This window comes from Urocitellus parryii, chromosome Y (genome assembly GCF_045843805.1).
Source record: "Urocitellus parryii isolate mUroPar1 chromosome Y, mUroPar1.hap1, whole genome shotgun sequence".
NCBI lineage: Eukaryota > Metazoa > Chordata > Mammalia > Rodentia > Sciuridae > Urocitellus > Urocitellus parryii.
In genome coordinates this window covers 62387167-62459255 of record NC_135548.1, presented here as the reverse complement: position 1 = coordinate 62459255, position 72089 = coordinate 62387167, and positions in this window count along the sequence as shown.

The window sequence follows — 72089 nt, the reverse complement described above, 5'->3', positions numbered from 1 at the left end:
CCAGCCGAGGGCAGGCAGCTGCCCATTGCTGTAGGCTGACCTTATTTTCTTCTTATGGCACTCGTCCGTTCTCTGGAGTATGTTGTATGGTTTGTCCATTAGGAGTCTAACAGGTCCTCTAGAACCTTCAAACAATTAGTAAAATTCCTGAACAGTAAGTGAGCGCGCACAGAAATTGGGCTAATATTTTGGGAAGAACAATGTTGGATGATATATTCATGGCTTGAATATATCATCCAACATGAAGTTATATTTTATTACTTACAAAATAATAAAATAATGAAGCAATACCATGGGCTGAGCTAAAATAGATCCTTAGGATCTTAGGCATTCTGTAATAAATCTGTGTCACTTGAAGTATAGAGTTGATCGACTCTGAGTAATGAAACAGAAGTAAAGGTATCAAAGCCAATGATCATCTGTTTCCAATTTTCTGTGATTTGGTTCAAGTGGTAAAGTGGTGATATTTATTAATAATGGATCGAATAGGTTCATAATTGTTTTAGAGTACAATTAGATGCCTTCAAACTTTAGGCTACATGGGCACATTTGAGAACGGTTCCAGCCATTCTCTCATCCTTTGGGTCATTCCCCTCCTATGTCCTGTGAGACATTTTCTATGTGAGGCTTTAAGAAGAAGAAGAGAATATTCTGTAAAGAAAACCTTGTGATCTGTGCAGTATGAAGTTGAATGGATTCATTCAGAAATCAGAAATTCTATTGAAAGATATTTATTGGCATGAGCCAAATAAAACCTATTTTTAGGCATCCTGGTGAAGACAAGGTTTTATCTTTATGTCTCATTTTCTATGTTTTGTTGTTGTTGTTGTTGTTAGAATGAAATTCATATGTTGCCAGACCATTCTATCAGATGTGTAACTAGATGCCATTTAAATTACCCACTTTTACATGGTAGACAGTTTTTAATGAACACTGCCTGTCTGCACCTTTTTTAAAAACAGGACTGGGATCAGAAGCCCAAATACCAATGGTTAGCTGGAGCATATTTTTCATTTGGCCTATCTGTCAGTATTCCCTGAGGTCATCTGTGCAATCAGCTTCGTTACTCCTGCTCCCTCACTGGATTTCATGGAAACCATATGCTATGTATGAATCAGGGACACCAATCCCACAACATAGCATTCTTGGAATATCCAAAGTCCCACTTTTCACTTCGCCATGCCTGAGATCAGCAGTAATATTTATCAGCAAATGTGAGATTTTCAAAGATCCAATTCTATGTGCTCCTTTCTCATAGAGCCTTAGGCAGGGATATAGCATACATAAATATTAAGTAACGTCCATAGTTTTTAAAATGTCATCCATTGAATAGTTGACACATGTCTGAGATACTTTTTATTTTGGAGGAGGTATTATTTAATAGGGAATTCCAACAGCTACCTAATAGTGAAATGAGAAGTCTTGCATCCATTTTATTTTGTTTCTGATGATTTTTATGAGTAAGGGTAAGATACTTCCTTGTTCTGATGCAGATGTTGCCCACTTTTGTGAATGGATGCGGGGTGTCACCTACTACTTGCATATCTGCATATTGGGCTTGACACTGCTATCGTACTTGGTAGTTGGCAAAAAGTCAATACTGAAGTTAAGCTCTTGTGTTCTAGCAGCAGAGCTGAAGATCCTTGATGTGCCACCTTCTGCAATCCATGCTGCTCTCTTCATGTTCCTTATTGACTTCCTGGTGATGAGCATCATGGTCTCCTGGTCTTGAGAATGGCCAAGCATTGCTCTGTGAATGTGGAAGATGGGCATGTGGAAGGCTCCAGGGAGGAGGGATCATTGAACATGTACTCGAATCCATGTGCCTGTTGAATGACCTGTTTTTTTTATTTTTGGGTTTTAAGGGAGACACTGCCCTAAAACACTTCTGTGCAGCTGGGGATGCAGGCTTCTGCTTCACCTTGCAGGAAGCATTAACGAATCCTTTCCAGAAGACATGAGAAGAGAGAAGTGAGCCTCTGGTATCATGCAGGTTCCTTGCATTGCCCATGGGCTAGAAGAGAGAAGAGTTGCTTCATGAGATTTGATCCCCTTTTTCCTGAAAAGTTCCACACAGAGGTGAGTCCCCAGCATGTTTAGAAATCATTTCAGACACCTTTCTGGACGGAATTGAATCAGAGCCCCTGATGATGTGGAAGAGCTAAAGATGGGTTTGCTATGAATTTTCTATTTCATTCATCAGGGCCTGAGTCAAGTCAGTCATTGTGCTGTCAACACATGAGCTGCTGGTCAAGTGTGAGGAAGTGGTCTTGCTTTATGAAAACACCACCCTGATTCAGTGAGCCAGAGGCAGCCTGCAGTCCCTGTTTTCCTGTAAAGGCAGATTGCTGTGGATGGCCTCTGGCCTCGTCATGCAGCCCTGCTCAGAGTAGGGGATTGAGGGACCAGGCAGATCCCTAGTTAATTTTGACCTTTATTGCCACTGGGCCACCCCAGGGTCCTTGGACTCTACCTGGTCTTCTGGCCTGGGTCAGGGGATGTGAGGTTTGGAATCCCCCTCTGTGGCAGGATCCCAGCCCCCCAGCCACTTGAGGTCAGCACATCCTTCCCTAATTGTGTTAGAGTTGGAGACTTCTCCCACCCATCCTCATCCATGCTCATCCCACATTTTGTAGCTTGGCACCTGAGGACCTTTATTCATTGACTTAGTTGTTAGTGATGATGGTTACTAAGACTAAGTGACTCTTTCGAGTCACATCCCTTGCATGGTAGGGCTAGAGCATGGATCTTCCTAATTGATTTCATGGGACTCTCTCATGGAAACTGTGACTGCTTCCTAAACACACACTCTACATTTGGAGTGTCAAAATTCTTGCCACTGCCTCCTTGGCAAGTGTATCTTGTCTTCTACGTGGGAATTTCACAAATATTTTCCTTTGGTTTGTGGAGGTCATGCAGAAGGGATTTCATTTGAAATAGCCCAAACAAGAAATACCAGTTGTCTTTTTCGCACATGGATGTGTGTAGTGAACACCCCTTTCTGTGTGCTTGCATGAGTTACTCCTTTGAATTTGTTGAAGAATGGTTGGCTGGGGAGCAAGTTAACGAGAGATGGATATCAATGGTTGTCAAGTATTCTGACGTGAAGAATGTATTGAGGATGTGAAGGCTTTTCTAGCCAGTTCCTATGGCTCAGTCAGGGATCAGTCAGAGGATTCTGTCTGGTAGACTCTTTGGCACAGATGTCAAAGTGGCCTGGTCTTACCCTGTCCAGGACTGAATGCTGAGCTTGAGTGGGAGCTTCTTGTCATTTCAAGCATTTCCATGAGTCTGTCCTCTGTTCTCTTGTATCCAAGTGGTTTCTAATAGGAAAGCAGAACAAAAATTGAAAGTATGGTGATTGATTATTTTTACCAATGTTATTTCAATCCACTTTGTTTAATACGAAATTACCTTTATGCTAGTAAGATTTCATATGTGAGGAAATAATGAAAATATTGGGGTTAGGGGATGAGAATATGCAAATCAAACATTTTTGAGCACCAAGACCCGTTTTTTGTTTTTGTTTTTGTTTTTTTTTAACTTAAATAATATTAAGTGCCAGAGGACCACCGCTGCCATTCAGCCTCAACAACCTCCAGGTCCAGCCTCCAGGTGGCCCATTTCACCAGGGTGTGTGGGACCACACTGTCCTGGGATGAGAGAACAGTACCCACGGATGTTGACATCTCACAGAGTAGATATTGCCAGTGACAGTAGGGAGCTATTGGCACATGAGGAAGGGAAGAGCTCTCAGGATGGGAAGAGGGGGCCGCTTCGAGACTCATTGGGTATGGCACGAGGCTGCTGGGTGTGGTGTTGGCCTGGGCCCACTGAGTGGGGCAGATCCGTGGTCTGTGTTTCTGTACCCTCCTCTGTAGCCTGTGTTGGCAGCAGATCAGGGAATTGCGATCAGAAGTGCTCCCAGTAACACAGGCACCAGCCCCCAGAGTGTGTGCCTATCCGTTTCCCCACCTGGCCTGACTTAGTGCCTGTTTTGCCTCAGGGCTGAGACCCTACAATCTCTGATGAGGGTGTCTGTGGTCCAGATCCAACCTGCATGGCCAACATGCTCAGACCTTCAGCTGGGTCCTAGGCTGCTGCAACCAAACTCTGTTAACTGGGTGGCCGACAACAGAGGAAGTGTCTTCCGTTGAGCTCCAGAGGCTCAACACAGTAGGTGTTGGGCTGTCCCAGTGCCATAACCCCTCCCAGGTTTCAAGGGGACTGTCTCCCCAACTCTCCCAGCCCTTGCCCACTCTCCTATTGCTGCCCACGATCTGTGGTTCCCATATGGGCATCCCGCCCTGGCTCCAACCTCACATATCCGGTATCCCCCAGTCTCCCTGGTATCTGGGTCCAGACTCTCCTCTTCCTACAAGAATATCAGATATTGGATTTGGTCCCAGTTGATGCTGTGTTCCATCATGTGAGCTCTTAGCTTCATCACTGTGCAAAGACTCTTTTCCCACACAAGTTCGCACGACTTTTGGCTGGCTAAGAATTTTCAGGCGACACTTTTCTAATGAGTACACTTTCCTTCCTTCCGATCTCCCACCAGTGAGCATTCCTCGCACCCTTGTCCTAGTTCCTTTATGGCAGTTTCCCTCCTTATGGCTGAGAGGACCTAGTGACCCCTGAATTCACACGTTCTCCTTAATCACCAACACACTGCAGAATTCTCCAGGGGGCCATATATGCTCCTGCAAGTTGGTGTTGGAAATAGTTCTCCATCCATTAATCACTCCCTCACTCACTAATGTCCTTGTGTCCTTGAGAAAGGCTCTCCCTTTCCTGGTTTTCCTGAATAGAAATCCTCTTGCCTCTTGGGTGAATAGGGTTATGGGTTGTGCAGAGGGTGTTGGTCCACTGAGCATCTTAGAGACTGTCCTTTATGGAGCCTAATGATCCTCACTGGGGAATGAGGCCAGGGTCCTAACTGTGGTTAGTTAGAGAGGGAAAGAAGGACAAGGGAAACTCAGATGTCCCTTCATGGCCCTTGGAGTTAGAGGACTTACCCCTTTGCACCTGGGATCAGGAGACCTCATTTCCTCGAGGACACGCACACTCAGACGTTAATCTTGAGTGTGGGTTCCTTTCTGGGGTCCAGGGCTGTTGTTAGCCACCAGGAATGACAGTGCTCTCCATGCTGAGTGGAGCCATTTTTGCCAGGAAAGAGAGCCCATGGTCACGCCTTGTGCAAAGCATCCCACGCCAGGGGCTCCCATGCCTACATTCCTGTCCTGAAAGGAAGCCACTCAGAGGCAAGGTGGGTCCAACCACCTCCCATGTGTTCACTCATCACTGTGTTCCAGCAGTCACCCCAGTGAACAGTCCTGATGGGATTGGATGTGGCTCAGAATGTCACCCTCATGAGCTCTACCCTGCCACAGCTGCAGTTCTGCAGTGGGAGAAACTCAAAACCTCAAAACACATGCACATGAAAGAAAAGAGCAAGAGCCAGAGCCCAAACAGGCCAGGTGTGGCAAAGACAGCTGGAGTGCCTAGGTTGGGACTCAGAATTATGTCAGTGGGGTGGCATTGCTGCTGGCACCAGCATGATAACCGAGAGCCAGCCCTGCTCATTTTGGGGAGCAGTGTGTTGGGGAAGGCAGCAGAAATTGAGAGGCAGGATTGAGTTTGGCCCTAGGAGGAGGTTGGGTAAGAGGCCAGTGTGGGTTGGAGAGCCTGGGCAGATAGACAGAGGCCAGGGCACACCCCAAAGCCTGGAGACTGCCCTTGATGTCCAGGGTTGTGAAACACCACTTCCCCTCTTACTCACAACTGAGAGCAAGGGGCATTGATGAGTTCAGTTTGTGTGCGGCTGCATCCAAGGTGGCTCGGCTAGGAACCTCTGTTTCCTTGACTCAGGAGGCTGGGAGTCCAGGCTCCACTGAGGCTCGGCTGGGAGGATCGGAGTCTGAGTTTATGCCTGTGTTCCCTGTAGGATCCATGTTGGCTGAGCCTCAGTGTTTTTGTAATGAGAGGATGGGTGACCGTCATGTCTTTATCACAGGACACACTTGCTAAATGGATTTGTTTGCTCTGAGGAGGAAAGAGAGAGGGGGGAGTGGTGCTGGAGACAGGGATGCAGACAGGGGTCATGGACTTGGCATAACTCAGTCTTGGAGGTGATATCCCATCACCTGTACCCACTTCAATTCCCATGAATCCAGAGGCTGAGCCCCCTTGAGGTGAGGGGTGAACCGGTTCTGGGCAGCAGGATGCTGTGGTACCTCGGAGTCTCTGTGAGACCCCAACACTAGACACACTTGGCCCTTTTGAAATCTTAGGAGAAGCCTTGGGAAGTTGTATGGCAGAGGGGAGCAGCCTCTGCATCTCAGTCCCCTCCAACTTGCCATGGTGTAGAGAGGGAACTGCAGCCACGATGGGACGGACATTGGCCATGTCCCTGTGTGGGACACAGGCCTGATGGAGTTAGGGTGCATTCTTTGTCTCTCCCTTTCTTGTGATTATCCCATCTCTACATTTGTGCTTTAGCCACCTGTGAGTCCCATCTCTGGTTTCAGAGAGAACAGAGGGTGTTATGGGCCAATAGACACAATAAACCCTAGAGATTAGATGCTACCCTACTTTCCAGAAAAGACTGGGCACACCATGAGTTGCACAATGATGGGACCAGGGTCCAAAAGCTGCTGAGAGGGAAGGACTGGTTGTGAATGCATTTTTGAAGGCTCCAAGCTGGAACTCTAGTGGCACCAAGCAGGGCAGATGCTGGTGGGGATGTTTGGGTAGTTGTTGGTGAACACCTGCGCACCTGAGATGGGTAGGCATGGAGGAGAAATCGGCAGCCCATAGGGCTGTTGAAAGTGGTCTTATGTGAAAAGAGGCTCAGGTATGGGCACAGGAAATGACATCATTGCCTTGACAATGGATCAAACAGAACATGGAACCCTGGTATCCAGGCACCCACTTCACTGACCAAGCCATCCGAGCTCACTTGGTTGGAGCCACTGGAGGGAGAAGGATGTTCTCCTGTGGTTGCAGACAATGCCGAGCCTCAGGCTCCCAGGAATCTCAGGGGGGCCAACTAGCCCTTTTGTGGATACACTGGGTGAGGCTTCATCTTAGACGCCAGAGCCTCTGGCGATTGTTGCAGAGGAGCTCAAGAGTAACAGTGAGTAGCACAGGGCAGGTGAGCCCAGCAGGCCCTCTAGTCTGATCCCTGATGAATGGCCCAGGACTCCTATTCTGACTCTGTGTGTGTGTGTGTGTGTGTGTGTGTGTGTGTGTTTGTACTGATGGGAACTGTCCCATTGTGCTTTGACTCTAGTGTATTGGCACAAGTCATTTTTCTGTTTGTCACCATTTCCATTTTGAACCCACCATTCTTGGTCCCAACCCAGGGTGAAAATGATCAGAACACGGAGGAGCCCTTCAGGGTTCAGAGCCTTGAACCTTACAGGCAGGACCAGCTTAGGAATGAGCTCCTGCCTGTCATTTGTGGGAGGAACCTACATTTCAGCAGCAACATGGGGTTAATCTCCTGGGATTTCATCCCCACCCAGCAGGTGCTGGATCTCTTGTTCCCAAAACAGCCACCTTCTTCAGTCTTTACTCCTGGTGCCACTCCACATCCTCCAAGGGGACAAGAACCTCAGGTTCTGGATGGATGTTGTAGAATGCCCACAGAGCCAACTGCCAGGCTGGGTGGGGTGCAGTTGCTGGGCTTTGCTGATGTTGTCATCCCCCACAGTTCTTGGAACCTTCTGTGGCAGTGGCATCCAGGACCCCAGCAGCTGTGAGTAGCAGCTCCTCACTGCTTCACTCCAGCGAGCAGGTGGAAGACAGCCGCGTTGTTCACGTCCTCCTAGAGGGACAGAGCCTGAGGGAGACAAAGCGCATCCCGGTAAGCCCGACAGCAGGGCTGCCTCCTGGGTGTCCACACAGTGGAAGGCAGGAGACACAGCCAACCCCAGGGCTATGGTGGGAAATAAAGAAGAGAGAGGTCCGTCTTAAGGGCTTGACCTGAGGAGGGAGAGCATCAGCATGCCCAGCTTCAGTGGTGAGTGGGCCTGTGTATTGTGGGTTTTGCAGGCCAGAAGTGCAGACGGAAGTGCTGTGGACAGATGAAGGCAGAGATATGTCCAGGGTGCAGGCTGCAGTGCCTAGAACTTGGTATTCTCAATGAGTGAAGTTGGAGCAGAGGAGGTGGCAGTGACTTGTCACATGTGTAGGAGGGGATGTGTTCCTGGTGGCAGGGAAGAGAACCTCCTTAGCATGACTAGGTGTAGGAATTTGGGGTCGGGATCACCAGGGGGGTCATGCCAAAGCTTCGGAATGTTAGGCTTTGCATGTATGTAAATACGGAGCTAAAGGGGTTCTTGGCAGAATTTCTATGGATGTGCAGTAGACACGCTAATGCTGCAGGTGTCCAGCTGCAGAGGAGACATGTTCAGTGACTGCCAGTGCTGAGTCAAGTACATCATTACAACCAGACCCGCACCGAGCTTCCAGAGGCCAGGGCCTCTCAAAGCTATCATGAAGCACTCAAGTGCACACTCTTGTATCTGAGTCTGTTTTGTGTCGTGGCAGTCAGGACCCAAATTTTCAGTGCATCTGCCTCTTCCACCCACAAAGGCAGCCTGCATCCCAGATCACACTTGGTGCGCAGATCCCTGGCCCATTGCTCTCATCTCAGTGAGATGAGAGTGTGTCTGTGCATAGGCAGTTTGGTCCTTTGACATGAGTGGAATGTGGCTCCCCAGGGGGAGGGGAGATGACAGGTACAGGCAGATATTTGTACCAGGATTGTTCTAGTAGCACATTGCAAGAACCCAGGTGGTATATGGAGGACACACTCAGGTAGCAGGATAACAAGATTGTGCCCTTGTATATGTAGCTGAGATTTCTCCTGAATGTTTGACCACAGTCTTCTGGGTAGCTCTTCTAAAAGCCATTCTCTGATGACATTTGTCCCACCCTGATCCAGGTGACCTTTCAGGAGACGGTGACAAGCCTCATCTGCAGGGCCTTGGACCAAAATTTGTTGCAGCATGAGGATGTGGACAACTTTGAGCTGCTGTATATGATGTCTGAGGATGAGAGTAAGTAGGACAATCAGACAGTGGGGAGACATGATCCACAGTGGGCTCAGGATAACTGACAGCCAAGAGAAAGTGGGCCTTGGCCCCAAAATACCAAAGTGTGATGGGCCTGGCGGAGACTCTCAGGGGTTGTGGGTGTTTTGTGGTATAATTCTTGAGTGCCACCTAACAATTCTCTCCACTTCGCTCTGCAGAAATCAAGGTCTCTGACCACTCACTCGTGTGTCTGTCCATGAATCTGGGAATACAATATTTCATCGTGAGGAAACGCCCCCAGGTCAAGGGAAAGGAGGTAAACACCTACCTTATTCAAGCTGTGCATGTGCTGCCATTCCACTCCGACCTGAGGAAATAAGAAGCCTCAGCACCTGGACATATTTGCTGGAAGCCCATAGAGCCAACTGACAGTCTGGGGTGGCTTTCTGTTTCTGGGTTTGCTGATGTTCCATCCCCCACAGTTCTCAGAATCAACCTGCAAGTCCTCCAGGCCGCTTTCCCACAAGCAGGTGGGAGACACCTGCTTAATTCGTGTCCACTTAGAAACACAAAGTCCAGAGATGGCCAAGAGTGTTCTGGTAAGCCTGGGAGCAGGGGTGTCCCGTGGTGCTTACACCTGGGTGGGGAGCAGACACTGGTCCAATACCATGGACTACTCATGCCCTCTTGAATTTGGAGCTTCTGGATGATCAGGAGGATAGATGGGAATCAAGAAGGGAGAGGTCAGTGTGAAGGGCTGGAGCTGAGATGAGCGAGTGCAGCAGCTTGTCCACTGCCATGTCTGAGGGAGTCTGTGTGTCAGGTGGCAGCATGCAGTCCAGAAGGGCAGGGACAGGTATGGGTGACAGATGAGAATAGGACAGGAACTAGGTTGCAGGTTCCCTTGTATGGGATGCTGACGTCTATGGAGGAGGACAGCAGTGTGAGGTTCTCCATGTTCCTTGAACAAGGAGCTGAGAGAGTCTCTCTGCAGAGTCGATATGGATGTGGAGCAAGCACACTAAATGTCCAGGTAACCCAATGACCACCCTTGCCGGATGAGGTGCCCTCCTACATCCCAGCCAGCACTGAGCCTCTGGAGGCCAGGAGCTCTCGTGGCTATCTTTCAGCTCTCCTGTGTGTGGTCATGTTCCTGGGTCTGTTTTTGGCCCTGGCAATCCAGACCAAAGCCTCTAGGTTTTGTGCCTAGGCCATTCCCAATGCCGCCTGCATCCTCGGGCAGACCTGGGATCTTGGAGGCTATTGTCCCATTCCTCCCAACTTGTGGGATGAGATTGCATCTGTATGCAGGTAGTGGGGTCCTTTCACTCCGAGAGGAGTGCAGCTCCACAAAGAGCAATGGCAGGCCCAGGAAGTCCTATGTACAAGGATTGGGCTAGTAGCCTGTGGGAAGAGCCCACACGATGAGCATGAGGTCAGCCTCGGGTAGTAGGGTCATGGATGTTGCCCTTGTATTTAGAGTGGAGTTGCCTCCAGAATGCCCCTGCCCACTGTCCTTGAGTAGTCACTTCAAGGCCCATTTCCTGAAGGCCTGTCTCCCATGCTGCTCCAGGTGACCTGCCACGATAGGGCTCCTGTCGTCATCCGCAGCGCCCTCGACCTACACTTCCTTACTGAGGAGAATCCAGAGGATTATGAGCTGGGCCAAATCATCTCTCGCCGTCAGAGTAAGTGAGACAATCAGATAGCAGAGAGCAAGGGTCAGGATGTGGACTCAGGTCAACTCTTAGCAACAAAGAGTAGTCTCTGACCCCCAAGAACACTCCAACAGGTGTGTTGGGTTCGTGCACAAAGCCAACTGCACTTCTGCTGGTGGAAGGTCTTGAGGTCCAATGGTATACCCCGGTGGATATTGCGGCTCCCCACCAGGTGCCCTCCCCTGGACATGAACAGGCATCCAAAGCTGACATCTTTGAGGAGTGAGGAGGAAAGCCTCTCTCCAGGAGCAGTATGTTTTCATGGTCTGGGATAGGAGTGGTTTCAAAGGAACATGGGAATGCATGGGCTAAAGAGGGAACTGGCATTTTGTGGACTGAAGCAGTACTATTGAAAGCCTTCTGTGTGACCAAAAAACCACTGCCTGGGCAGAGCATTGCCAGGATTCTAGCAAGCAGTAACAGGATGAAATTGGGAAGAAAACACAGCCTGGGAGACAGCCTGAATCATCTGTTTTTGCATAAATTCCATGGTCTTACGCACCTGAGTCCACTAGGCAAGGAGTGATCACAATAGCCAGGTTGTGATCCCTAACTAAAGTCAGATGAGGGCTTCCTGAGCACGTAGCCACAGAGCTCATCTGATAATAATGCCAGCGCTTTTTCGTTGGTTGGTTGGTTGGTTTTTGTGAGCCAAACACCACAGCAGCCATTATCCCAGCCTATGTACCCTGAAGACCACCATCCCTATGAGTTCTAGGATCACTTGTCTCCTATCTTAACCTACTGTTAGGTTAGTAGAGTCTATGGAAGAGGAAGTCTGTCTGGGGCCTTGGTAGCCTAAGAAATTCATAGCAGAGATCTCCACATCCAACCCAGAAGGGATGGAGAACAGGCTCTAGGTTAGAGGAGGGCGACAGGAAACACATGTTCAGAGGAAGGAGAAGCGGCTGTTGTATTCCCCCACTCGGGGTCATGGCACCACTGGGCCATACACCATGTTGGAGGGAAGCAGTCCCTTTGCTGGTCTTTGGAACCATTGTTCTCAGTAGGGCAGTATTTGGAATGTGGCCTCCATTCTCAGAAGCCTGGTTCACATGGAGGCGGGCTCCACCAACGCAGAAGCATGGCTCTAACGTGGTATCCGCGCTGGTCAGCCTGTCCTCACTGTGGCCATACTTGAGGAAAATAACTCAGAGGAGGAATCCTAGGCCTTTTTTCTCTGGGTTTCATAGCTTTCTCTTTGGTTGTGCACTGAGGCTGTCCATAAAGCTCTAGTGTGTGGCAGTGGAGAGCTCCTCAGCCCTTGCCACAAAGGCATAGACTGGGAGAGAGAGAACGAGGCTGGCAGAGAGGGAGAGAGAGAAAGATGGAGAGGGAGGACCTCTCCTTGGAGAATGAGGATTCAGTGGAGCCAACAGGAACAAGGTACTGTTGCCCAGGGCACAACCCTGTTTAGGTCTTACTCCAACCATGCTCAACCTTTCTTCCAGTCCCTCCCACCCCCCAGTAGTGTATTCATCTTGAATGAGAATTTCATGTTGACATCAGAGCACTCACCATCCAATGCTTCCCTCCAAACCCACCTATGAAGATGGCTCATGTGGGGACTGAATCTTCGGCACAGGAGCCTTTTGTGGGAGATTTCAGATGCAAACCCTAGTGGTGTGCTTTGGCAGATGCAAGAGGACCTGAGATATTCTGGAGTCCAAAGCCTTCGGTAGGAACAGACATTAGGTCTGTTGAAGTGCTCTGCCTAGTTCTTCCTCAGGGAGGACTGTGGAGGCTGTCTTTGTTGGTATTGGTGCTGAATTGGAGAGCTCTCAGGTGTGTGGCTCTGGCCTTTTCTGGCACAGGCTCTCAGATGTTGGCGTGTCCTAGGGAGCACCTCCTGAGTGCCACCTTCTTTTTGTACACCCCTCTCTCCCCAGAGCTGAGGATTCCAGCAGAGGCCAACGTATTTTATGCCAAGAATCCTCACAAAAAATCCAACTTTGTGCTGAGGAAAAGGAGCCTCTCCCAAAAGAATGATGGGTGGATCGAGCCTCAACCTCCCTCTCGTCCTGCAAAGAAGGCTCCTGCCCTCCTGAGGATGCTTGCAAAACCATTCTGTTGCTGTGTGCCTGGGCGGGGCTGAGGCAGCCCAGGAATATTTACATTGATTACTATTTTCTTCAAAGTTTGAATCTATAGTTTGCCATTGTCCTTGACCTTGTTTAGTAACACAGTTGTTACTCTATCCTGTATTTGTTGTTTCCATTAATATATTATTATTATTTTAAAATATATATGTTTTTGTTACCTGATCTACTGTGATGATTTGAGTATACTAAATGTAGCAGTCATTCCTAAAGGACACATCCAAACCAACAGGAAGGAATGTTTCATTCTATCAGCAAGAACTTTGGTTTTTAGGAGTTTGGCAGATGGCATTATCTGAGTCAGTTTTCCAATGGGGGCAATGAAGTATCAGCTATGATGGTACAAACACAAACAAAGACACACAAACACACACAAGAGCACACACACTCACTGAGAGATAGATAGACAGATGGAGTTGGTCTCTGCTGAAATACTTTGGAGACATGGTTCTGATTTCTCCCCTTTTGGAGTATTTTCAATTGCACAAGGTGTCTTGCAAATGAACCCATGTCTGAGGAAGACATGCATGTGTACTTCACATGCCACTTTTCACATAGCAGGAAGGTCATGTAATATTTTTCATGCAGCTGTCTTTTGACTGTGAACCATCCCATGAGGTCAGCTGTGGAATTTTCAACTTGTAGCATCACAATGGGGATCCACTCTTTGGATTTGGGGATATTTCCGATTTTCTTGATTCAGATTGGAATGATATATATATATATTAGTTTTTGATGAAAATTCTGCATTTGATGGTAATGAATGTCGTGCATCTAGGAATCTGTAGAGTGCAGACAATGAATGGATGCCTACTGTTGTCTGGACTGGTCTGAAAAGTCCTGTAGCATCTGAGCATGTGTGAGGGCTGTACAGGTCTTGCCAAAAGTCCAGGTCAGATGATCCTGCACAAAGCTGAACTCCTAGTGGTCTCCACAACAGTGTAAGGGCCAAGGAGAAACTCACTTCCACACAGAAGTTGGGAAGCTACCTTATGAAGGTGATCATAGATACGGGATTATTAATATATCCAGGTTGGCATCTATTATTTTTTTAGCTTTTGACTTTCGCAGCTGTGGGCATCTTGACAACCATCAACTCCCTGTAAGCACAGACAACTCTATAAGAACCTGAGGATAAATTTCCCTGTGCATGTCCCCTTGTGAAACTGCTTAAGCACCACCTGGTTTACACACAGGTGGAATTTCTAGATCAAAGTGTGCATGTTTACTTCTTTGACTAAGCACTGCCAGGTGGCTCTTCTGCATAGCTCTACCTGTGGCCAGGATTGTATTATCTAGCTTTCTAACTTTTGCAGGTTGAGTAGATACATAGTGGGAGCACACTGTTTTTGTTGGTATTTTTCTTGGTATCTATTCTGATGCTTTTCACTGGGGGATTTTTTCCTGTGAAAATGGGCTTCCTCTACTTGACCTTATTTTCTTCTTTTTAAAATTTTTTCAATGTGACTTTTTAATTTTAGTTTTATTAAAGACATTGCCCCTTGCTTGCATAGTCTATATCTAAAGCACTAGTCCTTGCTCCAAGGCCCAGCTTGCTCTCAGCTGCCCCAGGAGGGGAACAGTCTTTGGCGGTAGACAAGAGACGCCCCTGCAGGGGGCACAAGTGCTTTGGCCCTCTGGTGTCTTGCCAGCAGTGCTTCTCATGCTCACAGAGGGTTTCAGACACTGAGTCAATGGTCCAGGTGGTCTTTTGTTCAGTCTGATCTCAAATTGAGCTCCTCTGAGAGGTCATATTGAAGTCCTTGTGTGTACCTGACCCATCATTTTAAACAATATTCCAAGTTCACTTTTTGTGTGTACGTGGGTTCTGGGGATTGAACCCAGGGCCTTGAGCCTGTGAGGCAAGTGACCTACCTGAGCTACACCCTCAGAGACCCCTGTAAAAGTATTTCCCCTTTGCCTCGGGGTCTAAGTTGCCAAGGCTGACCTCAAACGTTCCTCTTGCCTCAGCCTCCCTGGTGGCTGGCATGACAGGCATGCACCTGGGACTGTCACACTCGAGCCTGTGATGGGAACTCATGTGCATCTGTCCAGGGCTGAGCATGGTTAGGCAGAGCTGTGCTCCAGGCTCCCTGCAGGGCTGTGGAGGCTTCTGCTGCCCAGCAGCCCTGGTGCCATGGCCAGGGCTCCTCCCAGCCGAGGGCAGGCAGCTGCCCATTGCTGTAGGCTGACCTTATTTTCTTCTTATGGCACTCGTCCGTTCTCTGGAGTATGTTGTATGGTTTGTCCATTAGGAGTCTAACAGGTCCTCTAGAACCTTCAAACAATTAGTAAAATTCCTGAACAGTAAGTGAGCGCGCGCAGGAATTGGGCTAATATTTTGGGAAGAACAATGTTGGATGATATATTCATGGCTTGAATATATCATCCAACATGAAGTTATATTTTATTACTTACAAAATAATAAAATAATGAAGCAATACCATGGGCTGAGCTAAAATAGATCCTTAGGATCTTAGGCATTCTGTAATAAATCTGTGTCACTTGAAGTATAGAGTTGATCGACTCTGAGTAATGAAACAGAAGTAAAGGTATCAAAGCCAATGATCATCTGTTTCCAATTTTCTGTGATTTGGTTCAAGTGGTAAAGTGGTGATATTTATTAATAATGGATCGAATAGGTTCATAATTGTTTTAGAGTACAATTAGATGCCTTCAAACTTTAGGCTACATGGGCACATTTGAGAACGGTTCCAGCCATTCTCTCATCCTTTGGGTCATTCCCCTCCTATGTCCTATGAGACATTTTCTATTAGAGGCTTTAAGAAGAAGAAGAGAATATTCTGTAAAGAAAACCTTGTGATCTGTGCAGTATGAAGTTGAATGGATTCATTCAGAAATCAGAAATTCTATTGAAAGATATTTATTTGCATGAGCCAAATAAAACCTATTTTTAGGCATCCTGGTGAAGACAAGGTTTTATCTTTATGTCTCATTTTCTATGTTTTGTTGTTGTTGTTGTTGTTAGAATGAAATTCATATGTTGCCAGACCATTCTATCAGATGTGTAACTAGATGCCATTTAAATTACCCACTTTTACATGGTAGACAGTTTTTAATGAACACTGCCTGTCTGCACCTTTTTTAAAAACAGGACTGGGATCAGAAGCCCAAATACCAATGGTTAGCTGGAGCATATTTTTCATTTGGCCTATCTGTCAGTATTCCCTGAGGTCATCTGTGCAATCAGCTTCGTTACTCCTGCTCCCTCACTGGATTTCATAGAAACCATATGCTATGTATGAATCAGGGACACCAATCCCACAACATAGCATTCTTGCAATATCCAAAGTCCCACTTTTCACTTCGCCATGCCTGAGATCAGCAGTAATATTTATCAGCAAATGTGAGATTTTCAAAGATCCAATTCTATGTGCTCCTTTCTCATAGAGCCTTAGGCAGGGATATAGCATACATAAATATTAAGTAAAGTCCATAGTTTTTAAAATGTCATCCATTGAATAGTTGACACATGTCTGAGATACTTTTTATTTTGGAGGAGGTATTATTTAATAGGGAATTCCAACAGCTACCTAATAGTGAAATGAGAAGTCTTGCATCCATTTTATTTTGTTTCTGATGATTTTTATGAGTAAGGGTAAGATACTTCCTTGTTCTGATGCAGATGTTGCCCACTTTTGTGAATGGATGCGGGGTGTCACCTACTACTTGCATATCTGCATATTGGGCTTGACACTGCTATCGTACTTGGTAGTTGGCAAAAAGTCAATACTGAAGTTAAGCTCTTGTGTTCTAGCAGCAGAGCTGAAGATCCTTGATGTGCCACCTTCTGCAATCCATGCTGCTCTCTTCATGTTCCTTATTGACTTCCTGGTGAGGAGCATCATGGTCTCCTGGTCTTGAGAATGGCCAAGCATTGCTCTGTGAATGTGGAAGATGGGCATGTGGAAGGCTCCAGGGAGGAGGGATCATTGAACATGTACTCGAATCCATGTGCCTGTTGAATGACCTGTTTTTTTTATTTTTGGGTTTTAAGGGAGACACTGCCCTAAAACACTTCTGTGCAGCTGGGGATGCAGGCTTCTGCTTCACCTTGCAGGAAGCATTAACGAATCCTTTCCAGAAGACATGAGAAGAGAGAAGTGAGCCTCTGGTATCATGCAGGTTCCTTGCATTGCCCATGGGCTAGAAGAGAGAAGAGTTGCTTCATGAGATTTGATCCCCTTTTTCCTGAAAAGTTCCACACAGAGGTGAGTCCCCAGCATGTTTAGAAATCATTTCAGACACCTTTCTGGACGGAATTGAATCAGAGCCCCTGATGATGTGGAAGAGCTAAAGATGGGTTTGCTATGAATTTTCTATTTCATTCATCAGGGCCTGAGTCAAGTCAGTCATTGTGCTGTCAACACATGAGCTGCTGGTCAAATGTGAGGAAGTGGTCTTGCTTTATGAAAACACCACCCTGATTCAGTGAGCCAGAGGCAGCCTGCAGTCCCTGTTTTCCTGTAAAGGCAGATTGCTGTGGATGGCCTCTGGCCTCGTCATGCATCCCTGCTCAGAGTAGGGGATTGAGGGACCAGGCAGATCCCTAGTTCCTTTTGACCTTTATTGCCATTGGGCCACCCCAGGGTCCTTGGACTCTACCTGGTCTTCTGGCCTGGGTCAGGGGATGTGAGGTTTGGAATCCCCCTCTGTGGCAGGATCCCAGCCCCCCAGCCACTTGAGGTCAGCACATCCTTCCCTAATTGTGTTAGAGTTGGAGACTTCTCCCACCCATCCTCATCCATGCTCATCCCACATTTTGTAGCTTGGCACCTGAGGACCTTTATTCATTGACTTAGTTGTTAGTGATGATGGTTACTAAGACTAAGTGACTCTTTCAAGTCACATCACTTGCATGGTAGGGCTAGAGCATGGATCTTCCTAATTGATTTCATGGGACTCTCTCATGGAAACTGTGACTGCTTCCTAAACACACACTCTACATTTGGAGTGTCAAAATTCTTGCCACTGCCTCCTTGGCAAGTGTATCTTGTCTTCTACGTGGGAATTTCACAAATATTTTCCTTTGGTTTGTGGAGGTCATGCAGAAGGGATTTCATTTGAAATAGCCCAAACAAGAAATACCAGTTGTCTTTTTCGCACATGGATGTGTGTAGTGAACACCCCTTTCTGTGTGCTTGCATGAGTTACTCCTTTGAATTTGTTGAAGAATGGTTGGCTGGGGAGCAAGTTAACGAGAGATGGATATCAATGGTTGTCAAGTATTCTGACGTGAAGAATGTATTGAGGATGTGAAGGCTTTTCTAGCCAGTTCCTATGGCTCAGTCAGGGATCAGTCAGAGGATTCTGTCTGGTAGACTCTTTGGCACAGATGTCAAAGTGGCCTGGTCTTACCCTGTCCAGGACTGAATGCTGAGCTGGAGTGGGAGCTTCTTGTCATTTCAAGCATTTCCATGAGTCTGTCCTCTGTTCTCTTGTATCCAAGTGGTTTCTAATAGGAAAGCAGAACAAAAATTGAAAGTATGGTGATTGATTATTTTTACCAATGTTATTTCAATCCACTTTGTTTAATACGAAATTACCTTTATGCTAGTAAGATTTCATATGTGAGGAAATAATGAAAATATTGGGGTTAGGGGATGAGAATATGCAAATCAAACATTTTTGAGCACCAAGACCCGTTTTTTGTTTTTGTTTTTGTTTTTTTTTTTTTTAACTTAAATAATATTAAGTGCCAGAGGACCACCGCTGCCATTCAGCCTCAACAACCTCCAGGTCCAGCCTCCAGGTGGCCCATTTCACCAGGGTGTGTGGGACCACACTGTCCTGGGATGAGAGAACAGTACCCACGGATGTTGACATCTCACAGAGTAGATATTGCCAGTGACAGTAGGGAGCTATTGGCACATGAGGAAGGGAAGAGCTCTCAGGATGGGAAGAGGGGGCCGCTTCGAGACTCATTGGGTATGGCACGAGGCTGCTGGGTGTGGTGTTGGCCTGGGCCCACTGAGTGGGGCAGATCCGTGGTCTGTGTTTCTGTACCCTCCTCTGTAGCCTGTGTTGGCAGCAGATCAGGGAATTGCGATCAGAAGTGCTCCCAGTAACACAGGCACCAGCCCCCAGAGTGTGTGCCTATCCGTTTCCCCACCTGGCCTGACTTAGTGCCTGTCTTGCCTCAGGGCTGAGACCCTACAATCTCTGATGAGGGTGTCTGTGGTCCAGATCCAACCTGCATGGCCAACATGCTCAGACCTTCAGCTGGGTCCTAGGCTGCTGCAACCAAACTCTGTTAACTGGGTGGCCGACAACAGAGGAAGTGTCTTCCGTTGAGCTCCAGAGGCTCAACACAGTAGGTGTTGGGCTGTCCCAGTGCCATAACCCCTCCCAGGTTTCAAGGGGACTGTCTCCCCAACTCTCCCAGCCCTTGCCCACTCTCCTATTGCTGCCCACGATCTGTGGTTCCCATATGGGCATCCCGCCCTGGCTCCAACCTCACATATCCGGTATCCCTCAGTCTGGGTCCAGACTCTCCTCTTCCTACAAGAATATCAGATATTGGATTTGGTCCCAGTTGATGCTGTGTTCCATCATGTGAGCTCTTAGCTTCATCACTGTGCAAAGACTCTTTTCCCACACAAGTTCGCACGACTTTTGGCTGGCTAAGAATTTTCAGGCGACACTTTTCTAATGAGTACACTTTCCTTCCTTCCGATCTCCCACCAGTGAGCATTCCTCGCACCCTTGTCCTAGTTCCTTTATGGCAGTTTCCCTCCTTATGGCTGAGAGGACCTAGTGACCCCTGAATTCACACGTTCTCCTTAATCACCAACACACTGCAGAATTCTCCAGGGGGCCATATATGCTCCTGGAAGTTGGTGTTGGAAATAGTTCTCCATCCATTAATCACTCCCTCACTCACTAATGTCCTTGTGTCCTTGAGAAAGGCTCTCCCTTTCCTGGTTTTCCTGAATAGAAATCCTCTTGCCTCTTGGGTGAATAGGGTTATGGGTTGTGCAGAGGGTGTTGGTCCACTGAGCATCTTAGAGACTGTCCTTTATGGAGCCTAATGATCCTCACTGGGGAATGAGGCCAGGGTCCTAACTGTGGTTAGTTAGAGAGGGAAAGAAGGACAAGGGAAACTCAGATGTCCCTTCATGGCCCCTGGAGTTAGAGGACTTACCCCTTTGCACCTGGGATCAGGAGACCTCATTTCCTCGAGGACACGCACACTCAGACGTTAATCTTGAGTGTGGGTTCCTTTCTGGGGTCCAGGGCTGTTGTTAGCCACCAGGAATGACAGTGCTCTCCATGCTGAGTGGAGCCATTTTTGCCAGGAAAGAGAGCCCATGGTCACGCCTTGTGCAAAGCATCCCACGCCAGGGGCTCCCATGCCTACATTCCTGTCCTGAAAGGAAGCCACTCAGAGGCAAGGTGGGTCCAACCACCTCCCATGTGTTCACTCATCACTGTGTTCCAGCAGTCACCCCAGTGAACAGTCCTGATGGGATTGGATGTGGCTCAGAATGTCACCCTCATGAGCTCTACCCTGCCACAGCTGCAGTTCTGCAGTGGGAGAAACTCAAAACCTCAAAACACATGCACATGAAAGAAAAGAGCAAGAGCCAGAGCCCAAACAGGCCAGGTGTGGCAAAGACAGCTGGAGTGCCTAGGTTGGGACTCAGAATTATGTCAGTGGGGTGGCATTGCTGCTGGCACCAGCATGATAACCGAGAGCCAGCCCTGCTCATTTTGGGGAGCAGTGTGTTGGGGAAGGCAGCAGAAATTGAGAGGCAGGATTGAGTTTGGCCCTAGGAGGAGGTTGGGTAAGAGGCCAGTGTGGGTTGGAGAGCCTGGGCAGATAGACAGAGGCCAGGGCACACCCCAAAGCCTGGAGACTGCACTTGATGTCCAGGGTTGTGAAACACCACTTCCCCTCTTACTCACAACTGAGAGCAAGGGGCATTGATGAGTTCAGTTTGTGTGCGGCTGCATCCAAGGTGGCTCGGCTAGGAACCTCTCTTTCCTTGACTCAGGAGGCTGGGAGTCCAGGCTCCACTGAGGCTCGGCTGGGAGGATCGGAGTCTGAGTTTATGCCTGTGTTCCCTGTAGGATCCATGTTGGCTGAGCCTCAGTGTTTTTGTAATGAGAGGATGGGTGACCGTCATGTCTTTATCACAGGACACACTTGCTAAATGGATTTGTTTGCTCTGAGGAGGAAAGAGAGAGGGGGGAATGGTGCTGGAGACAGGGATGCAGACAGGGGTCATGGACTTGGCATAACTCAGTCTTGGAGGTGATATCCCATCACCTGTACCCACTTCAATTCCCATGAATCCAGAGGCTGAGCCCCCTTGAGGTGAGGGGTGAACCGGTTCTGGGCAGCAGGATGCTGTGGTACCTCGGAGTCTCTGTGAGACCCCAACACTAGACACACTTGGCCCTTTTGAAATCTTAGGAGAAGCCTTGGGAAGTTGTATGGCAGAGGGGAGCAGCCTCTGCATCTCAGTCCCCTCCAACTTGCCATGGTGTAGAGAGGGAACTGCAGCCACGATGGGACGGATATTGGCCATGTCCCTGTGTGGGACACAGGCCTGATTGAGTTAGGGTGCATTCTTTGTCTCTCCCTTTCTTGTGATTATCCCATCTCTACATTTGTGCTTTAGCCACCTGTGAGTCCCATCTCTGGTTTCAGAGAGAACAGAGGGTGTTATGGGCCAATAGACACAATAAACCCTAGAGATTAGATGCTACCCTACTTTCCAGAAAAGACTGGGCACACCATGAGTTGCACAATGATGGGACCAGGGTCCAAAAGCTGCTGAGAGGGAAGGACTGGTTGTGAATGCATTTTTGAAGGCTCCAAGCTGGAACTCTAGTGGCACCAAGCAGGGCAGATGCTGGTGGGGATGTTTGGGTAGTTGTTGGTGAACACCTGCGCACCTGAGATGGGTAGGCATGGAGGAGAAATCGGCAGCCCATAGGGCTGTTGAAAGTGGTCTTATGTGAAAAGAGGCTCAGGTATGGGCACAGGAAATGACATCATTGCCTTGACAATGGATCAAACAGAACATGGAACCCTGGTATCCAGGCACCCACTTCACTGACCAAGCCATCCGAGCTCACTTGGTTGGAGCCACTGGAGGGAGAAGGATGTTCTCCTGTGGTTGCAGACAATGCCGAGCCTCAGGCTCCCAGGAATCTCAGGGGGGCCAACTAGCCCTTTTGTGGATACACTGGGTGAGGCTTCATCTTAGACGCCAGAGCCTCTGGCGATTGTCGCAGAGGAGCTCAAGAGTAACAGTGAGTAGCACAGGGCAGGTGAGCCCAGCAGGCCCTCTAGTCTGATCCCTGATGAATGGCCCAGGACTCCTATTCTGACTCTGTGTGTGTGTGTGTGTGTGTGTGTGTGTGTGTGTGTGTTTGTACTGATGGGAACTGTCCCATTGTGCTTTGACTCTAGTGTATTGGCACAAGTCATTTTTCTGTTTGTCACCATTTCCATTTTGAACCCACCATTCTTGGTCCCAACCCAGGGTGAAAATGATCAGAACACGGAGGAGCCCTTCAGGGTTCAGAGCCTTGAACCTTACAGGCAGGACCAGCTTAGGAATGAGCTCCTGCCTGTCATTTGTGGGAGGAACCTACATTTCAGCAGCAACATGGGGTTAATCTCCTGGGATTTCATCCCCACCCAGCAGGTGCTGGATCTCTTGTTCCCAAAACAGCCACCTTCTTCAGTCTTTACTCCTGGTGCCATTCCACATCCTCCAAGGGGACAAGAACCTCAGGTTCTGGATGGATGTTGTAGAATGCCCACAGAGCCAACTGCCAGGCTGGGTGGGGTGCAGTTGCTGGGCTTTGCTGATGTTGTCATCCCCCACAGTTCTTGGAACCTTCTGTGGCAGTGGCATCCAGGACCCCAGCAGCTGTGAGTAGCAGCTCCTCACTGCTTCACTCCAGCGAGCAGGTGGAAGACAGCCGCGTTGTTCACGTCCTCCTAGAGGGACAGAGCCTGAGGGAGACAAAGCGCATCCCGGTAAGCCCGACAGCAGGGCTGCCTCCTGGGTGTCCACACAGTGGAAGGCAGGAGACACAGCCAACCCCAGGGCTATGGTGGGAAATAAAGAAGAGAGAGGTCCGTCTTAAGGGCTTGACCTGAGGAGGGAGAGCATCAGCATGCCCAGCTTCAGTGGTGAGTGGGCCTGTGTATTGTGGGTTTTGCAGGCCAGAAGTGCAGACGGAAGTGCTGTGGACAGATGAAGGCAGAGATATGTCCAGGGTGCAGGCTGCAGTGCCTAGAACTTGGTATTCTCAATGAGTGAAGTTGGAGCAGAGGAGGTGGCAGTGACTTGTCACATGTGTAGGAGGGGATGTGTTCCTGGTGGCAGGGAAGAGATCCTCCTTAGCATGACTAGGTGTAGGAATTTGGGGTCGGGATCACCTGGGGGGTCATGCCAAAGCTTCGGAATGTTAGGCTTTGCATGTAGGTAAATACGGAGCTAAATGGGTTCTTGGCAGAATTTCTATGGATGTGCAGTAGACACGCTAATGCTGCAGGTGTCCAGCTGCAGAGGAGACATGTTCAGTGACTGCCAGTGCTGAGTCAAGTACATCATTACAACCAGACCTGCACCGAGCTTCCAGAGGCCAGGGCCTCTCAAAGCTATCATGAAGCACTCAAGTGCACACTCTTGTATCTGAGTCTGTTTTGTGTCGTGGCAGTCAGGACCCAAATTTTCAGTGCATCTGCCTCTTGCACCCACAAAGGCAGCCTGCATCCCAGATCACACTTGGTGCGCAGATCCCTGGCCCATTGCTCTCATCTCAGTGAGATGAGAGTGTGTCTGTGCATAGGCAGTTTGGTCCTTTGACATGAGTGGATTGTGGCTCCCCAGGGGGAGGGGAGATGGCAGGTACAGGCAGATATTTGTACCAGGATTGTTCTAGTAGCACATTGCAAGAACCCAGGTGGTATATGGAGGACACACTCAGGTAGCAGGATAACAAGATTGTGCCCTTGTATATGTAGCTGAGATTTCTCCTGAATGTTTGACCACAGTCTTCTGGGTAGCTCTTCTAAAAGCCATTCTCTGATGACATTTGTCCCACCCTGATCCAGGTGACCTTTCAGGAGACGGTGACAAGCCTCATCCGCAGGGCCTTGAACCAAAATTTGTTGCAGCATGAGGATGTGGACAACTTTGAGCTGCTGTATATGATGTCTGAGGATGAGAGTAAGTAGGACAATCAGACAGTGGGGAGACATGATCCACAGTGGGCTCAGGATAACTGACAGCCAAGAGAAAGTGGGCCTTGGCCCCAAAATACCAAAGTGTGATGGGCCTGGCGGAGACTCTCAGGGGTTGTGGGTGTTTTGTGGTATAATCCTTGAGTGCCACCTAACAATTCTCTCCACTTCGCTCTGCAGAAATCAAGGTCTCTGACCACTCACTCGTGTGTCTGTCCATGAATCTGGGAATACAATATTTCATGGTGAGGAAACGCCCCCAGGTCAAGGGAAAGGAGGTAAACACCTACCTTATTCAAGCTGTGCATGTGCTGCCATTCCACTCCGACCTGAGGAAATAAGAAGCCTCAGCACCTGGACATATTTGCTGGAAGCCCATAGAGCCAACTGACAGTCTGGGGTGGCTTTCTGTTTCTGGGTTTGCTGATGTTCCATCCCCCACAGTTCTCAGAATCAACCTGCAAGTCCTCCAGGCCGCTTTCCCACAAGCAGGTGGGAGACACCTGCTTAATTCGTGTCCACTTAGAAACACAAAATCCAGAGATGGCCAAGAGTGTTCTGGTAAGCCTGGGAGCAGGGGTGTCCCGTGGTGCTTACACCTGGGTGGGGAGCAGACACTGGTCCAATACCATGGACTACTCATGCCCTCTTGAATTTGGAGCTTCTGGATGATCAGGAGGATAGATGGGAATCAAGAAGGGAGAGGTCAGTGTGAAGGGCTGGAGCTGAGATGAGCGAGTGCAGCAGCTTGTCCACTGCCATGTCTGAGGGAGTCTGTGTGTCAGGTGGCAGCATGCAGTCCAGAAGGGCAGGGACAGGTATGGGTGACAGATGAGAATAGGACAGGAACTAGGTTGCAGGTTCCCTTGTATGGGATGCTGACGTCTATGGAGGAGGACAGCAGTGTGAGGTTCTCCATGTTCCTTGAACAAGGAGCTGAGAGAGTCTCTCTGCAGAGTCGATATGAATGTGGAGCAAGCACACTAAATGTCCAGGTAACCCAATGACCACCCTTGCCGGATGAGGTGCCCTCCTACATCCCAGCCAGCACTGAGCCTCTGGAGGCCAGGAGCTCTCGTGGCTATCTTTCAGCTCTCCTGTGTGTGGTCATGTTCCTGGGTCTGTTTTTGGCCCTGGCAATCCAGACCAAAGCCTCTAGGTTTTGTGCCTAGGCCATTCCCAATGCTGCCTGCATCCTCGTGCAGACCTGGGATCTTGGAGGCTATTGTCCCATTCCTCCCAACTTGTGGGATGAGATTGCATCTGTATGCAGGTAGTGGGGTCCTTTCACTCCGAGAGGAGTGCAGCTCCACAAAGAGCAATGGCAGGCCCAGGAAGTCCTATGTACAAGGATTGGGCTAGTAGCCTGTGGGAAGAGCCCACACGATGAGCAGGAGGTCAGCCTCGGGTAGTAGGGTCATGGATGTTGCCCTTGTATTTAGAGTGGAGGTGCCTCCAGAATGCCCCTGCCCACTGTCCTTGAGTAGTCACTTCAAGGCCCATTTCCTGAAGGCCTGTCTCCCATGCTGCTCCAGGTGACCTGCCACGATAGGGCTCCTGTCGTCATCCGCAGCGCCCTCGACCTACACTTCCTTACTGAGGAGAATCCAGAGGATTATGAGCTGGGCCAAATCATCTCTCGCCGTCAGAGTAAGTGAGACAATCAGATAGCAGAGAGCAAGGGTCAGGATGTGGACTCAGGTCAACTCTTAGCAACAAAGAGTAGTCTCTGACCCCCAAGAACACTCCAACAGGTGTGTTGGGTTCGTGCACAAAGCCAACTGCACTTCTGCTGGTGGAAGGTCTTGAGGTCCAATGGTATACCCCGGTGGATATTGCGGCTCCCCACCAGGTGCCCTCCCCTGGACATGAACAGGCATCCAAAGCTGACATCTTTGAGGAGTGAGGAGGAAAGCCTCTCTCCAGGAGCAGTATGTTTTCATGGTCTGGGATAGGAGTGGTTTCAAAGGAACATGGGAATGCATGGGCTAAAGAGGGAACTGGCATTTTGTGGACTGAAGCAGTACTATTGAAAGCCTTCTGTGTGACCAAAAAACCACTGCCTGGGCAGAGCATTGCCAGGATTCTAGCAAGCAGTAACAGGATGAAATTGGGAAGAAAACACAGCCTGGGAGACAGCCTGAATCATCTGTTTTTGCATAAATTCCATGGTCTTACGCACCTGAGTCCACTAGGCAAGGAGTGATCACAATAGCCAGGTTGTGATCCCTAACTAAAGTCAGATGAGGGCTTCCTGAGCACGTAGCCACAGAGCTCATCTGATAATAATGCCAGCGCTTTTTCGTTGGTTGGTTGGTTGGTTTTTGTGAGCCAAACACCACAGCAGCCATTATCCCAGCCTATGTACCCTGAAGACCACCATCCCTATGAGTTCTAGGATCACTTGTCTCCTATCTTAACCTACTGTTAGGTTAGTAGAGTCTATGGAAGAGGAAGTCTGTCTGGGGCCTTGGTAGCCTAAGAAATTCATAGCAGAGATCTCCACATCCAACCCAGAAAGGATGGAGAACAGGCTCTAGGTTAGAGGAGGGCGACAGGAAACACATGTTCAGAGGAAGGAGAAGCGGCTGTTGTATTCCCCCACTCGGGGTCATGGCACCACTGGGCCATACACCATGTTGGAGGGAAGCAGTCCCTTTGCTGGTCTTTGGAACCATTGTTCTCAGTAGGGCAGTATTTGGAATGTGGCCTCCATTCTCAGAAGCCTGGTTCACATGGAGGCGGGCTCCACCAATGCAGAAGCATGGCTCTAAAGTGGTATCCGTGCTGGTCAGCCTGTCCTCACTGTGGCCATACTTGTGGAAAATAACTCAGAGGAGGAATCCTAGGCCTTTTTTCTCTGGGTTTCATAGCTTTCTCTTTGGTTGTGCACTGAGGCTGTCCATAAAGCTCTAGTGTGTGGCAGTGGAGAGCTCCTCAGCCCTTGCCACAAAGGCATAGACTGGGAGAGAGAGAACGAGGCTGGCAGAGAGGGAGAGAGAGAAAGATGGAGAGGGAGGACCTCTCCTTGGAGAATGAGGATTCAGTGGAGCCAACAGGAACAAGGTACTGTTGCCCAGGGCATAACCCTGTTTAGGTCTTACTCCAACCATGCTCAACCTTTCTTCCAGTCCCTCCCACCCCCCAGTAGTGTATTCATCTTGAATGAGAATTTCATGTTGACATCAGAGCACTCACCATCCAATGCTTCCCTCCAAACCCACCTATGAAGATGGCTCATGTGGGGACTGAATCTTCGGCACAGGAGCCTTTTGTGGGAGATTTCAGATGCAAACCCTAGTGGTGTGCTTTGGCAGATGCAAGAGGACCTGAGATATTCTGGAGTCCAAAGCCTTCGGTAGGAACAGACATTAGGTCTGTTGAAGTGCTCTGCCTAGTTCTTCCTCAGGGAGGACTGTGGAGGCTGTCTTTGTTGGTATTGGTGCTGAATTGGAGAGCTCTCAGGTGTGTGGCTCTGGCCTTTTCTGGCACAGGCTCTCAGATGTTGGCGTGTCCTAGGGAGCACCTCCTGAGTGCCACCTTCTTTTTGTACACCCCTCTCTCCCCAGAGCTGAGGATTCCAGCAGAGGCCAACGTATTTTATGCCAAGAATCCTCACAAAAAATCCAACTTTGTGCTGAGGAAAAGGAGCCTCTCCCAAAAGAATGATGGGTGGATCGAGCCTCAACCTCCCTCTCGTCCTGCAAAGAAGGCTCCTGCCCTCCTGAGGATGCTTGCAAAACCATTCTGTTGCTGTGTGCCTGGGCGGGGCTGAGGCAGACCAGGAATATTTACATTGATTACTATTTTCTTCAAAGTTTGAATCTATAGTTTCCCATTGTCCTTGACCTTGTTTAGTAACACAGTTGTTACTCTATCCTGTATTTGTTGTTTCCATTAATATATTATTATTATTTTAAAATATATATGTTTTTGTTACCTGATCTACTGTGATGATTTGAGTATACTAAATGTAGCAGTCATTCCTAAAGGACACATCCAAACCAACAGGAAGGAATGTTTCATTCTATCAGCAAGAACTTTGGTTTTTAGGAGTTTGGCAGATGGCATTATCTGAGTCAGTTTTCCAATGGGGGCAATGAAGTATCAGCTATGATGGTACAAACACAAACAAAGACACACAAACACACACAAGAGCACACACACTCACTGAGAGATAGATAGACAGATGGAGTTGGTCTCTGCTGAAATACTTTGGAGACATGGTTCTGATTTCTCCCCTTTTGGAGTATTTTCAATTGCACAAGGTGTCTTGCAAATGAACCCATGTCTGAGGAAGACATGCATGTGTACTTCACATGCCACTTTTCACATAGCAGGAAGGTCATGTAATATTTTTCATGCAGCTGTCTTTTGACTGTGAACCATCCCATGAGGTCAGCTGTGGAATTTTCAACTTGTAGCATCACAATGGGGATCCACTCTTTGGATTTGGGGATATTTCCGATTTTCTTGATTCAGATTGGAATGATATATATATTAGTTTTTGATGAAAATTCTGCATTTGATGGTAATGAATGTCGTGCATCTAGGAATCTGTAGAGTGCAGACAATGAATGGATGCCTACTGTTGTCTGGACTGGTCTGAAAAGTCCTGTAGCATCTGAGCATGTGTGAGGGCTGTACAGGTCTTGCCAAAAGTCCAGGTCAGATGATCCTGCACAAAGCTGAACTCCTAGTGGTCTCCACAACTGTGTGAGGGCCAAGGAGGAACTCACTTCCACACAGAAGTTGGGAAGCTACCTTATGAAGGTGATCATAGATACGGGATTATTAATATATCCAGGTTGGCATCTATTATTTTTTTAGCTTTTGACTTTCACAGCTGTGGGCATCTTGACAACCATCAACTCCCTGTAAGCACAGACAACTCTATAAGAACCTGAGGATAAATTTCCCTGTGCATGTCCCCTTGTGAAACTGCTTAAGCACCGCCTGGTTTACACACAGGTGGAATTTCTAGGTCAAAGTGTGCATGTTTACTTCTTTGACTAAGCAGTGCCAGGTGGCTCTTCTGCATAGCTCTACCTGTGGCCAGGATTGTATTATCTAGCTTTCTAACTTTTGCAGGTTGAGTAGATACATAGTGGGAGCACACTGTTTTTGTTGGTATTTTTCTTGGTATCTATTCTGATGCTTTTCACTGGGGGATTTTTTCCTGTGAAAATGGGCTTCCTCTACTTGACCTTATTTTCTTCTTTTTAAAATTTTTTCAATGTGACTTTTTAATTTTAGTTTTATTAAAGACATTGCCCCTTGCTTGCATAGTCTATATCTAAAGCACTAGTCCTTGCTCCAAGGCCCAGCTTGCTCTCAGCTGCCCCAGGAGGGGAACAGTCTTTGGCGGTAGACAAGAGACGCCCCTGCAGGGGGCACAAGTGCTTTGGCCCTCTGGTGTCTTGCCAGCAGTGCTTCTCATGCTCACAGAGGGTTTCAGACACTGAGTCAATGGTCCAGGTGGTCTTTTGTTCAGTCTGATCTCAAATTGAGCTCCTCTGAGAGGTCATATTGAAGTCCTTGTGTGTACCTGACCCATCATTTTAAACAATATTCCAAGTTCACTTTTTGTGTGTACGTGGGTTCTGGGGATTGAACCCAGGGCCTTGAGCCTGTGAGGCAAGTGACCTACCTGAGCTACACCCTCAGAGACCCCTGTAAAAGTGTTTCCCCTTTGCCTCGGGGTCTAAGTTGCCAAGGCTGACCTCAAACGTTCCTCTTGCCTCAGCCTCCCTGGTGGCTGGCATGACAGGCATGCACCTGGGACTGTCACACTCGAGCCTGTGATGGGAACTCATGTGCATCTGTCCAGGGCTGAGCATGGTTAGGCAGAGCTGTGCTCCAGGCTCCCTGCAGGGCTGTGGAGGCTTCTGCTGCCCAGCAGCCCTGGTGCCATGGCCAGGGCTCCTCCCAGCCGAGGGCAGGCAGCTGCCCATTGCTGTAGGCTGACCTTATTTTCTTCTTATGGCACTCGTCCGTTCTCTGGAGTATGTTGTATGGTTTGTCCATTAGGAGTCTAACAGGTCCTCTAGAACCTTCAAACAATTAGTAAAATTCCTGAACAGTAAGTGAGCGCGCGCAGAAATTGGGCTAATATTTTGGGAAGAACAATGTTGGATGATATATTCATGGCTTGAATATATCATCCAACATGAAGTTATATTTTATTACTTACAAAATAATAAAATAATGAAGCAATACCATGGGCTGAGCTAAAATAGATCCTTAGGATCTTAGGCATTCTGTAATAAATCTGTGTCACTTGAAGTATAGAGTTGATCGACTCTGAGTAATGAAACAGAAGTAAAGGTATCAAAGCCAATGATCATCTGTTTCCAATTTTCTGTGATTTGGTTCAAGTGGTAAAGTGGTGATATTTATTAATAATGGATCGAATAGGTTCATAATTGTTTTAGAGTACAATTAGATGCCTTCAAACTTTAGCCCTCCTATGTCCTGTGAGACATTTTCTATGTGAGGCTTTAAGAAGAAGAAGAGAATATTCTGTAAAGAAAACCTTGTGATCTGTGCAGTATGAAGTTGAATGGATTCATTCAGAAATCAGAAATTCTATTGAAAGATATTTATTGGCATGAGCCAAATAAAACCTATTTTTAGGCATCCTGGTGAAGACAAGGTTTTATCTTTATGTCTCATTTTCTATGTTTTGTTGTTGTTGTTGTTGTTAGAATGAAATTCATATGTTGCCAGACCATTCTATCAGATGTGTAACTAGATGCCATTTAAATTACCCACTTTTACATGGTAGACAGTTTTTAATGAACACTGCCTGTCTGCACCTTTTTTAAAAACAGGACTGGGATCAGAAGCCCAAATACCAATGGTTAGCTGGAACATATTTTTCATTTGGCCTATCTGTCAGTATTCCCTGAGGTCATCTGTGCAATCAGCTTCGTTACTCCTGCTCCCTCACTGGATTTCATAGAAACCATATGCTATGTATGAATCAGGGACACCAATCCCACAACATAGCATTCTTGGAATATCCAAAGTCCCACTTTTCACTTCGCCATGCCTGAGATCAGCAGTAATATTTATCAGCAAATGTGAGATTTTCAAAGATCCAATTCTATGTGCTCCTTTCTCATAGAGCCTTAGGCAGGGATATAGCATACATAAATATTAAGTAATGTCCATAGTTTTTAAAATGTCATCCATTGAATAGTTGACACATGTCTGAGATACTTTTTATTTTGGAGGAGGTATTATTTAATAGGGAATTCCAACAGCTACCTAATAGTGAAATGAGAAGTCTTGCATCCATTTTATTTTGTTTCTGATGATTTTTATGAGTAAGGGTAAGATACTTCCTTGTTCTGATGCAGATGTTGCCCACTTTTGTGAATGGATGCGGGGTGTCACCTACTACTTGCATATCTGCATATTGGGCTTGACACTGCTATCGTACTTGGTAGTTGGCAAAAAGTCAATACTGAAGTTAAGCTCTTGTGTTCTAGCAGCAGAGCTGAAGATCCTTGATGTGCCACCTTCTGCAATCCATGCTGCTCTCTTCATGTTCCTTATTGACTTCCTGGTGATGAGCATCATGGTCTCCTGGTCTTGAGAATGGCCAAGCATTGCTCTGTGAATGTGGAAGATGGGCATGTGGAAGGCTCCAGGGAGGAGGGATCATTGAACATGTACTCGAATCCATGTGCCTGTTGAATGACCTGTTTTTTTTATTTTTGGGTTTTAAGGGAGACACTGCCCTAAAACACTTCTGTGCAGCTGGGGATGCAGGCTTCTGCTTCACCTTGCAGGAAGCATTAACGAATCCTTTCCAGAAGACACGAGAAGAGAGAAGTGAGCCTCTGGTATCATGCAGGTTCCTTGCATTGCCCATGGGCTAGAAGAGAGAAGAGTTGCTTCATGAGATTTGATCCCCTTTTTCCTGAAAAGTTCCACACAGAGGTGAGTCCCCAGCATGTTTAGAAATCATTTCAGACACCTTTCTGGACGGAATTGAATCAGAGCCCCTGATGATGTGGAAGAGCTAAAGATGGGTTTGCTATGAATTTTCTATTTCATTCATCAGGGCCTGAGTCAAGTCAGTCATTGTGCTGTCAACACATGAGCTGCTGGTCAAATGTGAGGAAGTGGTCTTGCTTTATGAAAACACCACCCTGATTCAGTGAGCCAGAGGCAGCCTGCAGTCCCTGTTTTCCTGTAAAGGCAGATTGCTGTGGATGGCCTCTGGCCTCGTCATGCAGCCCTGCTCAGAGTAGGGGATTGAGGGACCAGGCAGATCCCTAGTTCCTTTTGACCTTTATTGCCATTGGGCCACCCCAGGGTCCTTGGACTCTACCTGGTCTTCTGGCCTGGGTCAGGGGATGTGAGGTTTGGAATCCCCCTCTGTGGCAGGATCCCAGCCCCCCAGCCACTTGAGGTCAGCACATCCTTCCCTAATTGTGTTAGAGTTGGAGACTTCTCCCACCCATCCTCATCCATGCTCATCCCACATTTTGTAGCTTGGCACCTGAGGACCTTTATTCATTGACTTAGTTGTTAGTGATGATGGTTACTAAGACTAAGTGACTCTTTCAAGTCACATCACTTGCATGGTAGGGCTAGAGCATGGATCTTCCTAATTGATTTCATGGGACTCTCTCATGGAAACTGTGACTGCTTCCTAAACACACACTCTACATTTGGAGTGTCAAAATTCTTGCCACTGCCTCCTTGGCAAGTGTATCTTGTCTTCTACGTGGGAATTTCACAAATATTTTCCTTTGGTTTGTGGAGGTCATGCAGAAGGGATTTCATTTGAAATAGCCCAAACAAGAAATACCAGTTGTCTTTTTAGCACATGGATGTGTGTAGTGAACACCCCTTTCTCTGTGCTTGCATGAGTTACTCCTTTGAATTTGTTGAAGAATGGTTGGCTGGGGAGCAAGTTAACGAGAGATGGATATCAATGGTTGTCAAGTATTCTGACGTGAAGAATGTATTGAGGATGTGAAGGCTTTTCTAGCCAGTTCCTATGGCTCAGTCAGGAATCAGTCAGAGGATTCTGTCTGGTAGACTCTTTGGCACAGATGTCAAAGTGGCCTGGTCTTACCCTGTCCAGGACTGAATGCTGAGCTTGAGTGGGAGCTTCTTGTCATTTCAAGCATTTCCATGAGTCTGTCCTCTGTTCTCTTGTATCCAAGTGGTTTCTAATAGGAAAGCAGAACAAAAATTGAAAGTATGGTGATTGATTATTTTTACCAATGTTATTTCAATCCACTTTGTTTAATACGAAATTACCTTTATGCTAGTAAGATTTCATATGTGAGGAAATAATGAAAATATTGGGGTTAGGGGATGAGAATATGCAAATCAAACATTTTTGAGCACCAAGACCCGTTTTTTGTTTTTGTTTTTGTTTTTTTTTTAACTTAAATAATATTAAGTGCCAGAGGACCACCGCTGCCATTCAGCCTCAACAACCTCCAGGTCCAGCCTCCAGGTGGCCCATTTCACCAGGGTGTGTGGGACCACACTGTCCTGGGATGAGAGAACAGTACCCACGGATGTTGACATCTCACAGAGTAGATATTGCCAGTGACAGTAGGGAGCTATTGGCACATGAGGAAGGGAAGAGCTCTCAGGATGGGAAGAGGGGGCCGCTTCGAGACTCATTGGGTATGGCACGAGGCTGCTGGGTGTGGTGTTGGCCTGGGCCCACTGAGTGGGGCAGATCCGTGGTCTGTGTTTCTGTACCCTCCTCTGTAGCCTGTGTTGGCAGCAGATCAGGGAATTGCGATCAGAAGTGCTCCCAGTAACACAGGCACCAGCCCCCAGAGTGTGTGCCTATCCGTTTCCCCACCTGGCCTGACTTAGTGCCTGTCTTGCCTCAGGGCTGAGACCCTACAATCTCTGATGAGGGTGTCTGTGGTCCAGATCCAACCTGCATGGCCAACATGCTCAGACCTTCAGCTGGGTCCTAGGCTGCTGCAACCAAACTCTGTTAACTGGGTGGCCGACAACAGAGGAAGTGTCTTCCGTTGAGCTCCAGAGGCTCAACACAGTAGGTGTTGGGCTGTCCCAGTGCCATAACCCCTCCCAGGTTTCAAGGGGACTGTCTCCCCAACTCTCCCAGCCCTTGCCCACTCTCCTATTGCTGCCCACGATCTGTGGTTCCCATATGGGCATCCCGCCCTGGCTCCAACCTCACATATCCGGTATCCCCCAGTCTCCCTGGTATCTGGGTCCAGACTCTCCTCTTCCTACAAGAATATCAGATATTGGATTTGGTCCCAGTTGATGCTGTGTTCCATCATGTGAGCTCTTAGCTTCATCACTGTGCAAAGACTCTTTTCCCACACAAGTTCGCACGACTTTTGGCTGGCTAAGAATTTTCAGGCGACACTTTTCTAATGAGTACACTTTCCTTCCTTCCGATCTGCCACCAGTGAGCATTCCTCGCACCCTTGTCCTAGTTCCTTTATGGCAGTTTCCCTCCTTATGGCTGAGAGGACCTAGTGACCCCTGAATTCACACGTTCTCCTTAATCACCAACACACTGCAGAATTCTCCAGGGGGCCATATATGCTCCTGGAAGTTGGTGTTGGAAATAGTTCTCCATCCATTAATCACTCCCTCACTCACTAATGTCCTTGTGTCCTTGAGAAAGGCTCTCCCTTTCCTGGTTTTCCTGAATAGAAATCCTCTTGCCTCTTGGGTGAATAGGGTTATGGGTTGTGCAGAGGGTGTTGGTCCACTGAGCATCTTAGAGACTGTCCTTTATGGAGCCTAATGATCCTCACTGGGGAATGAGGCCAGGGTCCTAACTGTGGTTAGTTAGAGAGGGAAAGAAGGACGAGGGAAACTCAGATGTCCCTTCATGGCCCCTGGAGTTAGAGGACTTACCCCTTTGCACCTGGGATCAGGAGACCTCATTTCCTCGAGGACACGCACACTCAGACGTTAATCTTGAGTGTGGGTTCCTTTCTGGGGTCCAGGGCTGTTGTTAGCCACCAGGAATGACAGTGCTCTCCATGCTGAGTGGAGCCATTTTTGCCAGGAAAGAGAGCCCATGGTCACGCCTTGTGCAAAGCATCCCACGCCAGGGGCTCCCATGCCTACATTCCTGTCCTGAAAGGAAGCCACTCAGAGGCAAGGTGGGTCCAACCACCTCCCATGTGTTCACTCATCACTGTGTTCCAGCAGTCACCCCAGTGAACAGTCCTGATGGGATTGGATGTGGCTCAGAATGTCACCCTCATGAGCTCTACCCTGCCACAGCTGCCGTTCTGCAGTGGGAGAAACTCAAAACCTCAAAACACATGCACATGAAAGAAAAGAGCAAGAGCCAGAGCCCAAACAGGCCAGGTGTGGCAAAGACAGCTGGAGTGCCTAGGTTGGGACTCAGAATTATGTCAGTGGGGTGGCATTGCTGCTGGCACCAGCATGATAACCGAGAGCCAGCCCTGCTCATTTTGGGGAGCAGTGTGTTGGGGAAGGCAGCAGAAATTGAGAGGCAGGATTGAGTTTGGCCCTAGGAGGAGGTTGGGTAAGAGGCCAGTGTGGGTTGGAGAGCCTGGGCAGATAGACAGAGGCCAGGGCACACCCCAAAGCCTGGAGACTGCCCTTGATGTCCAGGGTTGTGAAACACCACTTCCCCTCTTACTCACAACTGAGAGCATTGATGAGTTCAGTTTGTGTGCGGCTGCATCCAAGGTGGCTCGGCTAGGAACCTCTGTTTCCTTGACTCAGGAGGCTGGGAGTCCAGGCTCCACTGAGGCTCGGCTGGGAGGATCGGAGTCTGAGTTTATGCCTGTGTTCCCTGTAGGATCCATGTTGGCTGAGCCTCAGTGTTTTTGTAATGAGAGGATGGGTGACCGTCATGTCTTTATCACAGGACACACTTGCTAAATGGATTTGTTTGCTCTGAGGAGGAAAGAGAGAGGGGGGAGTGGTGCTGGAGACAGGGATGCAGACAGGGCTCATGGACTTGGCATAACTCAGTCTTGGAGGTGATATCCCATCACCTGTACCCACTTCAATTCCCATGAATCCAGAGGCTGAGCCCCCTTGAGGTGAGGGGTGAACCGGTTCTGGGCAGCAGGATGCTGTGGTACCTCGGAGTCTCTGTGAGACCCCAACACTAGACACACTTGGCCCTTTTGAAATCTTAGGAGAAGCCTTGGGGAGTTGTATGGCAGAGGGGAGCAGCCTCTGCATCTCAGTCCCCTCCAACTTGCCATGGTGTAGAGAGGGAACTGCAGCCACGATGGGACGGACATTGGCCATGTCCCTGTGTGGGACACAGGCCTGATGGAGTTAGGGTGCATTCTTTGTCTCTCCCTTTCTTGTGATTATCCCATCTCTACATTTGTGCTTTAGCCACCTGTGAGTCCCATCTCTGGTTTCAGAGAGAACAGAGGGTGTTATGGGCCAATAGACACAATAAACCCTAGAGATTAGATGCTACCCTACTTTCCAGAAAAGACTGGGCACACCATGAGTTGCACAATGATGGGACCAGGGTCCAAAAGCTGCTGAGAGGGAAGGACTGGTTGTGAATGCATTTTTGAAGGCTCCAAGCTGGAACTCTAGTGGCACCAAGCGGGGCAGACGCTGGTGGGGATGTTTGGGTAGTTGTTGGTGAACACCTGCGCACCTGAGATGGGTAGGCATGGAGGAGAAATCGGCAGCCCATAGGGCTGTTGAAAGTGGTCTTATGTGAAAAGAGGCTCAGGTATGGGCACAGGAAATGACATCATTGCCTTGACAATGGATCAAACAGAACATGGAACCCTGGTATCCAGGCACCCACTTCACTGACCAAGCCATCCGAGCTCACTTGGTTGGAGCCACTGGAGGGAGAAGGATGTTCTCCTGTGGTTGCAGACAATGCTGAGCCTCAGGCTCCCAGGAATCTCAGGGGGGCCAACTAGCCCTTTTGTGGATACACTGGGTGAGGCTTCATCTTAGACGCCAGAGCCTCTGGCGATTGTTGCAGAGGAGCTCAAGAGTAACAGTGAGTAGCACAGGGCAGGTGAGCCCAGCAGGCCCTCTAGTCTGATCCCTGATGAATGGCCCAGGACTCCTATTCTGACTCTGTGTGTGTGTGTGTGTGTGTGTGTGTGTGTGTGTGTGTGTGTGTTTGTACTGATGGGAACTGTCCCATTGTGCTTTGACTCTAGTGTATTGGCACAAGTCATTTTTCTGTTTGTCACCATTTCCATTTTGAACCCACCATTCTTGGTCCCAACCCAGGGTGAAAATGATCAGAACACGGAGGAGCCCTTCAGGGTTCAGAGCCTTGAACCTTACAGGCAGGACCAGCTTAGGAATGAGCTCCTGCCTGTCATTTGTGGGAGGAACCTACATTTCAGCAGCAACATGGGGTTAATCTCCTGGGATTTCATCCCCACCCAGCAGGTGCTGGATCTCTTGTTCCCAAAACAGCCACCTTCTTCAGTCTTTACTCCTGGTGCCACTCCACATCCTCCAAGGGGACAAGAACCTCAGGTTCTGGATGGATGTTGTAGAATGCCCACAGAGCCAACTGCCAGGCTGGGTGGGGTGCAGTTGCTGGGCTTTGCTGATGTTGTCATCCCCCACAGTTCTTGGAACCTTCTGTGGCAGTGGCATCCAGGACCCCAGCAGCTGTGAGTAGCAGCTCCTCACTGCTTCACTCCAGCGAGCAGGTGGAAGACAGCCGCGTTGTTCACGTCCTCCTAGAGGGACAGAGCCTGAGGGAGACAAAGCGCATCCCGGTAAGCCCGACAGCAGGGCTGCCTCCTGGGTGTCCACACAGTGGAAGGCAGGAGACACAGCCAACCCCAGGGCTATGGTGGGAAATAAAGAAGAGAGAGGTCCGTCTTAAGGGCTTGACCTGAGGAGGGAGAGCATCAGCATGCCCAGCTTCAGTGGTGAGTGGGCCTGTGTATTGTGGGTTTTGCAGGCCAGAAGTGCAGACGGAAGTGCTGTGGACAGATGAAGGCAGAGATATGTCCAGGGTGCAGGCTGCAGTGCCTAGAACTTGGTATTCTCAATGAGTGAAGTTGGAGCAGAGGAGGTGGCAGTGACTTGTCACATGTGTAGGAGGGGATGTGTTCCTGGTGGCAGGGAAGAGAACCTCCTTAGCATGACTAGGTGTAGGAATTTGGGGTCGGGATCACCTGGGGGGTCATGCCAAAGCTTCGGAATGTTAGGCTTTGCATGTAGGTAAATACGGAGCTAAAGGGGTTCTTGGCAGAATTTCTATGGATGTGCAGTAGACACGCTAATGCTGCAGGTGTCCAGCTGCAGAGGAGACATGTTCAGTGACTGCCAGTGCTGAGTCAAGTACATCATTACAACCAGACCCGCACTGAGCTTCCAGAGGCCAGGGCCTCTCAAAGCTATCATGAAGCACTCAAGTGCACACTCTTGTATCTGAGTCTGTTTTGTGTCGTGGCAGTCAGGACCCAAATTTTCAGTGCATCTGCCTCTTCCACCCACAAAGGCAGCCTGCATCCCAGATCACACTTGGTGCGCAGATCCCTGGCCCATTGCTCTCATCTCAGTGAGATGAGAGTGTGTCTGTGCATAGGCAGTTTGGTCCTTTGACATGAGTGGAATGTGGCTCCCCAGGGGGAGGGGAGATGGCAGGTACAGGCAGATATTTGTACCAGGATTGTTCTAGTAGCACATTGCAAGAACCCAGGTGGTATATGGAGGACACACTCAGGTAGCAGGATAACAAGATTGTGCCCTTGTATATGTAGCTGAGATTTCTCCTGAATGTTTGACCACAGTCTTCTGGGTAGCTCTTCTAAAAGCCATTCTCTGATGACATTTGTCCCACCCTGATCCAGGTGACCTTTCAGGAGACGGTGACAAGCCTCATCCGCAGGGCCTTGGACCAAAATTTGTTGCAGCATGAGGATGTGGACAACTTTGAGCTGCTGTATATGATGTCTGAGGATGAGAGTAAGTAGGACAATCAGACAGTGGGGAGACATGATCCACAGTGGGCTCAGGATAACTGACAGCCAAGAGAAAGTGGGCCTTGGCCCCAAAATACCAAAGTGTGATGGGCCTGGCGGAGACTCTCAGGGGTTGTGGGTGTTTTGTGGTATAATCCTTGAGTGCCACCTAACAATTCTCTCCACTTCGCTCTGCAGAAATCAAGGTCTCTGACCACTCACTCGTGTGTCTGTCCATGAATCTGGGAATACAATATTTCATGGTGAGGAAACGCCCCCAGGTCAAGGGAAAGGAGGTAAACACCTACCTTATTCAAGCTGTGCATGTGCTGCCATTCCACTCCGACCTGAGGAAATAAGAAGCCTCAGCACCTGGACATATTTGCTGGAAGCCCATAGAGCCAACTGACAGTCTGGGGTGGCTTTCTGTTTCTGGGTTTGCTGATGTTCCATCCCCCACAGTTCTCAGAATCAACCTGCAAGTCCTCCAGGCCGCTTTCCCACAAGCAGGTGGGAGACACCTGCTTAATTCGTGTCCACTTAGAAACACAAAGTCCAGAGATGGCCAAGAGTGTTCTGGTAAGCCTGGGAGCAGGGGTGTCCCGTGGTGCTTACACCTGGGTGGGGAGCAGACACTGGTCCAATACCATGGACTACTCATGCCCTCTTGAATTTGGAGCTTCTGGATGATCAGGAGGATAGATGGGAATCAAGAAGGGAGAGGTCAGTGTGAAGGGCTGGAGCTGAGATGAGCGAGTGCAGCAGCTTGTCCACTGCCATGTCTGAGGGAGTCTGTGTGTCAGGTGGCAGCATGCAGTCCAGAAGGGCAGGGACAGGTATGGGTGACAGATGAGAATAGGACAGGAACTAGGTTGCAGGTTCCCTTGTATGGGATGCTGACGTCTATGGAGGAGGACAGCAGTGTGAGGTTCTCCATGTTCCTTGAACAAGGAGCTGAGAGAGTCTCTCTGCAGAGTCGATATGGATGTGGAGCAAGCACACTAAATGTCCAGGTAACCCAATGACCACCCTTGCCGGATGAGGTGCCCTCCTACATCCCAGCCAGCACTGAGCCTCTGGAGGCCAGGAGCTCTCGTGGCTATCTTTCAGCTCTCCTGTGTGTGGTCATGTTCCTGGGTCTGTTTTTGGCCCTGGCAATCCAGACCAAAGCCTCTAGGTTTTGTGCCTAGGCCACTCCCAATGCCGCCTGCATCCTCGGGCAGACCTGGGATCTTGGAGGCTATTGTCCCATTCCTCCCAACTTGTGGGATGAGATTGCATCTGTATGCAGGTAGTGGGGTCCTTTCACTCCGAGAGGAGTGCAGCTCCACAAAGAGCAATGGCAGGCCCAGGAAGTCCTATGTACAAGGATTGGGCTAGTAGCCTGTGGGAAGAGCCCACACGATGAGCAGGAGGTCAGCCTCGGGTAGTAGGGTCATGGATGTTGCCCTTGTATTTAGAGTGGAGGTGCCTCCAGAATGCCCCTGCCCACTGTCCTTGAGTAGTCACTTCAAGGCCCATTTCCTGAAGGCCTGTCTCCCATGCTGCTCCAGGTGACCTGCCACGATAGGGCTCCTGTCGTCATCCGCAGCGCCCTCGACCTACACTTCCTTACTGAGGAGAATCCAGAGGATTATGAGCTGGGCCAAATCATCTCTCGCCGTCAGAGTAAGTGAGACAATCAGATAGCAGAGAGCAAGGGTCAGGATGTGGACTCAGGTCAACTCTTAGCAACAAAGAGTAGTCTCTGACCCCCAAGAACACTCCAACAGGTGTGTTGGGTTCGTGCACAAAGCCAACTGCACTTCTGCTGGTGGAAGGTCTTGAGGTCCAATGGTATACCCCGGTGGATATTGCGGCTCCCCACCAGGTGCCCTCCCCTGGACATGAACAGGCATCCAAAGCTGACATCTTTGAGGAGTGAGGAGGAAAGCCTCTCTCCAGGAGCAGTATGTTTTCATGGTCTGGGATAGGAGTGGTTTCAAAGGAACATGGGAATGCATGGGCTAAAGAGGGAACTGGCATTTTGTGGACTGAAGCAGTACTATTGAAAGCCTTCTGTGTGACCAAAAAACCACTGCCTGGGCAGAGCATTGCCAGGATTCTAGCAAGCAGTAACAGGATGAAATTGGGAAGAAAACACAGCCTGGGAGACAGCCTGAATCATCTGTTTTTGCATAAATTCCATGGTCTTACGCACCTGAGTCCACTAGGCAAGGAGTGATCACAATAGCCAGGTTGTGATCCCTAACTAAAGTCAGATGAGGGCTTCCTGAGCACGTAGCCACAGAGCTCATCTGATAATAATGCCAGCGCTTTTTCGTTGGTTGGTTGGTTGGTTTTTGTGAGCCAAACACCACAGCAGCCATTATCCCAGCCTATGTACCCTGAAGACCACCATCCCTATGAGTTCTAGGATCACTTGTCTCCTATCTTAACCTACTGTTAGGTTAGTAGAGTCTATGGAAGAGGAAGTCTGTCTGGGGCCTTGGTAGCCTAAGAAATTCATAGCAGAGATCTCCACATCCAACCCAGAAGGGATGGAGAACAGGCTCTAGGTTAGAGGAGGGCGACAGGAAACACATGTTCAGAGGAAGGAGAAGCGGCTGTTGTATTCCCCCACTCGGGGTCATGGCACCACTGGGCCATACACCATGTTGGAGGGAAGCAGTCCCTTTGCTGGTCTTTGGAACCATTGTTCTCAGTAGGGCAGTATTTGGAATGTGGCCTCCATTCTCAGAAGCCTGGTTCACATGGAGGCGGGCTCCACCAATGCAGAAGCATGGCTCTAACGTGGTATCCGCGCTGGTCAGCCTGTCCTCACTGTGGCCATACTTGAGGAAAATAACTCAGAGGAGGAATCCTAGGCCTTTTTTCTCTGGGTTTCATAGCTTTCTCTTTGGTTGTGCACTGAGGCTGTCCATAAAGCTCTAGTGTGTGGCAGTGGAGAGCTCCTCAGCCCTTGCCACAAAGGCATAGACTGGGAGAGAGAGAACGAGGCTGGCAGAGAGGGAGAGAGAGAAAGATGGAGAGGGAGGACCTCTCCTTGGAGAATGAGGATTCAGTGGAGCCAACAGGAACAAGGTACTGTTGCCCAGGGCACAACCCTGTTTAGGTCTTACTCCAACCATGCTCAACCTTTCTTCCAGTCCCTCCCACCCCCCAGTAGTGTATTCATCTTGAATGAGAATTTCATGTTGACATCAGAGCACTCACCATCCAATGCTTCCCTCCAAACCCACCTATGAAGATGGCTCATGTGGGGACTGAATCTTCGGCACAGGAGCCTTTTGTGGGAGATTTCAGATGCAAACCCTAGTGGTGTGCTTTGGCAGATGCAAGAGGACCTGAGATATTCTGGAGTCCAAAGCCTTCGGTAGGAACAGACATTAGGTCTGTTGAAGTGCTCTGCCTAGTTCTTCCTCAGGGAGGACTGTGGAGGCTGTCTTTGTTGGTATTGGTGCTGAATTGGAGAGCTCTCAGGTGTGTGGCTCTGGCCTTTTCTGGCACAGGCTCTCAGATGTTGGCGTGTCCTAGGGAGCACCTCCTGAGTGCCACCTTCTTTTTGTACACCCCTCTCTCCCCAGAGCTGAGGATTCCAGCAGAGGCCAACGTATTTTATGCCAAGAATCCTCACAAAAAATCCAACTTTGTGCTGAGGAAAAGGAGCCTCTCCCAAAAGAATGATGGGTGGATCGAGCCTCAACCTCCCTCTCGTCCTGCAAAGAAGGCTCCTGCGCTCCTGAGGATGCTTGCAAAACCATTCTGTTGCTGTGTGCCTTGGCGGGGCTGAGGCAGACCAGGAATATTTACATTGATTACTATTTTCTTCAAAGTTTGAATCTATAGTTTGCCATTGTCCTTGACCTTGTTTAGTAACACAGTTGTTACTCTATCCTGTATTTGTTGTTTCCATTAATATATTATTATTATTTTAAAATATATATGTTTTTGTTACCTGATCTACTGTGATGATTTGAGTATACTAAATGTAGCAGTGATTCCTAAAGGACACATCCAAACCAACAGGAAGGAATGTTTCATTCTATCAGCAAGAACTTTGGTTTTTAGGAGTTTGGCAGATGGCATTATCTGAGTCAGTTTTCCAATGGGGGCAATGAAGTATCAGCTGTGATGGTACAAACACAAACAAAGACACACAAACACACACAAGAGCACACACACTCACTGAGAGATAGATAGACAGATGGAGTTGGTCTCTGCTGAAATACTTTGGAGACATGGTTCTGATTTCTCCCCTTTTGGAGTATTTTCAATTGCACAAGGTGTCTTGCAAATGAACCCATGTCTGAGGAAGACATGCATGTGTACTTCACATGCCACTTTTCACATAGCAGGAAGGTCATGTAATATTTTTCATGCAGCTGTCTTTTGACTGTGAACCATCCCATGAGGTCAGCTGTGGAATTTTCAACTTGTAGCATCACAATGGGGATCCACTCTTTGGATTTGGGGATATTTCCGATTTTCTTGATTCAGATTGGAATGATATATATATTAGTTTTTGATGAAAATTCTGCATTTGATGGTAATGAATGTCGTGCATCTAGGAATCTGTAGAGTGCAGACAATGAATGGATGCCTACTGTTGTCTGGACTGGTCTGAAAAGTCCTGTAGCATCTGAGCATGTGTGAGGGCTGTACAGGTCTGGCCAAAAGTCCAGGTCAGATGATCCTGCACAAAGCTGAACTCCTAGTGGTCTCCACAACAGTGTAAGGGCCAAGGAGAAACTCACTTCCACATAGAAGTTGGGAAGCTACCTTATGAAGGTGATCATAGATACGGGATTCTTAATATATCCAGGTTGGCATCTATTATTTTTTTAGCTTTTGACTTTCGCAGCTGTGGGCATCTTGACAACCATCAACTCCCTGTAAGCACAGACAACTCTATAAGAACCTGAGGATAAATTTCCCTGTGCATGTCCCCTTGTGAAACTGCTTAAGCACCGCCTGGTTTACACACAGGTGGAATTTCTAGGTCAAAGTGTGCATGTTTACTTCTTTGACTAAGCACTGCCAGGTGGCTCTTCTGCATAGCTCTACCTGTGGCCAGGATTGTATTATCTAGCTTTCTAACTTTTGCAGGTTGAGTAGATACATAGTGGGAGCACACTGTTTTTGTTGGTATTTTTCTTGGTATCTATTCTGATGCTTTTCACTGGGGGATTTTTTCCTGTGAAAATGGGCTTCCTCTACTTGACCTTATTTTCTTCTTTTTTAAATTTTTTCAATGTGACTTTTTAATTTTAGTTTTATTAAAGACATTGCCCCTTGCTTGCATAGTCTATATCTAAAGCACTAGTCCTTGCTCCAAGGCCCAGCTTGCTCTCAGCTGCCCCAGGAGGGGAACAGTCTTTGGCGGTAGACAAGAGACGCCCCTGCAGGGGGCACAAGTGCTTTGGCCCTCTGGTGTCTTGCCAGCAGTGCTTCTCATGCTCACAGAGGGTTTCAGACACTGAGTCAATGGTCCAGGTGGTCTTTTGTTCAGTCTGATCTCAAATTGAGCTCCTCTGAGAGGTCATATTGAAGTCCTTGTGTGTACCTGACCCATCATTTTAAACAATATTCCAAGTTCACTTTTTGTGTGTACGTGGGTTCTGGGGATTGAACCCAGGGCCTTGAGCCTGTGAGGCAAGTGACCTACCTGAGCTACACCCTCAGAGACCCCTGTAAAAGTATTTCCCCTTTGCCTCGGGGTCTAAGTTGCCAAGGCTGACCTCAAACGTTCCTCTTGCCTCAGCCTCCCTGGTGGCTGGCATGACAGGCATGCACCTGGGACTGTCACACTCGAGCCTGTGATGGGAACTCATGTGCATCTGTCCAGGGCTGAGCATGGTTAGGCAGAGCTGTGCTCCAGGCTCCCTGCAGGGCTGTGGAGGCTTCTGCTGCCCAGCAGCCCTGGTGCCATGGCCAGGGCTCCTCCCAGCCGAGGGCAGGCAGCTGCCCATTGCTGTAGGCTGACCTTATTTTCTTCTTATGGCACTCGTCCGTTCTCTGGAGTATGTTGTATGGTTTGTCCATTAGGAGTCTAACAGGTCCTCTAGAACCTTCAAACAATTAGTAAAATTCCTGAACAGTAAGTGAGCGCGCGCAGAAATTGGGCTAATATTTTGGGAAGAACAATGTTGGATGATATATTCATGGCTTGAATATATCATCCAACATGAAGTTATATTTTATTACTTACAAAATAATAAAATAATGAAGCAATACCATGGGCTGAGCTAAAATAGATCCTTAGGATCTTAGGCATTCTGTAATAAATCTGTGTCACTTGAAGTATAGAGTTGATCGACTCTGAGTAATGAAACAGAAGTAAAGGTATCAAAGCCAATGATCATCTGTTTCCAATTTTCTGTGATTTGGTTCAAGTGGTAAAGTGGTGATATTTATTAATAATGGATCGAATAGGTTCATAATTGTTTTAGAGTACAATTAGATGCCTTCAAACTTTAGCCCTCCTATGTCCTGTGAGACATTTTCTATGTGAGGCTTTAAGAAGAAGAAGAGAATATTCTGTAAAGAAAACCTTGTGATCTGTGCAGTATGAAGTTGAATGGATTCATTCAGAAATCAGAAATTCTATTGAAAGATATTTATTGGCATGAGCCAAATAAAACCTATTTTTAGGCATCCTGGTGAAGACAAGGTTTTATCTTTATGTCTCATTTTCTATGTTTTGTTGTTGTTGTTGTTGTTAGAATGAAATTCATATGTTGCCAGACCATTCTATCAGATGTGTAACTAGATGCCATTTAAATTACCCACTTTTACATGGTAGACAGTTTTTAATGAACACTGCCTGTCTGCACCTTTTTTAAAAACAGGACTGGGATCAGAAGCCCAAATACCAATGGTTAGCTGGAGCATATTTTTCATTTGGCCTATCTGTCAGTATTCCCTGAGGTCATCTGTGCAATCAGCTTCGTTACTCCTGCTCCCTCACTGGATTTCATAGAAACCATATGCTATGTATGAATCAGGGACACCAATCCCACAACATAGCATTCTTGGAATATCCAAAGTCCCACTTTTCACTTCGCCATGCCTGAGATCAGCAGTAATATTTATCAGCAAATGTGAGATTTTCAAAGATCCAATTCTATGTGCTCCTTTCTCATAGAGCCTTAGGCAGGGATATAGCATACATAAATATTAAGTAACGTCCATAGTTTTTAAAATGTCATCCATTGAATAGTTGACACATGTCTGAGATACTTTTTATTTTGGAGGAGGTATTATTTAATAGGGAATTCCAACAGCTACCTAATAGTGAAATGAGAAGTCTTGCATCCATTTTATTTTGTTTCTGATGATTTTTATGAGTAAGGGTAAGATACTTCCTTGTTCTGATGCAGATGTTGCCCACTTTTGTGAATGGATGCGGGGTGTCACCTACTACTTGCATATCTGCATATTGGGCTTGACACTGCTATCGTACTTGGTAGTTGGCAAAAAGTCAATACTGAAGTTAAGCTCTTGTGTTCTAGCAGCAGAGCTGAAGATCCTTGATGTGCCACATTCTGCAATCAATGCTGCTCTCTTCATGTTCCTTATTGACTTCCTGGTGATGAGCATCATGGTCTCTTGGTCTTGAGAATGGCCAAGCATTGCTCTGTGAATGTGGAAGATGGGCATGTGGAAGGCTCCAGGGAGGAGGGATCATTGAACATGTACTCGAATCCATGTGCCTGTTGAATGACCTGTTTTTTTATTTTTGGGTTTTAAGGGAGACACTGCCCTAAAACACTTCTGTGCAGCTGGGGATGCAGGCTTCTGCTTCACCTTGCAGGAAGCATTAACGAATCCTTTCCAGAAGACATGAGAAGAGAGAAGTGAGCCTCTGGTATCATGCAGGTTCCTTGCATTGCCCATGGGCTAGAAGAGAGAAGAGTTGCTTCATGAGATTTGATCCCCTTTTTCCTGAAAAGTTCCACACAGAGGTGAGTCCCCAGCATGTTTAGAAATCATTTCAGACACCTTTCTGGACGGAATTGAATCAGAGCCCCTGATGATGTGGAAGAGCTAAAGATGGGTTTGCTATGAATTTTCTACTTCATTCATCAGGGCCTGAGTCAAGTCAGTCATTGTGCTGTCAACACATGAGCTGCTGGTCAAATGTGAGGAAGTGGTCTTGCTTTATGAAAACACCACCCTGATTCAGTGAGCCAGAGGCAGCCTGCAGTCCCTGTTTTCCTGTAAAGGCAGATTGCTGTGGATGGCCTCTGGCCTCGTCATGCAGCCCTGCTCAGAGTAGGGGATTGAGGGACCAGGCAGATCCCTAGTTCCTTTTGACCTTTATTGCCATTGGGCCACCCCAGGGTCCTTGGACTCTACCTGGTCTTCTGGCCTGGGTCAGGGGATGTGAGGTTTGGAATCCCCCTCTGTGGCAGGATCCCAGCCCCCCAGCCACTTGAGGTAAGCACATCCTTCCCTAATTGTGTTAGAGTTGGAGACTTCTCCCACCCATCCTCATCCATGCTCATCCCACATTTTGTAGCTTGGCACCTGAGGACCTTTATTCATTGACTTAGTTGTTAGTGATGATGGTTACTAAGACTAAGTGACTCTTTCAAGTCACATCACTTGCATGGTAGGGCTAGAGCATGGATCTTCCTAATTGATTTCATGGGACTCTCTCATGGAAACTGTGACTGCTTCCTAAACACACACTCTACATTTGGAGTGTCAAAATTCTTGCCACTGCCTCCTTGGCAAGTGTATCTTGTCTTCTACGTGGGAATTTCACAAATGTTTTCCTTTAGTTTGTGGAGGTCATGCAGAAGGGATTTCATTTGAAATAGCCCAAACAAGAAATACCAGTTGTCTTTTTCGCACATGGATGTGTGTAGTGAACACCCCTTTCTGTGTGCTTGCATGAGTTACTCCTTTGAATTTGTTGAAGAATGGTTGGCTGGGGAGCAAGTTAACGAGAGATGGATATCAATGGTTGTCAAGTATTCTGACGTGAAGAATGTATTGAGGATGTGAAGGCTTTTCTAGCCAGTTCCTATGGCTCAGTCAGGGATCAGTCAGAGGATTCTGTCTGGTAGACTCTTTGGCACAGATGTCAAAGTGGCCTGGTCTTACCCTGTCCAGGACTGAATGCTGAGCTTGAGTGGGAGCTTCTTGTCATTTCAAGCATTTCCATGAGTCTGTCCTCTGTTCTCTTGTATCCAAGTGGTTTCTAATAGGAAAGCAGAACAAAAATTGAAAGTATGGTGATTGATTATTTTTACCAATGTTATTTCAATCCACTTTGTTTAATACGAAATTACCTTTATGCTAGTAAGATTTCATATGTGAGGAAATAATGAAAATATTGGGGTTAGGGGATGAGAATATGCAAATCAAACATTTTTGAGCACCAAGACCCGTTTTTTGTTTTTGTTTTTGTTTTTGTTTTTTTAACTTAAATAATATTAAGTGCCAGAGGACCACCGCTGCCATTCAGCCTCAACAACCTCCAGGTCCAGCCTCCAGGTGGCCCATTTCACCAGGGTGTGTGGGACCACACTGTCCTGGGATGAGAGAACAGTACCCACGGATGTTGACATCTCACAGAGTAGATATTGCCAGTGACAGTAGGGAGCTATTGGCACATGAGGAAGGGAAGAGCTCTCAGGATGGGAAGAGGGGGCCGCTTCGAGACTCATTGGGTATGGCACGAGGCTGCTGGGTGTGGTGTTGGCCTGGGCCCACTGAGTGGGGCAGATCCGTGGTCTGTGTTTCTGTACCCTCCTCTGTAGCCTGTGTTGGCAGCAGATCAGGGAATTGCGATCAGAAGTGCTCCCAGTAACACAGGCACCAGCCCCCAGAGTGTGTGCCTATCCGTTTCCCCACCTGGCCTGACTTAGTGCCTGTCTTGCCTCAGGGCTGAGACCCTACAATCTCTGATGAGGGTGTCTGTGGTCCAGATCCAACCTGCATGGCCAACATGCTCAGACCTTCAGCTGGGTCCTAGGCTGCTGCAACCAAACTCTGTTAACTGGGTGGCCGACAACAGAGGAAGTGTCTTCCGTTGAGCTCCAGAGGCTCAACACAGTAGGTGTTGGGCTGTCCCAGTGCCATAACCCCTCCCAGGTTTCAAGGGGACTGTCTCCCCAACTCTCCCAGCCCTTGCCCACTCTCCTATTGCTGCCCACGATCTGTGGTTCCCATATGGGCATCCCGCCCTGGCTCCAACCTCACATATCCGGTATCCCCCAGTCTCCCTGGTATCTGGGTCCAGACTCTCCTCTTCCTACAAGAATATCAGATATTGGATTTGGTCCCAGTTGATGCTGTGTTCCATCATGTGAGCTCTTAGCTTCATCACTGTGCAAAGACTCTTTTCCCACACAAGTTCGCACGGCTTTTGGCTGGCTAAGAATTTTCAGGCGACACTTTTCTAATGAGTACACTTTCCTTCCTTCCGATCTGCCACCAGTGAGCATTCCTCGCACCCTTGTCCTAGTTCCTTTATGGCAGTTTCCCTCCTTATGGCTGAGAGGACCTAGTGACCCCTGAATTCACACGTTCTCCTTAATCACCAACACACTGCAGAATTCTCCAGGGGGCCATATATGCTCCTGGAAGTTGGTGTTGGAAATAGTTCTCCATCCATTAATCACTCCCTCACTCACTAATGTCCTTGTGTCCTTGAGAAAGGCTCTCCCTTTCCTGGTTTTCCTGAATAGAAATCCTCTTGCCTCTTGGGTGAATAGGGTTATGGGTTGTGCAGAGGGTGTTGGACCACTGAGCATCTTAGAGACTCTCCTTTATGGAGCCTAATGATCCTCACTGGGGAATGAGGCCAGGGTCCTAACTGTGGTTAGTTAGAGAGGGAAAGAAGGACGAGGGAAACTCAGATGTCCCTTCATGGCCCCTGGAGTTAGAGGACTTACCCCTTTGCACCTGGGATCAGGAGACCTCATTTCCTCGAGGACACGCACACTCAGACGTTAATCTTGAGTGTGGGTTCCTTTCTGGGGTCCAGGGCTGTTGTTAGCCACCAGGAATGACAGTGCTCTCCATGCTGAGTGGAGCCATTTTTGCCAGGAAAGAGAGCCCATGGTCACGCCTTGTGCAAAGCATCCCACGCCAGGGGCTCCCATGCCTACATTCCTGTCCTGAAAGGAAGCCACTCAGAGGCAAGGTGGGTCCAACCACCTCCCATGTGTTCACTCATCACTGTGTTCCAGCAGTCACCCCAGTGAACAGTCCTGATGGGATTGGATGTGGCTCAGAATGTCACCCTCATGAGCTCTACCCTGCCACAGCTGCAGTTCTGCAGTGGGAGAAACTCAAAACCTCAAAACACATGCACATGAAAGAAAAGAGCAAGAGCCAGAGCCCAAACAGGCCAGGTGTGGCAAAGACAGCTGGAGTGCCTAGGTTGGGACTCAGAATTATGTCAGTGGGGTGGCATTGCTGCTGGCACCAGCATGATAACCGAGAGCCAGCCCTGCTCATTTTGGGGAGCAGTGTGTTGGGGAAGGCAGCAGAAATTGAGAGGCAGGATTGAGTTTGGCCCTAGGAGGAGGTTGGGTAAGAGGCCAGTGTGGGTTGGAGAGCCTGGGCAGATAGACAGAGGCCAGGGCACACCCCAAAGCCTGGAGACTGCACTTGATGTCCAGGGTTGTGAAACACCACTTCCCCTCTTACTCACAACTGAGAGCAAGGGGCATTGATGAGTTCAGTTTGTGTGCGGCTGCATCCAAGGTGGCTCGGCTAGGAACCTCTGTTTCCTTGACTCAGGAGGCTGGGAGTCCAGGCTCCACTGAGGCTCGGCTGGGAGGATCGGAGTCTGAGTTTATGCCTGTGTTCCCTGTAGGATCCATGTTGGCTGAGCCTCAGTGTTTTTGTAATGAGAGGATGGGTGACCGTCATGTCTTTATCACAGGACACACTTGCTAAATGGATTTGTTTGCTCTGAGGAGGAAAGAGAGAGGGGGGAGTGGTGCTGGAGACAGGGATGCAGACAGGGGTCATGGACTTGGCATAACTCAGTCTTGGAGGTGATATCCCATCACCTGTACCCACTTCAATTCCCATGAATCCAGAGGCTGAGCCCCCTTGAGGTGAGGGGTGAACCGGTTCTGGGCAGCAGGATGCTGTGGTACCTCGGAGTCTCTGTGAGACCCCAACACTAGACACACTTGGCCCTTTTGAAATCTTAGGAGAAGCCTTGGGAAGTTGTATGGCAGAGGGGAGCAGCCTCTGCATCTCAGTCCCCTCCAACTTGCCATGGTGTAGAGAGGGAACTGCAGCCACGATGGGACGGACATTGGCCATGTCCCTGTGTGGGACACAGGCCTGATGGAGTTAGGGTGCATTCTTTGTCTCTCCCTTTCTTGTGATTATCCCATCTCTACATTTGTGCTTTAGCCACCTGTGAGTCCCATCTCTGGTTTCAGAGAGAACAGAGGGTGTTATGGGCCAATAGACACAATAAACCCTAGAGATTAGATGCTACCCTACTTTCCAGAAAAGACTGGGCACACCATGAGTTGCACAATGATGGGACCAGGGTCCAAAAGCTGCTGAGAGGGAAGGACTGGTTGTGAATGCATTTTTGAAGGCTCCAAGCTGGAACTCTAGTGGCACCAAGCAGGGCAGATGCTGGTGGGGATGTTTGGGTAGTTGTTGGTGAACACCTGCGCACCTGAGATGGGTAGGCATGGAGGAGAAATCGGCAGCCCATAGGGCTGTTGAAAGTGGTCTTATGTGAAAAGAGGCTCAGGTATGGGCACAGGAAATGACATCATTGCCTTGACAATGGATCAAACAGAACATGGAACCCTGGTATCCAGGCACCCACTTCACTGACCAAGCCATCCGAGCTCACTTGGTTGGAGCCACTGGAGGGAGAAGGATGTTCTCCTGTGGTTGCAGACAATGCCGAGCCTCAGGCTCCCAGGAATCTCAGGGGGGCCAACTAGCCCTTTTGTGGATACACTGGGTGAGGCTTCATCTTAGACGCCAGAGCCTCTGGCGATTGTCGCAGAGGAGCTCAAGAGTAACAGTGAGTAGCACAGGGCAGGTGAGCCCAGCAGGCCCTCTAGTCTGATCCCTGTTGAATGGCCCAGGACTCCTATTCTGACTCTGTGTGAGTGTGTGTGTGTGTGTGTGTGTGTGTGTGTGTGTGTGTGTGTGTGTTTGTACTGATGGGAACTGTCCCATTGTGCTTTGACTCTAGTGTATTGGCACAAGTCATTTTTCTGTTTGTCACCATTTCCATTTTGAACCCACCATTCTTGGTCCCAACCCAGGGTGAAAATGATCAGAACACGGAGGAGCCCTTCAGGGTTCAGAGCCTTGAACCTTACGGGCAGGACCAGCTTAGGAATGAGCTCCTGCCTGTCATTTGTGGGAGGAACCTACATTTCAGCAGCAACATGGGGTTAATCTCCTGGGATTTCATCCCCACCCAGCAGGTGCTGGATCTCTTGTTCCCAAAACAGCCACCTTCTTCAGTCTTTACTCCTGGTGCCACTCCACATCCTCCAAGGGGACAAGAACCTCAGGTTCTGGATGGATGTTGTAGAATGCCCACAGAGCCAACTGCCAGGCTGGGTGGGGTGCAGTTGCTGGGCTTTGCTGATGTTGTCATCCCCCACAGTTCTTGGAACCTTCTGTGGCAGTGGCATCCAGGACCCCAGCAGCTGTGAGTAGCAGCTCCTCACTGCTTCACTCCAGCGAGCAGGTGGAAGACAGCCGCGTTGTTCACGTCCTCCTAGAGGGACAGAGCCTGAGGGAGACAAAGCGCATCCCGGTAAGCCCGACAGCAGGGCTGCCTCCTGGGTGTCCACACAGTGGAAGGCAGGAGACACAGCCAACCCCAGGGCTATGGTGGGAAATAAAGAAGAGAGAGGTCCGTCTTAAGGGCTTGACCTGAGGAGGGAGAGCATCAGCATGCCCAGCTTCAGTGGTGAGTGGGCCTGTGTATTGTGGGTTTTGCAGGCCAGAAGTGCAGACGGAAGTGCTGTGGACAGATGAAGGCAGAGATATGTCCAGGGTGCAGGCTGCAGTGCCTAGAACTTGGTATTCTCAATGAGTGAAGTTGGAGCAGAGGAGGTGGCAGTGACTTGTCACATGTGTAGGAGGGGATGTGTTCCTGGTGGCAGGGAAGAGAACCTCCTTAGCATGACTAGGTGTAGGAATTTGGGGTCGGGATCACCTGGGGGGTCATGCCAAAGCTTCGGAATGTTAGGCTTTGCATGTAGGTAAATACGGAGCTAAAGGGGTTCTTGGCAGAATTTCTATGGATGTGCAGTAGACACGCTAATGCTGCAGGTGTCCAGCTGCAGAGGAGACATGTTCAGTGACTGCCAGTGCTGAGTCAAGTACATCATGACAACCAGACCCGCACCGAGCTTCCAGAGGCCAGGGCCTCTCAAAGCTATCATGAAGCACTCAAGTGCACACTCTTGTATCTGAGTCTGTTTTGTGTCGTGGCAGTCAGGACCCAAATTTTCAGTGCATCTGCCTCTTCCACCCACAAAGGCAGCCTGCATCCCAGATCACACTTGGTGCGCAGATCCCTGGCCCATTGCTCTCATCTCAGTGAGATGAGAGTGTGTCTGTGCATAGGCAGTTTGGTCCTTTGACATGAGTGGAATGTGGCTCCCCAGGGGGAGGGGAGATGGCAGGTACAGGCAGATATTTGTACCAGGATTGTTCTAGTAGCACATTGCAAGAACCCAGGTGGTATATGGAGGACACACTCAGGTAGCAGGATAACAAGATTGTGCCCTTGTATATGTAGCTGAGATTTCTCCTGAATGTTTGACCACAGTCTTCTGGGTAGCTCTTCTAAAAGCCATTCTCTGATGACATTTGTCCCACCCTGATCCAGGTGACCTTTCAGGAGACGGTGACAAGCCTCATCCGCAGGGCCTTGGACCAAAATTTGTTGCAGCATGAGGATGTGGACAACTTTGAGCTGCTGTATATGATGTCTGAGGATGAGAGTAAGTAGGACAATCAGACAGTGGGGAGACATGATCCACAGTGGGCTCAGGATAACTGACAGCCAAGAGAAAGTGGGCCTTGGCCCCAAAATACCAAAGTGTGATGGGCCTGGCGGAGACTCTCAGGGGTTGTGGGTGTTTTGTGGTATAATCCTTGAGTGCCACCTAACAATTCTCTCCACTTCGCTCTGCAGAAATCAAGGTCTCTGACCACTCACTCGTGTGTCTGTCCATGAATCTGGGAATACAATTTTTCATCGTGAGGAAACGCCCCCAGGTCAAGGGAAAGGAGGTAAACACCTACCTTATTCAAGCTGTGCATGTGCTGCCATTCCACTCCGACCTGAGGAAATAAGAAGCCTCAGCACCTGGACATATTTGCTGGAAGCCCATAGAGCCAACTGACAGTCTGGGGTGGCTTTCTGTTTCTGGGTTTGCTGATGTTCCATCCCCCACAGTTCTCAGAATCAACCTGCAAGTCCTCCAGGCCGCTTTCCCACAAGCAGGTGGGAGACACCTGCTTAATTCGTGTCCACTTAGAAACACAAAGTCCAGAGATGGCCAAGAGTGTTCTGGTAAGCCAGGGAGCAGGGGTGTCCCGTGGTGCTTACACCTGGGTGGGGAGCAGACACTGGTCCAATACCATGGACTACTCATGCCCTCTTGAATTTGGAGCTTCTGGATGATCAGGAGGATAGATGGGAATCAAGAAGGGAGAGGTCAGTGTGAAGGGCTGGAGCTGAGATGAGCGAGTGCAGCAGCTTGTCCACTGCCATGTCTGAGGGAGTCTGTGTGTCAGGTGGCAGCATGCAGTCCAGAAGGGCAGGGACAGGTATGGGTGACAGATGAGAATAGGACAGGAACTAGGTTGCAGGTTCCCTTGTATGGGATGCTGACGTCTATGGAGGAGGACAGCAGTGTGAGGTTCTCCATGTTCCTTGAACAAGGAGCTGAGAGAGTCTCTCTGCAGAGTCGATATGGATGTGGAGCAAGCACACTAAATGTCCAGGTAACCCAATGACCACCCTTGCCGGATGAGGTGCCCTCCTACATCCCAGCCAGCACTGAGCCTCTGGAGGCCAGGAGCTCTCGTGGCTATCTTTCAGCTCTCCTGTGTGTGGTCATGTTCCTGGGTCTGTTTTTGGCCCTGGCAATCCAGACCAAAGCCTCTAGGTTTTGTGCCTAGGCCATTCCCAATGCCGCCTGCATCCTCGGGCAGACCTGGGATCTTGGAGGCTATTGTCCCATTCCTCCCAACTTGTGGGATGAGATTGCATCTGTATGCAGGTAGTGGGGTCCTTTCACTCCGAGAGGAGTGCAGCTCCACAAAGAGCAATGGCAGGCCCAGGAAGTCCTATGTACAAGGATTGGGCTAGTAGCCTGTGGGAAGAGCCCACACGATGAGCAGGAGGTCAGCCTCGGGTAGTAGGGTCATGGATGTTGCCCTTGTATTTAGAGTGGAGGTGCCTCCAGAATGCCCCTGCCCACTGTCCTTGAGTAGTCACTTCAAGGCCCATTTCCTGAAGGCCTGTCTCCCATGCTGCTCCAGGTGACCTGCCACGATAGGGCTCCTGTCGTCATCCGCAGCGCCCTCGACCTACACTTCCTTACTGAGGAGAATCCAGAGGATTATGAGCTGGGCCAAATCATCTCTCGCCGTCAGAGTAAGTGAGACAATCAGATAGCAGAGAGCAAGGGTCAGGATGTGGACTCAGGTCAACTCTTAGCAACAAAGAGTAGTCTCTGACCCCCAAGAACACTCCAACAGGTGTGTTGGGTTCGTGCACAAAGCCAACTGCACTTCTGCTGGTGGAAGGTCTTGAGGTCCAATGGTATACCCCGGTGGATATTGCGGCTCCCCACCAGGTGCCCTCCCCTGGACATGAACAGGCATCCAAAGCTGACATCTTTGAGGAGTGAGGAGGAAAGCCTCTCTCCAGGAGCAGTATGTTTTCATGGTCTGGGATAGGAGTGGTTTCAAAGGAACATGGGAATGCATGGGCTAAAGAGGGAACTGGCATTTTGTGGACTGAAGCAGTACTATTGAAAGCCTTCTGTGTGACCAAAAAACCACTGCCTGGGCAGAGCATTGCCAGGATTCTAGCAAGCAGTAACAGGATGAAATTGGGAAGAAAACACAGCCTGGGAGACAGCCTGAATCATCTGTTTTTGCATAAATTCCATGGTCTTACGCACCTGAGTCCACTAGGCAAGGAGTGATCACAATAGCCAGGTTGTGATCCCTAACTAAAGTCAGATGAGGGCTTCCTGAGCACGTAGCCACAGAGCTCATCTGATAATAATGCCAGCGCTTTTTCGTTGGTTGGTTGGTTGGTTTTTGTGAGCCAAACACCACAGCAGCCATTATCCCAGCCTATGTACCCTGAAGACCACCATCCCTATGAGTTCTAGGATCACTTGTCTCCTATCTTAACCTACTGTTAGGTTAGTAGAGTCTATGGAAGAGGAAGTCTGTCTGGGGCCTTGGTAGCCTAAGAAATTCATAGCAGAGATCTCCACATCCAACCCAGAAGGGATGGAGAACAGGCTCTAGGTTAGAGGAGGGCGACAGGAAACACATGTTCAGAGAAAGGAGAAGCGGCTGTTGTATTCCCCCACTCGGGGTCATGGCACCACTGGGCCATACACCATGTTGGAGGGAAGCAGTCCCTTTGCTGGTCTTTGGAACCATTGTTCTCAGTAGGGCAGTATTTGGAATGTGGCCTCCATTCTCAGAAGCCTGGTTCACATGGAGGCGGGCTCCACCAACGCAGAAGCATGGCTCTAACGTGGTATCCGTGCTGGTCAGCCTGTCCTCACTGTGGCCATACTTGAGGAAAATAACTCAGAGGAGGAATCCTAGGCCTTTTTTCTCTGGGTTTCATAGCTTTCTCTTTGGTTGTGCACTGAGGCTGTCCATAAAGCTCTAGTGTGTGGCAGTGGAGAGCTCCTCAGCCCTTGCCACAAAGGCATAGACTGGGAGAGAGAGAACGAGGCTGGCAGAGAGGGAGAGAGAGAAAGATGGAGAGGGAGGACCTCTCCTTGGAGAATGAGGATTCAGTGGAGCCAACAGGAACAAGGTACTGTTGCCCAGGGCACAACCCTGTTTAGGTCTTACTCCAACCATGCTCAACCTTTCTTCCAGTCCCTCCCACCCCCCAGTAGTGTATTCATCTTGAATGAGAATTTCATGTTGACATCAGAGCACTCACCATCCAATGCTTCCCTCCAAACCCACCTATGAAGATGGCTCATGTGGGGACTGAATCTTCGGCACAGGAGCCTTTTGTGGGAGATTTCAGATGCAAACCCTAGTGGTGTGCTTTGGCAGATGCAAGAGGACCTGAGATATTCTGGAGTCCAAAGCCTTCGGTAGGAACAGACATTAGGTCTGTTGAAGTGCTCTGCCTAGTTCTTCCTCAGGGAGGACTGTGGAGGCTGTCTTTGTTGGTATTGGTGCTGAATTGGAGAGCTCTCAGGTGTGTGGCTCTGGCCTTTTCTGGCACAGGCTCTCAGATGTTGGCGTGTCCTAGGGAGCACCTCCTGAGTGCCACCTTCTTTTTGTACACCCCTCTCTCCCCAGAGCTGAGGATTCCAGCAGAGGCCAACGTATTTTATGCCAAGAATCCTCACAAAAAATCCAACTTTGTGCTGAGGAAAAGGAGCCTCTCCCAAAAGAATGATGGGTGGATCGAGCCTCAACCTCCCTCTCGTCCTGCAAAGAAGGCTCCTGCCCTCCTGAGGATGCTTGCAAAACCATTCTGTTGCTGTGTGCCTGGGCGGGGCTGAGGCAGACCAGGAATATTTACATTGATTACTATTTTCTTCAAAGTTTGAATCTATAGTTTGCCATTGTCCTTGACCTTGTTTAGTAACACAGTTGTTACTCTATCCTGTATTTGTTGTTTCCATTAATATATTATTATTATTATTTTAAAATATATATGTTTTTGTTACCTGATCTACTGTGATGATTTGAGTATACTAAATGTAGCAGTGATTCCTAAAGGACACATCCAAACCAACAGGAAGGAATGTTTCATTCTATCAGCAAGAACTTTGGTTTTTAGGAGTTTGGCAGATGGCATTATCTGAGTCAGTTTTCCAATGGGGGCAATGAAGTATCAGCTGTGATGGTACAAACACAAACAAAGACACACAAACACACACAAGAGCACACACACTCACTGAGAGATAGATAGACAGATGGAGTTGGTCTCTGCTGAAATACTTTGGAGACATGGTTCTGATTTCTCCCCTTTTGGAGTATTTTCAATTGCACAAGGTGTCTTGCAAATGAACCCATGTCTGAGGAAGACATGCATGTGTACTTCACATGCCACTTTTCACATAGCAGGAAGGTCATGTAATATTTTTCATGCAGCTGTCTTTTGACTGTGAACCATCCCATGAGGTCAGCTGTGGAATTTTCAACTTGTAGCATCACAATGGGGATCCACTCTTTGGATTTGGGGATATTTCCGATTTTCTTGATTCAGATTGGAATGATATATATATTAGTTTTTGATGAAAATTCTGCATTTGATGGTAATGAATGTCGTGCATCTAGGAATCTGTAGAGTGCAGACAATGAATGGATGCCTACTGTTGTCTGGACTGGTCTGAAAAGTCCTGTAGCAACTGCCAAAAGTCCAGGTCAGATGATCCTGCACAAAGCTGAACGCCTAGTGGTCTCCACAACAGTGTAAGGGACAAGGAGAAACTCACTTCCACACAGAAGTTGGGAAGCTACCTTATGAAGGTGATCATAGATACGGGATTATTAATATATCCAGGTTGGCATCTATTATTTTTTTAGCTTTTGACTTTCGCAGCTGTGGGCATCTTGACAACCATCAACTCCCTGTAAGCACAGACAACTCTATAAGAACCTGAGGATAAATTTCCCTGTGCATGTCCCCTTGTGAAACTGCTTAAGCACCGCCTGGTTTACACACAGGTGGAATTTCTAGGTCAAAGTGTGCATGTTTACTTCTTTGACTAAGCACTGCCAGGTGGCTCTTCTGCATAGCTCTACCTGTGGCCAGGATTGTATTATCTAGCTTTCTAACTTTTGCAGGTTGAGTAGATACATAGTGGGAGCACACTGTTTTTGTTGGTATTTTTCTTGGTATCTATTCTGATGCTTTTCACTGGGGGATTTTTTCCTGTGAAAATGGGCTTCCTCTACTTCACCTTATTTTCTTCTTTTTAAAATTTTTTCAATGTGACTTTTTAATTTTAGTTTTATTAAAGACATTGCCCCTTGCTTGCATAGTCTATATCTAAAGCACTAGTCCTTGCTCCAAGGCCCAGCTTGCTCTCAGCTGCCCCAGGAGGGGAACAGTCTTTGGCGGTAGACAAGAGACGCCCCTGCAGGGGGCACAAGTGCTTTGGCCCTCTGGTGTCTTGCCAGCAGTGCTTCCCATGCTCACAGAGGGTTTCAGACACTGAGTCAATGGTCCAGGTGGTCTTTTGTTCAGTCTGATCTCAAATTGAGCTCCTCTGAGAGGTCATATTGAAGTCCTTGTGTGTACCTGACCCATCATTTTAAACAATATTCCAAGTTCACTTTTTGTGTGTACGTGGGTTCTGGGGATTGAACCCAGGGCCTTGAGCCTGTGAGGCAAGTGACCTACCTGAGCTACACCCTCAGAGACCCCTGTAAAAGTATTTCCCCTTTGCCTCGGGGTCTAAGTTGCCAAGGCTGACCTCAAACGTTCCTCTTGCCTCAGCCTCCCTGGTGGCTGGCATGACAGGCATGCACCTGGGACTGTCACACTCGAGCCTGTGATGGGAACTCATGTGCATCTGTCCAGGGCTGAGCATGGTTAGGCAGAGCTGTGCTCCAGGCTCCCTGCAGGGCTGTGGAGGCTTCTGCTGCCCAGCAGCCCTGGTGCCATGGCCAGGGCTCCTCCCAGCCGAGGGCAGGCAGCTGCCCATTGCTGTAGGCTGACCTTATTTTCTTCTTATGGCACTCGTCCGTTCTCTGGAGTATGTTGTATGGTTTGTCCATTAGGAGTCTAACAGGTCCTCTAGAACCTTCAAACAATTAGTAAAATTCCTGAACAGTAAGTGAGCGCGCGCAGAAATTGGGCTAATATTTTGGGAAGAACAATGTTGGATGATATATTCATGGCTTGAATATATCATCCAACATGAAGTTATATTTTATTACTTACAAAATAATAAAATAATGAAGCAATACCATGGGCTGAGCTAAAATAGATCCTTAGGATCTTAGGCATTCTGTAATAAATCTGTGTCACTTGAAGTATAGAGTTGATCGACTCTGAGTAATGAAACAGAAGTAAAGGTATCAAAGCCAATGATCATCTGTTTCCAATTTTCTGTGATTTGGTTCAAGTGGTAAAGTGGTGATATTTATTAATAATGGATCGAATAGGTTCATAATTGTTTTAGAGTACAATTAGATGCCTTCAAACTTTAGGCTACATGGGCACATTTGAGAACGGTTCCAGCCATTCTCTCATCCTTTGGGTCATTCCCCTCCTATGTCCTGTGAGACATTTTCTATGTGAGGCTTTAAGAAGAAGAAGAGAATATTCTGTAAAGAAAACCTTGTGATCTGTGCAGTATGAAGTTGAATGGATTCATTCAGAAATCAGAAATTCTATTGAAAGATATTTATTGGCATGAGCCAAATAAAACCTATTTTTAGGCATCCTGGTGAAGACAAGGTTTTATCTTTATGTCTCATTTTCTATGTTTTGTTGTTGTTGTTGTTGTTAGAATGAAATTCATATGTTGCCAGACCATTCTATCAGATGTGTAACTAGATGCCATTTAAATTACCCACTTTTACATGGTAGACAGTTTTTAATGAACACTGCCTGTCTGCACCTTTTTTAAAAACAGGACTGGGATCAGAAGCCCAAATACCAATGGTTAGCTGGAGCATATTTTTCATTTGGCCTATCTGTCAGTATTCCCTGAGGTCATCTGTGCAATCAGCTTCGTTACTCCTGCTCCCTCACTGGATTTCATAGAAACCATATGCTATGTATGAATCAGGGACACCAATCCCACAACATAGCATTCTTGGAATATCCAAAGTCCCACTTTTCACTTCGCCATGCCTGAGATCAGCAGTAATATTTATCAGCAAATGTGAGATTTTCAAAGATCCAATTCTATGTGCTCCTTTCTCATAGAGCCTTAGGCAGGGATATAGCATACATAAATATTAAGTAAAGTCCATAGTTTTTAAAATGTCATCCATTGAATAGTTGACACATGTCTGAGATACTTTTTATTTTGGAGGAGGTATTATTTAATAGGGAATTCCAACAGCTACCTAATAGTGAAATGAGAAGTCTTGCATCCATTTTATTTTGTTTCTGATGATTTTTATGAGTAAGGGTAAGATACTTCCTTGTTCTGATGCAGATGTTGCCCACTTTTGTGAATGGATGCGGGGTGTCACCTACTACTTGCATATCTGCATATTGGGCTTGACACTGCTATCGTACTTGGTAGTTGGCAAAAAGTCAATACTGAAGTTAAGCTCTTGTGTTCTAGCAGCAGAGCTGAAGATCCTTGATGTGCCACCTTCTGCAATCCATGCTGCTCTCTTCATGTTCCTTATTGACTTCCTGGTGATGAGCATCATGGTCTCCTGGTCTTGAGAATGGCCAAGCATTGCTCTGTGAATGTGGAAGATGGGCATGTGGAAGGCTCCAGGGAGGAGGGATCATTGAACATGTACTCGAATCCATGTGCCTGTTGAATGACCTGTTTTTTTTTTATTTTTGGGTTTTAAGGGAGACACTGCCCTAAAACACTTCTGTGCAGCTGGGGATGCAGGCTTCTGCTTCACCTTGCAGGAAGCATTAACGAATCCTTTCCAGAAGACATGAGAAGAGAGAAGTGAGCCTCTGGTATCATGCAGGTTCCTTGCATTGCCCATGGGCTAGAAGAGAGAAGAGTTGCTTCATGAGATTTGATCCCCTTTTTCCTGAAAAGTTCCACACAGAGGTGAGTCCCCAGCATGTTTAGAAATCATTTCAGACACCTTTCTGGACGGAATTGAATCAGAGCCCCTGATGATGTGGAAGAGCTAAAGATGGGTTTGCTATGAATTTTCTATTTCATTCATCAGGGCCTGAGTCAAGTCAGTCATTGTGCTGTCAACACATGAGCTGCTGGTCAAATGTGAGGAAGTGGTCTTGCTTTATGAAAACACCACCCTGATTCAGTGAGCCAGAGGCAGCCTGCAGTCCCTGTTTTCCTGTAAAGGCAGATTGCTGTGGATGGCCTCTGGCCTCGTCATGCAGCCCTGCTCAGAGTAGGGGATTGAGGGACCAGGCAGATCCCTAGTTCCTTTTGACCTTTATTGCCATTGGGCCACCCCAGGGTCCTTGGACTCTACCTGGTCTTCTGGCCTGGGTCAGGGGATGTGAGGTTTGGAATCCCCCTCTGTGGCAGGATCCCAGCCCCCCAGCCACTTGAGGTCAGCACATCCTTCCCTAATTGTGTTAGAGTTGGAGACTTCTCCCACCCATCCTCATCCATGCTCATCCCACATTTTGTAGCTTGGCACCTGAGGACCTTTATTCATTGACTTAGTTGTTAGTGATGATGGTTACTAAGACTAAGTGACTCTTTCAAGTCACATCACTTGCATGGTAGGGCTAGAGCATGGATCTTCCTAATTGATTTCATGGGACTCTCTCATGGAAACTGTGACTGCTTCCTGAACACACACTCTACATTTGGAGTGTCAAAATTCTTGCCACTGCCTCCTTGGCAAGTGTATCTTGTCTTCTACGTGGGAATTTCACAAATATTTTCCTTTGGTTTGTGGAGGTCATGCAGAAGGGATTTCATTTGAAATAGCCCAAACAAGAAATACCAGTTGTCTTTTTCGCACATGGATGTGTGTAGTGAACACCCCTTTCTGTGTGCTTGCATGAGTTACTCCTTTGAATTTGTTGAAGAATGGTTGGCTGGGGAGCAAGTTAACGAGAGATGGATATCAATGGTTGTCAAGTATTCTGACGTGAAGAATGTATTGAGGATGTGAAGGCTTTTCTAGCCAGTTCCTATGGCTCAGTCAGGGATCAGTCAGAGGATTCTGTCTGGTAGACTCTTTGGCACAGATGTCAAAGTGGCCTGGTCTTACCCTGTCCAGGACTGAATGCTGAGCTTGAGTGGGAGCTTCTTGTCATTTCAAGCATTTCCATGAGTCTGTCCTCTGTTCTCTTGTATCCAAGTGGTTTCTAATAGGAAAGCAGAACAAAAATTGAAAGTATGGTGATTGATTATTTTTACCAATGTTATTTCAATCCACTTTGTTTAATACGAAATTACCTTTATGCTAGTAAGATTTCATATGTGAGGAAATAATGAAAATATTGGGGTTAGGGGATGAGAATATGCAAATCAAACATTTTTGAGCACCAAGACCCGTTTTTTGTTTGTTTTTTTTTTTTTTTTTTTTTTTTAACTTAAATAATATTAAGTGCCAGAGGACCACCGCTGCCATTCAGCCTCAACAACCTCCAGGTCCAGCCTCCAGGTGGCCCATTTCACCAGGGTGTGTGGGACCACACTGTCCTGGGATGAGAGAACAGTACCCACGGATGTTGACATCTCACAGAGTAGATATTGCCAGTGACAGTAGGGAGCTATTGGCACATGAGGAAGGGAAGAGCTCTCAGGATGGGAAGAGGGGGCCGCTTCGAGACTCATTGGGTATGGCACGAGGCTGCTGGGTGTGGTGTTGGCCTGGGCCCACTGAGTGGGGAAGATCCGTGGTCTGTGTTTCTGTACCCTCCTCTGTAGCCTGTGTTGGCAGCAGATCAGGGAATTGCGATCAGAAGTGCTCCCAGTAACACAGGCACCAGCCCCCAGAGTGTGTGCCTATCCGTTTCCCCACCTGGCCTGACTTAGTGCCTGTCTTGCTTCAGGGCTGAGACCCTACAATCTCTGATGAGGGTGTCTGTGGTCCAGATCCAACCTGCATGGCCAACATGCTCAGACCTTCAGCTGGGTCCTAGGCTGCTGCAACCAAACTCTGTTAACTGGGTGGCCGACAACAGAGGAAGTGTCTTCCGTTGAGCTCCAGAGGCTCAACACAGTAGGTGTTGGGCTGTCCCAGTGCCATAACCCCTCCCAGGTTTCAAGGGGACTGTCTCCCCAACTCTCCCAGCCCTTGCCCACTCTCCTATTGCTGCCCACGATCTGTGGTTCCCATATGGGCATCCCGCCCTGGCTCCAACCTCACATATCCGGTATCCCCCAGTCTCCCTGGTATCTGGGTCCAGACTCTCCTCTTCCTACAAGAATATCAGATATTGGATTTGGTCCCAGTTGATGCTGTGTTCCATCATGTGAGCTCTTAGCTTCATCACTGTGCAAAGACTCTTTTCCCACACAAGTTCGCACGGCTTTTGGCTGGCTAAGAATTTTCAGGCGACACTTTTCTAATGAGTACACTTTCCTTCCTTCCGATCTGCCACCAGTGAGCATTCCTCGCACCCTTGTCCTAGTTCCTTTATGGCAGTTTCCCTCCTTATGGCTGAGAGGACCTAGTGACCCCTGAATTCACACGTTCTCCTTAATCACCAACACACTGCAGAATTCTCCAGGGGGCCATATATGCTCCTGGAAGTTGGTGTTGGAAATAGTTCTCCATCCATTAATCACTCCCTCACTCACTAATGTCCTTGTGTCCTTGAGAAAGGCTCTCCCTTTCCTGGTTTTCCTGAATAGAAATCCTCTTGCCTCTTGGGTGAATAGGGTTATGGGTTGTGCAGAGGGTGTTGGACCACTGAGCATCTTAGAGACTCTCCTTTATGGAGCCTAATGATCCTCACTGGGGAATGAGGCCAGGGTCCTAACTGTGGTTAGTTAGAGAGGGAAAGAAGGACGAGGGAAACTCAGATGTCCCTTCATGGCCCCTGGAGTTAGAGGACTTACCCCTTTGTACCTGGGCTCAGGAGACCTCATTTCCTCGAGGACACGCACACTCAGACGTTAATCTTGAGTGTGGGTTCCTTTCTGGGGTCCAGGGCTGTTGTTAGCCACCAGGAATGACAGTGCTCTCCATGCTGAGTGGAGCCATTTTTGCCAGGAAAGAGAGCCCATGGTCACGCCTTGTGCAAAGCATCCCACGCCAGGGGCTCCCATGCCTACATTCCTGTCCTGAAAGGAAGCCACTCAGAGGCAAGGTGGGTCCAACCACCTCCCATGTGTTCACTCATCACTGTGTTCCAGCAGTCACCCCAGTGAACAGTCCTGATGGGATTGGATGTGGCTCAGAATGTCACCCTCATGAGCTCTACCCTGCCACAGCTGCAGTTCTGCAGTGGGAGAAACTCAAAACCTCAAAACACATGCACATGAAAGAAAAGAGCAAGAGCCAGAGCCCAAACAGGCCAGGTGTGGCAAAGACAGCTGGAGTGCCTAGGTTGGGACTCAGAATTATGTCAGTGGGGTGGCATTGCTGCTGGCACCAGCATGATAACCGAGAGCCAGCCCTGCTCATTTTGGGGAGCAGTGTGTTGGGGAAGGCAGCAGAAATTGAGAGGCAGGATTGAGTTTGGCCCTAGGAGGAGGTTGGGTAAGAGGCCAGTGTGGGTTGGAGAGCCTGGGCAGATAGACAGAGGCCAGGGCACACCCCAAAGCCTGGAGACTGCACTTGATGTCCAGGGTTGTGAAACACCACTTCCCCTCTTACTCACAACTGAGAGCAAGGGGCATTGATGAGTTCAGTTTGTGTGCGGCTGCATCCAAGGTGGCTCGGCTAGGAACCTCTGTTTCCTTGACTCAGGAGGCTGGGAGTCCAGGCTCCACTGAGGCTCGGCTGGGAGGATCGGAGTCTGAGTTTATGCCTGTGTTCCCTGTAGGATCCATGTTGGCTGAGCCTCAGTGTTTTTGTAATGAGAGGATGGGTGACCGTCATGTCTTTATCACAGGACACACTTGCTAAATGGATTTGTTTGCTCTGAGGAGGAAAGAGAGAGGGGGGAGTGGTGCTGGAGACAGGGATGCAGACAGGGGTCATGGACTTGGCATAACTCAGTCTTGGAGGTGATATCCCATCACCTGTACCCACTTCAATTCCCATGAATCCAGAGGCTGAGCCCCCTTGAGGTGAGGGGTGAACCGGTTCTGGGCAGCAGGATGCTGTGGTACCTCGGAGTCTCTGTGAGACCCCAACACTAGACACACTTGGCCCTTTTGAAATCTTAGGAGAAGCCTTGGGAAGTTGTATGGCAGAGGGGAGCAGCCTCTGCATCTCAGTCCCCTCCAACTTGCCATGGTGTAGAGAGGGAACTGCAGCCACGATGGGACGGACATTGGCCATGTCCCTGTGTGGGACACAGGCCTGATGGAGTTAGGGTGCATTCTTTGTCTCTCCCTTTCTTGTGATTATCCCATCTCTACATTTGTGCTTTAGCCACCTGTGAGTCCCATCTCTGGTTTCAGAGAGAACAGAGGGTGTTATGGGCCAATAGACACAATAAACCCTAGAGATTAGATGCTACCCTACTTTCCAGAAAAGACTGGGCACACCATGAGTTGCACAATGATGGGACCAGGGTCCAAAAGCTGCTGAGAGGGAAGGACTGGTTGTGAATGCATTTTTGAAGGCTCCAAGCTGGAACTCTAGTGGCACCAAGCAGGGCAGATGCTGGTGGGGATGTTTGGGTAGTTGTTGGTGAACACCTGCGCACCTGAGATGGGTAGGCATGGAGGAGAAATCGGCAGCCCATAGGGCTGTTGAAAGTGGTCTTATGTGAAAAGAGGCTCAGGTATGGGCACAGGAAATGACATCATTGCCTTGACAATGGATCAAACAGAACATGGAACCCTGGTATCCAGGCACCCACTTCACTGACCAAGCCATCCGAGCTCACTTGGTTGGAGCCACTGGAGGGAGAAGGATGTTCTCCTGTGGTTGCAGACAATGCCGAGCCTCAGGCTCCCAGGAATCTCAGGGGGGCCAACTAGCCCTTTTGTGGATACACTGGGTGAGGCTTCATCTTAGACGCCAGAGCCTCTGGCGATTGTCGCAGAGGAGCTCAAGAGTAACAGTGAGTAGCACAGGGCAGGTGAGCCCAGCAGGCCCTCTAGTCTGATCCCTGTTGAATGGCCCAGGACTCCTATTCTGACTCTGTGTGAGTGTGTGTGTGTGTGTGTGTGTGTGTGTGTGTGTGTGTGTGTGTTTGTACTGATGGGAACTGTCCCATTGTGCTTTGACTCTAGTGTATTGGCACAAGTCATTTTTCTGTTTGTCACCATTTCCATTTTGAACCCACCATTCTTGGTCCCAACCCAGGGTGAAAATGATCAGAACACGGAGGAGCCCTTCAGGGTTCAGAGCCTTGAACCTTACGGGCAGGACCAGCTTAGGAATGAGCTCCTGCCTGTCATTTGTGGGAGGAACCTACATTTCAGCAGCAACATGGGGTTAATCTCCTGGGATTTCATCCCCACCCAGCAGGTGCTGGATCTCTTGTTCCCAAAACAGCCACCTTCTTCAGTCTTTACTCCTGGTGCCACTCCACATCCTCCAAGGGGACAAGAACCTCAGGTTCTGGATGGATGTTGTAGAATGCCCACAGAGCCAACTGCCAGGCTGGGTGGGGTGCAGTTGCTGGGCTTTGCTGATGTTGTCATCCCCCACAGTTCTTGGAACCTTCTGTGGCAGTGGCATCCAGGACCCCAGCAGCTGTGAGTAGCAGCTCCTCACTGCTTCACTCCAGCGAGCAGGTGGAAGACAGCCGCGTTGTTCACGTCCTCCTAGAGGGACAGAGCCTGAGGGAGACAAAGCGCATCCCGGTAAGCCCGACAGCAGGGCTGCCTCCTGGGTGTCCACACAGTGGAAGGCAGGAGACACAGCCAACCCCAGGGCTATGGTGGGAAATAAAGAAGAGAGAGGTCCGTCTTAAGGGCTTGACCTGAGGAGGGAGAGCATCAGCATGCCCAGCTTCAGTGGTGAGTGGGCCTGTGTATTGTGGGTTTTGCAGGCCAGAAGTGCAGACGGAAGTGCTGTGGACAGATGAAGGCAGAGATATGTCCAGGGTGCAGGCTGCAGTGCCTAGAACTTGGTATTCTCAATGAGTGAAGTTGGAGCAGAGGAGGTGGCAGTGACTTGTCACATGTGTAGGAGGGGATGTGTTCCTGGTGGCAGGGAAGAGAACCTCCTTAGCATGACTAGGTGTAGGAATTTGGGGTCGGGATCACCTGGGGGGTCATGCCAAAGCTTCGGAATGTTAGGCTTTGCATGTAGGTAAATACGGAGCTAAAGGGGTTCTTGGCAGAATTTCTATGGATGTGCAGTAGACAAGCTAATGCTGCAGGTGTCCAGCTGCAGAGGAGACATGTTCAGTGACTGCCAGTGCTGAGTCAAGTACATCATTACAACAGACCCGCACCGAGCTTCCAGAGGCCAGGGCCTCTCAAAGCTATCATGAAGCACTCAAGTGCACACTCTTGTATCTGAGTCTGTTTTGTGTCGTGGCAGTCAGGACCCAAATTTTCAGTGCATCTGCCTCTTCCACCCACAAAGGCAGCCTGCATCCCAGATCACACTTGGTGCGCAGATCCCTGGCCCATTGCTCTCATCTCAGTGAGATGAGAGTGTGTCTGTGCATAGGCAGTTTGGTCCTTTGACATGAGTGGAATGTGGCTCCCCAGGGGGAGGGGAGATGGCAGGTACAGGCAGATATTTGTACCAGGATTGTTCTAGTAGCACATTGCAAGAACCCAGGTGGTATATGGAGGACACACTCAGGTAGCAGGATAACAAGATTGTGCCCTTGTATATGTAGCTGAGATTTCTCCTGAATGTTTGACCACAGTCTTCTGGGTAGCTCTTCTAAAAGCCATTCTCTGATGACATTTGTCCCACCCTGATCCAGGTGACCTTTCAGGAGACGGTGACAAGCCTCATCCGCAGGGCCTTGGACCAAAATTTGTTGCAGCATGAGGATGTGGACAACTTTGAGCTGCTGTATATGATGTCTGAGGATGAGAGTAAGTAGGACAATCAGACAGTGGGGAGACATGATCCACAGTGGGCTCAGGATAACTGACAGCCAAGAGAAAGTGGGCCTTGGCCCCAAAATACCAAAGTGTGATGGGCCTGGCGGAGACTCTCAGGGGTTGTGGGTGTTTTGTGGTATAATCCTTGAGTGCCACCTAACAATTCTCTCCACTTCGCTCTGCAGAAATCAAGGTCTCTGACCACTCACTCGTGTGTCTGTCCATGAATCTGGGAATACAATTTTTCATCGTGAGGAAACGCCCCCAGGTCAAGGGAAAGGAGGTAAACACCTACCTTATTCAAGCTGTGCATGTGCTGCCATTCCACTCCGACCTGAGGAAATAAGAAGCCTCAGCACCTGGACATATTTGCTGGAAGCCCATAGAGCCAACTGACAGTCTGGGGTGGCTTTCTGTTTCTGGGTTTGCTGATGTTCCATCCCCCACAGTTCTCAGAATCAACCTGCAAGTCCTCCAGGCCGCTTTCCCACAAGCAGGTGGGAGACACCTGCTTAATTCGTGTCCACTTAGAAACACAAAGTCCAGAGATGGCCAAGAGTGTTCTGGTAAGCCAGGGAGCAGGGGTGTCCCGTGGTGCTTACACCTGGGTGGGGAGCAGACACTGGTCCAATACCATGGACTACTCATGCCCTCTTGAATTTGGAGCTTCTGGATGATCAGGAGGATAGATGGGAATCAAGAAGGGAGAGGTCAGTGTGAAGGGCTGGAGCTGAGATGAGCGAGTGCAGCAGCTTGTCCACTGCCATGTCTGAGGGAGTCTGTGTGTCAGGTGGCAGCATGCAGTCCAGAAGGGCAGGGACAGGTATGGGTGACAGATGAGAATAGGACAGGAACTAGGTTGCAGGTTCCCTTGTATGGGATGCTGACGTCTATGGAGGAGGACAGCAGTGTGAGGTTCTCCATGTTCCTTGAACAAGGAGCTGAGAGAGTCTCTCTGCAGAGTCGATATGGATGTGGAGCAAGCACACTAAATGTCCAGGTAACCCAATGACCACCCTTGCCGGATGAGGTGGCCTCCTACATCCCAGCCAGCACTGAGCCTCTGGAGGCCAGGAGCTCTCGTGGCTATCTTTCAGCTCTCCTGTGTGTGGTCATGTTCCTGGGTCTGTTTTTGGCCCTGGCAATCCAGACCAAAGCCTCTAGGTTTTGTGCCTAGGCCATTCCCAATGCCGCCTGCATCCTCGGGCAGACCTGGGATCTTGGAGGCTATTGTCCCATTCCTCCCAACTTGTGGGATGAGATTGCATCTGTATGCAGGTAGTGGGGTCCTTTCACTCCGAGAGGAGTGCAGCTCCACAAAGAGCAATGGCAGGCCCAGGAAGTCCTATGTACAAGGATTGGGCTAGTAGCCTGTGGGAAGAGCCCACACGATGAGCAGGAGGTCAGCCTCGGGTAGTAGGGTCATGGATGTTGCCCTTGTATTTAGAGTGGAGGTGCCTCCAGAATGCCCCTGCCCACTGTCCTTGAGTAGTCACTTCAAGGCCCATTTCCTGAAGGCCTGTCTCCCATGCTGCTCCAGGTGACCTGCCACGATAGGGCTACTGTCGTCATCCGCAGCGCCCTCGACCTACACTTCCTTACTGAGGAGAATCCAGAGGATAATGAGCTGGGCCAAATCATCTCTCGCCGTCAGAGTAAGTGAGACAATCAGATAGCAGAGAGCAAGGGTCAGGATGTGGACTCAGGTCAACTCTTAGCAACAAAGAGTAGTCTCTGACCCCCAAGAACACTCCAACAGGTGTGTTGGGTTCGTGCACAAAGCCAACTGCACTTCTGCTGGTGGAAGGTCTTGAGGTCCAATGGTATACCCCGGTGGATATTGCGGCTCCCCACCAGGTGCCCTCCCCTGGACATGAACAGGCATCCAAAGCTGACATCTTTGAGGAGTGAGGAGGAAAGCCTCTCTCCAGGAGCAGTATGTTTTCATGGTCTGGGATAGGAGTGGTTTCAAAGGAACATGGGAATGCATGGGCTAAAGAGGGAACTGGCATTTTGTGGACTGAAGCAGTACTATTGAAAGCCTTCTGTGTGACCAAAAAACCACTGCCTGGGCAGAGCATTGCCAGGATTCTAGCAAGCAGTAACAGGATGAAATTGGGAAGAAAACACAGCCTGGGAGACAGCCTGAATCATCTGTTTTTGCATAAATTCCATGGTCTTACGCACCTGAGTCCACTAGGCAAGGATTGATCACAGTAGCCAGGTTGTGATCCCTAACTAAAGTCAGATGAGGGCTTCCTGAGCACGTAGCCACAGAGCTCATCTGATAATAATGCCAGCGCTTTTTCGTTGGTTGGTTGGTTGGTTTTTGTGAGCCAAACATCACAGCAGCCATTATCCCAGCCTATGTACCCTGAAGACCACCATCCCTATGAGTTCTAGGATCACTTGTCTCCTATCTTAACCTACTGTTAGGTTAGTAGAGTCTATGGAAGAGGAAGTCTGTCTGGGGCCTTGGTAGCCTAAGAAATTCATAGCAGAGATCTCCACATCCAACCCAGAAGGGATGGAGAACAGGCTCTAGGTTAGAGGAGGGCGACAGGAAACACATGTTCAGAGGAAGGAGAAGCGGCTGTTGTATTCCCCCACTCGGGGTCATGGCACCACTGGGCCATACACCATGTTGGAGGGAAGCAGTCCCTTTGCTGGTCTTTGGAACCATTGTTCTCAGTAGGGCAGTATTTGGAATGTGGCCTCCATTCTCAGAAGCCTGGTTGACATGGAGGCGGGCTCCACCAACGCAGAAGCATGGCTCTAACGTGGTATCCGTGCTGGTCAGCCTGTCCTCACTGTGGCCATACTTGAGGAAAATAACTCAGAGAAGGAATCCTAGGCCTTTTTTCTCTGGGTTTCATAGCTTTCTCTTTGGTTGTGCACTGAGGCTGTCCATAAAGCTCTAGTGTGTGGCAGTGGAGAGCTCCTCAGCCCTTGCCACAAAGGCATAGACTGGGAGAGAGAGAACGAGGCTGGCAGAGAGGGAGAGAGAGAAAGATGGAGAGGGAGGACCTCTCCTTGGAGAATGAGGATTCAGTGGAGCCA